This window comes from Pagrus pagrus (assembly GCF_965226575.1).
Source record: "Pagrus pagrus genome assembly, chromosome: 2".
In the NCBI taxonomy this organism is placed as follows: Eukaryota; Metazoa; Chordata; class Actinopteri; order Spariformes; family Sparidae; genus Pagrus; species Pagrus pagrus.
In genome coordinates this window covers 13,436,651-13,508,739 of record NC_140186.1, presented here as the reverse complement: position 1 = coordinate 13,508,739, position 72,089 = coordinate 13,436,651, and the positions used below count along the sequence as shown (strand labels likewise).

The 72,089-nt window shown below is 41.7% G+C and overlaps 2 protein-coding genes across 2 annotated transcripts; one reads left to right on the top strand and one right to left on the bottom strand.

Annotated features, from left to right (window-relative positions):
• Positions 1 to 12,283: 12,283 nt before the first annotated feature.
• smox (spermine oxidase) lies at positions 12,284 to 28,622 on the top strand. The gene is made up of 7 exons (XM_084383107.1): positions 12,284 to 12,391; positions 18,675 to 18,909; positions 20,108 to 20,334; positions 22,935 to 23,108; positions 23,530 to 24,262; positions 26,493 to 26,653; positions 28,066 to 28,622. The coding sequence occupies exons 2-7, from the start codon at positions 18,702 to 18,704 to the stop codon at positions 28,216 to 28,218; spliced, it is 1,656 nt and encodes a 551-aa protein (XP_084239233.1). The 5' UTR covers positions 12,284 to 12,391; positions 18,675 to 18,701; the 3' UTR covers positions 28,219 to 28,622.
• A 2,208-nt stretch (positions 28,623 to 30,830) lies between these two features.
• Positions 30,831 to 71,411, bottom strand: fbxo41 (F-box protein 41). Its single transcript, XM_084342358.1, has 13 exons — positions 70,689 to 71,411; positions 69,418 to 69,647; positions 53,525 to 53,732; positions 47,219 to 47,292; positions 42,045 to 42,433; positions 39,556 to 39,791; positions 39,319 to 39,434; positions 38,701 to 38,853; positions 38,422 to 38,517; positions 38,178 to 38,296; positions 37,642 to 37,800; positions 37,311 to 37,426; positions 30,831 to 35,585 (listed from the first exon to the last, which is right to left on the bottom strand). Exons 1-13 carry the CDS (start codon positions 71,235 to 71,237, stop codon positions 35,523 to 35,525), a joined length of 2,508 nt encoding a protein of 835 aa, XP_084198484.1. The 5' UTR covers positions 71,238 to 71,411; the 3' UTR covers positions 30,831 to 35,522.
• Positions 71,412 to 72,089: the final 678 nt, after the last annotated feature.

Here is a 72,089-nt window from a genome sequence, read left to right as displayed (position 1 = left end):
ATAAATACCTCTGCCCGCGCTTCTAGCTGGCGTACCATCTGCGTAGACGTGCACCATGGTGTCTCACATGAATATAAGCAAGCCTTACACAGCGCAGCCATACTTCTACAAGTACTACTGTTTCTCACTCCTTTTGTCTTATTCTCACACTGAAATCCCAGAGCAGATTTACGTGGGTGCTGTGTAGACTTTTATAATCCTCCAATTTGTAGGCTAAGCCTTGTTAAATTCTTTGAGAGGGTGCAGCAATGTCTCGAAAACCATAGAGCCAATATGGTATCTCAAAGATTTATTTATAAGATGTAATTCAGTAGAATATTAAAAAGTGGGTTCTCGTGTTCTTGTGTCTTTGCGTGTGCGTTTTCCTTAAATTGCAATGATTTTTAAAGGGGAAAGTAGAGGTCTGTCAGGCTAAATTTAGTCAGAACGTGGAGGTAGTAGTGCACAAATCTGAAAACATGCTTTTAGTCTTTATGTAGATGGTCACAGACATGCTAAAAGTAGGTAAAGTGTTGAGAAGTAAGCACTCTCCTTGTTCTTCCTTTCTCTCTCTGACATCTTCAGTAACTTTGTGCTGATCAAAAACACACTTACAACAATCTGTACCATTATAACATTTCAATCTCTCGATTATTTGCTCATAATTGGTTGCTATTATGCTTTTTTGAGTAACAATTAGTCACAGTAGCAGCACAATTAACTATATTGCAGACTAGTAAACACGGGTCTTATGATCCATATCTCATCAATATCAATATGTATTTGCCTTTTTTTAAACAAATAACATAATATAAAGGGAGGGTGGAGAATGTTTTGTATGACTGTGTGTGCACATTGGTGCCACTCCTCAGCCTTACTTTGGATAAGCTGCTTTGGGTCATTCTGTGAGAAAGGCAGCTTACTGGTTAACATGTGTGAGCGAGAGAGACTTGAGAGTGGAGGGAGTAAAGGACGAGGAGGAGGAGGAGGAGGAGGAAGGGAGCATCAGTTTCAGCGAGGGGGGAAGGATTTGGCAAAAACACTTTGTGACAGGGCTCCTTGTTACACTGCAACAACAGAAAACTCAGACCTCTGGCCAAGACCTGTTGCGCAACCGGTGGTGTGATAGTGTACACAGAAGGGAGTGGAAAGGAGAAAGGGGCAACAGGGATGAAGGGGGAGGAGAGAAAAAGATGGTATCGTGGATGGATAGTGAATCTCATTCAAACCTAACATACTGTAGGTATTTTACATGCTGATTGCAATTTAGCCTCAATATATTACAAATATGACAACTTTTATAGCTACACAAAAGAGGGCATTCAGTATTTTCACTCCAGAATTTGAGCCTATTCCTAGTAGTGTCGAAAGGCCTTTGAATATTTAGACCTTCACAAATAAAACAAAACAGAAAATATTTTTGAACTGTTAACTGAATAAATAAACTATGAAAAACCCAAATAATTTATGGAGACATGGTTTTCACTTTTAAGGGCAAATGATCACTTTAATCCCTCTGAAAACCAGAACTAGATGTAGCGGGCATGCCGTCGTTGTTAGCATGTCCTGCTCACTAGCTTGCTCCAAAGGCGTGATTATGTTGCTCTTGCTCTCTTAATGAGCAACTTTATGTTTATTGCCATATTAGCTTCAAAGGTGAGTTGTTGTTAGTTTTTTGGGTTAGCTGTTCCATGAAAGAAAAGTCCTATTCACATCCGACATATCCTGTTTGTACACACTTGGTTAGGGTTTGGAAAACTTCAAGTTTTGTCTTAAAATATGTGTTTTGGTTGCAACCAACAAGGCTGGAGATTTTCTGACTTCTCATCAAAACTATATGTTTTTTTCTTGCCACACAAATAGCTGGAAATTGTCCCGAGGTCTCCTTAAAAATATCCAGTGATGTCACGCTTACAAATGTTGGAACACAAGCTTGAACTGCAGTCAGTGGCTTAACAGCCTTCTCGTCTGTAACACAGGTTACAAACATGTCATCTAAATGTGATATAACATGTTTAGTAGAAATGTCAATACGGCACGTAGCCGATGACACGCAGAAATGTGAACGTATCAGCGGTTTGCAGAAACGCTAACTGCCAACATTTGGTCCTGGGGACTGGGCTGAAGCGAGGCAGGTTAACTGATCGGTTGGACTTGTACGCACGACTTCAATATTTCTACAATATTGGCGACAGCACTGTTGTTATCACTTTGACGATGAAGTCTACCTCCTGGAGACATGTTTTGACGACATGAGATTCAACTTGAAAAGGTTTTTATTTGCTCTCACATAAGTATGAATGCCTTCTGTCCTGCACTGAACTCTGCGGCGGACTCCCTGAAGCTCTGTAGTGGATGCTCTCTCACACTCATAGAGGACTTTGAAGTCTGACCAAAGTGAGTTACACTGTAACAATAAAACCTCCATTAATGAGCGCACTCTGATTGGTCCTTCGTGGTGGTGGTGGCGGTAATGAGTCACTCTGTAGCATTCATGCAGGTTGCTGGTTGCTGGGTAATGGCTCAGGATCATGAAAGGCAGTTGTAGCCAGCTGACTGACTCCCCTCTTCACTGAGTTCCTGTGTATGTTCCAACTGACCCATCAATGAAAAGCCACTTTCTTCCCCCTCTCTGGTGCGTGGCTGTGCAGGAGAGCGAAAGGGAGGTGGGAAAACCACGGACAATACACTAACCCAACGCTGGCCAGACTCACAATGTGAGGTCTCTGTGCACTGGTGGACCAACAAACAGAGAGGCCTTTCTCATGATCCAACTGCTCCACCAATCCCACGCCAGCATTCCTCCAGCACTTTTAATTATGCAGCAGACACATGCATATTCACGTGCTGATCACGTCACCTCGGCCGGGACACCCTGTAAAGTAATTAAGATAGCTAAGGGACATGTGATCAGAGTGGACCAATGCATAGATAGGACATAACTGTCTTGCTGTTACATAATCCTGTCAATAAGAGACTGAGGCTGACTGTTTAATCAGTGTTGATGCTTCTTGTAGCGACCCGCAGGCTTTCCTGCTGTGCCCTCATAATTTTAGCTTCAGTGAGCACAGTATGGATCCATCTCATGTCAAAACAATAATCCTATTAATACACATATTCTACTAATACAAGGCAAGTGTTAAATATACTAATCTAAATATTATCTAATTTAGTTTGATGCTATTTAATTCCTATTCCTATTGCCGCTTGTCTAAATGTCCTTTTACGTCCTCTGTAAAGCACTTCGAACTGCTTTGTTTTTGGATGCTACTATACAAATAAACCTTGATATACAAAGCTAAAGCATACCAATCAGTGTATTTAATGTACCCACACAATGTTCAAACAAACATGGGTGAAGGAAAGCATACAATGATTTACTTCACTGATACATGTATTTAAGCGCTTGTATTTTGCCTACACAGTGTTCCTCCACAGAGTTGTGCACAGGTTGATGAACTTTAATGAGGTCTTTGACGGCGCACTATACTTTCAGTGCAATCTCTATCAGGATAAGCACACTCAAACCATTTCCAGGGAGCTAAATAATTCAAAGCATTATGATTAGGCTGACCTAAAGTAACACCACCATCTGAAGACAGTAGTACAATTATATTAACCCAGAGAAGAGCGACATCTGTGCCGAACATAAGAAAACTGTGACCAAGAGATCTAGACTCCAACATGGACCAATAAATATTTTAATTTCCCAGATGAGAAGTGGAAGATAAATATTGTTCAAATAAATCAAACTCGGGAATTCACATATGGAGTTTGAGGGCTTATATGAGAATGCCTGCATGAGAAGTTCAACCTGCAGTCAGTCAAGGTGGTGAAAGAGTCACAAGTGAGGATGTTTAATCTATTTTAAAGTTGGGGACAATCACGCACTGATCAAAGAGCATTATCTCTTCCTGCAGGAACCTTTAGCTGGAAAACTGCACATTTTCCAGCAGGACATTGACGTTTAATAGGTCATGTATTCAAGTTATGTGGAGCAATTTCCAGATCTGGACTTTTACGATGTACAGATTCCATCAGACGTACCCTATATATATATAATAAGTGTGTTCTGTCTTATATTTTCTTCCTTTATTGATTCAAGCTGTTTTGTTTGTCAGGTTGGTTCGTGTAAATCAGATTCAGGGTGTGATATAATATTGCATGTGAGCAGACAAGAGTTGAGAGGACTTTGTGCTCCCTTGAAACTGGAGAAGCAGATTTCAAAATCCACGTGAAAGCTGTGACACTGGAAATCATTTCAAAAACCTGAAATAGTGAGCTCATAAGTGCAAATTTCCCCAAACCCCCATTTGGTTTATCTGTTTGGTGTGAACTTAAATTCCCTGCACGACAATCCGACGGCTGTTTCAGATAATTGTCCACAGTCTAGTGAGCAATAACAGCGCTATGCAACGTCTAGTTAGACTGTCACAAAGAAGCTCGCTGACAAACAGATCACATAAGTATGACATACTATAACCTTGGTTAGGGTTAGGAAAATAACATACTTTTGGTTAAAATAACTACCTTCAGTCTCGTAAAGTAAGTTACATATGTGACGTAACTGACGTCACGTCACCTAAGTGACATGACTCACGTAACATAAATGACAGTTACTTAAAGTTACCTTATTTATGTACATTAACTTTGTTACGTAACATAACCCCAGTCTCCATAGGGAAAATCCTGCGAATGACCACCACTATTTTCACTCTTTATACTGCTGCACTAGACGGGTGCTTCAAGAAGTGACGCTGTATTTGTATTTGATGCGACTGAAATGAGAACGGGCTGGAATATGATACGAACACTTCAGTTCACACTTCAGGTCAAGGAAAACCTACTATTTCTTAGGTTTCAAACCAATTTACTTTTGCTGCGTGAACCAGAACGGACCTGCGGACATGTTGGTGCAAAAGGGGTGAGAGGGAGCCAAAACATTGAAGTTGCAGCAATGAGCCCAAACTGTATATAAAGCTCCGTAAAGCTGAGGGAAACTGCAGTTTTAGATGATAATTCCCTGTTTTCATCAATTTCAATATTTATTTTTCAAATTGTTTTCAAAGTCATTTGTTACACCGTGATAATACACCAAATATTAAATACAGCTGCTTAACATTTTTGCCTATAACAGTCAAATTCAAAGGTGTAGACTCCTGAATATCCAGAAACACTTCCAGAGACATACCTTTAGTGTCCTCAGTGACTTTACTGGATACAGTGGCCAATGTTTATTCTGCCTCAGCTGCAACAATATCTTATAATAAAAGAAACTAAAACTGTGTCACTGTGCATGTCATAGTTTTTTTGTTTCATATTCCAACTAATGTTTTCATGTTTCACTACAGTGTGACGGTTGGTGTAAAGATCTTTATTTTTCTATAGCACCTTGCACCGTTTTCTGCTGATTATTGAAACGATTGTCTGACAAACATCCGTCTTTTAACAAAGCGTAGACAAAAGCTCAGAGCAGGAAGGGAGGCAACCTGCAAGATGAACTTGTGCGATTATTTGCACACACACACACACAGAGACAAATGCTGATGACATCCGAGAGTTGCACCGCACCACTGAATCATCCCCATGACTTCCTGTTGATTTATGGGTTTGGACCTGTAGACAAAACAGCTGGGGATGGCCTTTTGGAAAAGTTAAAGGGTCAACCCACCAAAACAAACAGCGCCTGCTTCCTGAGAGATTTCCTGCTCGACAACATGAAACAAATCCACCACAAGCAGCATCATCAAATTCAAACACTGTGTCTTGTTAGTGAGAAGACACCATAAACACATTTTTTAGCAGACAACATCTAAACAATCCTGGTAGTGTTGCTAATGGATATATTGTTTCTTTAAATTGACATTTTTGTTTTGTGTACGTGGTTCCAGTCAAGCAGGATGGTGGTGTAAAGTAGATGAGCATTAAATTAGGTTCAATTTTAGGTACATTTTTTCCACTGCATTTATTTATTTGATTTGACATCAACAGTACATGATCAGTTTATAAATATAGATTCAACGTATAACATATAATCAGTTTAACAATCCAAGGATGTGTACTCTAATTTTTCACTATTGCTAATTATGACCACAATTTAGATAATTTACTATTTTCACAGCCGACATTTTGACATGGAACAAATAAGTTACCACAGGTGTTACTAATGACATCAGTGAAGGCTATGCTCTATTTTGGTCCATGTCAAAATGACTACTGTCAAAAATGTGCACATTTTGAATGAAATACTTGTAGCTTTAAAGGATAAGTACCGTTTTTTACAACCTGGACCTTATTTCCAGCAATAGATATGGTCATTTACTCACCCAGATAACTTTGGTGTCATTCGGCGTCGTTCGGACGAAATTAGATCCAGTGTAGCGCCAATATATCCATATAATGCGAGTAACGGGGCACCGACACACAGCCTCTATATAACACATTATCTGCCACGAAACTAGTTCATTTCACTAATATTTTGTTACGATATGCTAGCGCTATTAGCCTCTGAGTCCGGGCTCGTCCGTTATCAACATCCGGGGTCAAACTAGCAGTAGCAGCTACAGGTAAACAAGCCGCGCTGCCGCGGGTGCGCGCGCAGCTCAGAGACGACATCTTCCAGGTCAGAGGTAGTAGCTCAACCTACAGACCCCGGATGTTGACAATAGACGAGCCCGGACTCAGAGGCTAATAGCGCTAGCATTTCATAACAAAATATTGATGAAATGAACTAGTTTCGTGGCAGATAATGTGTTATATAGAGGCTGTGTGTCGATGCCCCGTTACTCCCATTATATGGATATATCGCCGCTACACCGGATCTAATTTCGTCCGAACGACGCCGAATGACACCAAAGTTATCTGGGTGAGTAAATGACCATATCTTTTGCTGGAAATAAGGTCCAGGTTGTAAAAAACGGTACTTATCCTTTAAAGTACAATAATTTATTTATTTATTTAAAAACATTGTAACCTTGAACTAACACTACATAAAGGTGTAATCTGCTAAAGGTACTTGAAATATCCAAAGTAAAAGCAGTAGTTCAGGCTTTAAAACAACCTTTAAATTCTCAAGAACAACTGACAAACATGACATTATTATTCTTTTTTAAAAACTTTTTAAGCCATTTTTTTAATTTGATTTGATTTCATGCCATTTTTTTTCTTATGCCCAGACTTAATGATGATGGTGGTACAGAGGGCCTTGCAGACCCAGATCAGGAACTGATACCCAGCCCAAGCTCTCTAAGAAGACGAGGAAAAACTCCCCATGAACCACATAACAAATTTGAAGGGACACGGGAAGAAACCTCGGGAAAGGCAATTCGGAGAGGGATCCCTCTCCTCGGACGGCTGGGTGTGTATGCGCATTTGTTCCCGTATGTTTGTGAGGATTGTTTTACACACCTGAACTAATTGAACTTTTTTTTATTAACTGAAGAATTTCTTCTTCAGTTAAGGTTGATGAACCGGAGCACCCGGGGAAAACCAGTTGTAGGTCAGGGAAAACAAATGCATGTGTTTGAGTCAGTCTCAGTTCCTGAGCGTGGATCTAGGCACTAGAAGAACCTCCTGTACCATTTCGTCCTTTTCTTCTTCTTGCTCATGAGATCTTCCAGCTGGGACTTCATGGAGCTTTCTTTCTCCTCCCACTCCTGCTCCTTTTCCTGCAGCGTCTTCCTGAGACCCTCTGTGGCCTGAATGAGGGATGTCTTTTCCTCCTGCCACTCCACCCGATGACTCTCCAGCTTCTGCTCAACATTCCCTAGAGCAGCTGCGAGGGTTTTGTTCTCACGTGTCTGCTCATCCAGCTGAGCTTCAAAGAGAGCTCTAGATTTCTCTGTCTCCTCCAGCAGGGAGGTTTTCGCCTGCTGACAGCAGAGGCACTCGGTCTCCAGCAGATCCTCTGCCTTTTTCAGGGCAGATGCGATCTTCCTGGTTTCCTCTCTGTGTTCCTCAAGCTGGGCTTGATGGGAAGCCTGAGATCTTTCCACAGCCTCCTTTGCTTCCTGTTGCATATCCTGCAGAGTTTTCTTGAATCCTTCTGTGGCCTGAATGAGGGATGTCTTTTCCTCCTGCCACTCCACCTGATGACTCTCCAGCTTCTGCTCAACATTCCTCAGAGCAGCCGCGAGGAGGAGGAGCTCTAGATTTCTCCATCTCCTCCAGCAGGGAGGATTCCACCTGCTGCCAGCAGAGAAACTCGGTCTCCAGCAGATCCTCTGCCTTTTTCAGGGCAGAGATGATCTTCTTGGTCTCCTCTCTTTGCTTCTCAGTCTGGAGTTGATGGGAAGCGTGGGTACTTTGTCTTCTTAGCCTCTTTCTCTTTCTTGGACAGTTTTTCCTGAAGCTTCTGAACTTGAGCCCTCTCAAATACAAGATCAGCCTTGAGCTGTTCGACTTCAGTGCGAGCCTCAAGCCTTGCTTCTTCCATGTCAGGGAGCTGCCCCTCCAATGTCTCTGAGACCTCGGGTTCATCACAGAGCAAGTGTCCGTGAAGGGAAAACGAAGCAATGAAGGTGTAGCCTTCTTGGAGCCTTCCAGCTCGCTCCACTCCTCGACCTCTGTGTTTTCTCTGCTCAGGCTTCTCGGTCTTCTCCTACCCTGTGAGCGATCTCTCCTACCGCTTTTTCCTACTTTACGATCCTCTGAATCTTCTTCCTTCATGTTTGTTTTTCCTTTCCTACCTCGTTTTGCCTTACTTTTTGTACATTCCATTGTGACAGAGAGATGTGTTTCTAAACCAAAATGGGGTCTGAGCACAAATGGCAAATATAAAGTCAGGTCTATACCTATAATATTTCACCATTCTAGGATGTCTGTATGAGATCACAGATACATTCTGCTTTGAATTCGGACACTACACGGGTAATTTTCTGAACGTGGTTATGTCAGCAGATGCGCCAGATACTCATGTGACGTGAGTGGGCGCGCCAAGCACCATGTAAACAAACCTGATGGTGTAAAGATGTGATTCTTCATGGCGATTGTGTTTCTTGGTCAATAAACTATTGAAATATCAATGGTGGTGAGTTTGGTTTTGTCAGCTACTGTTTTGTGTCCTCGTCATGAGCTGTAAATGCTCGGGGTTGTGCACAAGCTCTAACATACCTAGCGCGTGCGAATTAACGTTAGTGGTCGGTAGCTATTTAGCTCGTAAGCTATCGGCTACTTTCTTACGAAAAAAAGTTGTGTTCTTCTTCTCTTCTGACAAACCACGACAGCATTGCATTGTGGGATACGGGAGCACAATGTAGTGTACATCGCTTTTTCACTCAATATTGCGGTGCATTGTGTGTATTTTGTCGTCCACTACATAGTGGATGAAATCAGCCATGGAGAATTCGAACACACTATATAGTGCACTACATCCGTGATAGGGGGCGATTTCGAACACAGCTCTTGTATGTTCTTCTTTGGTGTTCTTCTCTTTGTTGCTATAGCAACAATAACAATGTTTGTTGTAGACAAAAAATAATTTTAATTAATCTAAAATGCATGTCTGGTGCTGTCATTTCTCATTAATCACAAAAATTTCACTGACCTTAGGTTTGAGACCTAAAGTAATAAACAGAGCGGAGACGTCAGAAAGTTCAGACCAACGTGTTTAACTATGAATCTTTAAATGTTAAAGTTACGGCTGAAAAATAACAGCAGAAATAAACAAGTTTGCTGATTTCACATATCTCCACAATGCAAATTAACTGAAAGTCAACCAGAGCTGACCAGAGTGACATTGTGTCATCGGGTCTACTGGAGAACAGTTGTTTGAATATATGAATGAAATGATTCTGAATCTAAATGAACTCAAGTATGAGAAGTCATTTTCTGGCAATAAATGTACTTAAGTAAAATTGTACTTACATGATTATAGATTGTATACTACGGGTTGACCGATTATTGGATCCGATATTAAAGGAGCACTCTGTAGTTTCGTGGAAGAAACGCTAGTCAGAAAAGAATAATCTTCATTGACTGATTTTTTTCTGTCTAAACAAATTAACAAACTTTTTTTGTTTTTTGCAGTTGCTTTAAAATAAAGTAATTTTGAATAACATGTAATCTGCAAAGTAACTCGTAACTAAAGTCAGCAAATAAATATAATGGAGTTAAAAGTATAATATTTCCCTAGATTGTATTGTAGGAGCATAAAGTGGCAGAAAATGGAAATACATAAATAAAGTCCAAGTACTTTAAAACTGTTCTTAAACACAGAGTAAATGTACTTAGTTACATTCTATCACTGCCTACCAGTTGTGAAGGTTCAAGGTAATTCATTGGTCAATATACAACTCAGGGTTGTATAATGAAATTAAAGTTTGTAAACATCTTTATGCTACATAAATGACATAACATTTCGATATAGAAAATTAAAGAGCTATTTACTCATTACATTTACTACACATTAAACAACAAAGTAATTTGTAGAGTTAAAATCCACTGTTATCAAAAGAGAAGAATGAACACATTATTTGCAAACTGCACAATTTTTTTTGCAGAAACCTTTTTTCTACCTTTATATTCTCATAATCTTTTTGTGACAACTCGATTTGTCTTGTTGCAACAGGCGAGAGACTCAGTGTCGTATCATTTATCCTCAGTTCATTTACGTCTGTCAAATGAACAACAGATTGACACCCTTTTGGCTCTAATCTGTCTGTTCGTCCACAGTTTGAGACTGGGCTGTTGGGATGCATACTGCTGACCACACCTGCTGTTCTCTCTCCATCCATTGAAAAGTATGTCATGCCTTTACTAGATCTATAACTGAACAAGAAGTGCAGTATAAAATCACAATGAGCTGATAAAACATCAGCATCAACAGTAAGAGAGGATATGGACGTGCAGGAACTGCAGTTTCATCAGTCTGTGTCATAGTAACATTTTATAGTAACATATATAGTTTGTTGCGTCATCGATATAGAAGTATCGCCTATTTGGTCAAAAATATTGTGATATTTGATTTTGTCTCCCAGTCCTGCATGTATCAAGTGCTTTGAAGATTTAAAATATATAGAGGTATATATCGTATATCGTGTTATGGCCTAAAAATATCACAATATTATTTGAAGGCCATATCGCCCAGCCCTAATACAGATGGTTATGTATCGTATATTGTGATATAATATAGGCCCTGTACACACGTACATGGGGATTTCGTAACACAAAGATTTTTCTATGTGTTTTGGCCTTCCGCACACACATAAACGGTGTTTCAGGTCACTGATAATGGATGCTTTTATCAGAAAGTTAAAATTGCTCAACCGAAGTGAGTACAAGCAGTGGTGGAAGAAATACCCAGCTCAGCACTGTAAGTGTTGTTTTCAAAAGTTTGCTTCAGTAAAAGTACAGAGTATTGCACCTAAAGTACATGCAGGGTGACCCATTTCAGAATAATGTATTTTATCTTATTAGGTAAAAAATAGTGATTGTCGCAGCTGTCAAAGTTGGGGCAGATGCTGTTTACTGGGTCCTTTGAACTCATCTAAAAACTTGACTTGGATAAGTTTTGTATGGCTTCATTTTTCAATTGTTTCAACCTGCTTTGAGGTACTTACAGTATTTATTTATTTCTTCTCAAAGATTTAATCAAATGTAATATTTTCTGGTGGGTCTACTTTTCAGGTTTTTTTTTAAAGTATTTACAGTTTTAACTTGACGGGGGCGTTGAGTTGTTAGATGTTAGATGTGACAGATGTTTCATGTCACGTTTGTTGTTGTCAGTTGTATGCTGCTACTGGATGTCTAACTTTCCCTTGGGATCAATAAAGTATCTATCTATCTATCTATCTATCTATCTATCTGTCTGTCTGTCTATCTATCTATCTATCTATCTATCTATCTATCTGTCTGTCTGTCTATCTATCTATCTATCTATCTATCTATCTATCTATAAATTAACAAGTGAATGAACTATCAAATACATGCAGTGGAATAAAGTAGCTATACCATAGCATATACAGGAAATATTCAAGTACAGTGCTGCTACAGTAAATGTACTTAGTTACTTTCCACCACTGGCCTGGACACATGAAAGATACAGTGTGTTCAGATTTATGTGTGACACGATAAGGATATTATCAATATTTACATCAAATGAAATATGAAATCACAAAATATATAATTTTTAGATACAGTGTGTGTGTGTGTGTGTGTGTGTGTGTGTGTGTGTGTGTGTGTGTGTGTGTGTATAACGCGGCAGCAGTGTGACTGCGGGCTTACTCAGAGGAGGGCTGGTCTTGTGGCGTCATCACTGCTCATGTTTAATTAATGAGGAGGCAGCGGCCACGGGAAAACTGGCTGCTTCTGGTTTCCAGGCATAAATACAAAGCGGAGCCGGGTCTGAGGGAAAATCGGCACAAAGGAGAGCGGAGCACTCAGAGGATTTAAAGCTGAAGAGCAGGAGAGTCAGGTAAACCAGACAAACACCGCAACAACGCACATTTCAGAGGGGGGATATTATAGGAGACACACGGTGATGGTGAGAGCCGCGCTCGTAAATGTTGACCAGGCTGTGTCAGTGCGCTCATCGCTTGGGAACAGTGAGGGAAAAGCTGGCTCAGTGTAGTTATCAGCGCTGAGAGCGACCGGAGACGCGTTCAACTAAATGTCAGCACAGTTTGTGTTGATAAGACGGGAAAACGCCGCACGAAAAACAACCTGTGTACTGCTCATCAAATGTTAGTGACACGGATGCGTTATTGTAGGTCGCTGTGTGTGTGCGTGTGTGTGTGTAACGGGACCAGCTGTTATGTCTGGAACAAGGTGGATTTCTGATTTTCGCTTGATTTGATGATTTGTTTAAATGCGTGTAGTTGTTGTTGTTGTGTTATCACAGATAATCGCCGGGTTCAGAGTCTCTCAGTTTAAAGTTGTCCGCTTTGATTCAAACTGCTGCCACTTTGGCATCGCAGCTTATACGTGGCAGCAAACGCTCTTCATATAGAGCCAGGCAGCGTGTTATTATAGGATGACACAGAGGACATCAAACACTTCTTTTTTCTTTTTCTTTTTTTTTTTTCCTTCTCTGTCTCCAGTCATATATCTCTGCTCTGATCAGAGCTTTCTTTTCTTTCATTATTCACATTTTGGCACCGCTTTCGAGCAAGCTGACATGTATAAAACAGGTCAGGTTAGGTCAGGAAAGAAATCTTTAAACTGGGGCTAACCCTTTCTGTGTCAGAGGGTCCTCACAGCCGGAAAAGCCTGCAAGTGAACAAATTGTTTATTGGAAATAGATGTTAGTGCAACCACATTTTTTTCCTACAACCTCACTCATAATGAATCTATAAAGCATTGGTGAATGATTAATTAATTGATAATAATCAAAGGTGCAGCTGACCTGACAACACACGGTCCAACATTTTGTGTGGTGTGTTAGGTATTCAGTAACAAAAGACAACAGTTAGTAGTTTCTCACCACAGACTCACCGCAGGGTGTTTGTCTTTCACAAATCAGCGCGACCACGAAGTTAAAGTTTGCCTAAAGGGGAAAATGTCACTTGTGTAGGCCTCCTTTCTCGGGACATTTTTCCACATTAACACAACATTGCACAGGTATATACACACATATCCATCTACTGTATATAGCATTTCATTTCTATTTTATCTGAGTACTATTATGTATTCTCTTTGTATATTCCTACCCTCGAGGACCTTCTCTTATGTTATCTTATGCTGTTAGTCTGTCACTCTCCACATACCCTTTTAAACCGTTTAGTGTAGGCGTACACATGAAACTGAAATACGGATACTAGCTGAAGCACTGACTGCAAAAGAGACGGCGCATCGCATCTAATGTCGCACGTCACAACGAGCCACGTCACACGACGGTATTACGAAAACAAACAAAGTCGAATTCCGATTTATTTCTTAAAATCATTTTGTATTTTATTGGATCACTTAAGAGAGATATTATGCTCATTTTTATGTTTAAATGCTTTAGTGATCGAAAACACAAGAGTTTTTTCGAGCTGAAAACCTGAAAACACGCAGCTCCTCTCCTCTGATTGGTCAGCTCACACACGCCTGAGTCAGCGCCACTCATCGTGTTTCCTGACGGCTCTGTCGTGTTTCCAGCTTCCAGTTAACTTCCTTACTGCCGTGAAAATAGACATAAATGATACAAATGTTGACACGGTGACAGTGTGATGTCAAGAAGTGACAGAATTATAGTCACAGCTACTGACGAGACATTTCTGTGAGGGGAGAGGAGCTCCCGTTGGCGCGGACTTTGGGCTTTTTAACTTTCAAGACCTTTTACATCCACAAGAACCAAAGAAGACAAAGAAAAAAAATGTAAAGCATTATGTGTCACCTTTAAAATACTTTAAAATACTATGATAATACTATCATCGTCACTCTCTTGATAATTTGCCTGCCATCGTCGTGTGCTTTTTATTAAACATGTTGAGCCTTTTCTCTGAGTCTCTGTCACTTGTGTGTGTCTTTGGGAATACTGCAATAGTGTCAGGGAACTCTTTATCTGCGCTGAGGAAACAACCAGTGTGGTGTACAGTAGCACGGCAGTGGAGCGTGTGTGGTGGTGGTGGTGGTGTTGGTGGTGGTGGTGTCTCCACTCCATCATCCCAGCTTGGGAAAAGTAGAGCTGGGAAAGAAGTGTGGAATGTCTGGCCCTCGGCACGAAGCCCTGAGGCTCCACTGGAATTTTTTTTTTCTTACGATGTAGAAATGTTTGACCCTATGCTGATACTCACATGGGACTGATACAGGAAATGCAGATGTGAGTGTGGAAACAGCTGGAAAGAGCAACACCGAGACATGACGCAGTAATGTCAGATATTCCCGCTCAAGGCCGGTCCTGCTCCTGAAAAGGCCACCAGCAGACACACTGTACTGCCATTTCTAGGTCAGTGGTAGCCCCCTCCCTCCCTCCTCATCCTCCCCACCCTGATCCGTCTATCTACCCAAGGCCAGCCCACACATTAATCTGCGGTGGTGGTGGTGGAAAGCGCAGAGTGGTGGCATGTGGCGAGTGTATTTACCAGCCGTGCAATTACAAGCAACCACGGGAGTGATGCACAATCTGTCAGAGAGGCCAGAGGGTGAAGTCATCGGGCGCTGCCTCTGAATTAGATCCGTCGTTAGTTTTAAAATCATAATCGAAACAGGTGGACTTTTGAATGAAACAAGCTTCATTTTATAGGCCAAGCCCAACATTAAGACATACATTCTGAGTGAAAACTGAATCTTTAAAGCTACATGATAAATAAATGAATAAATAAAGAGAGAGCTGGTCCCTGGGGAACATTTTCATATATCTGCATTTTGTACCCTATAGCAACTATATAACTTCACATGACTGAGGTTATAAAACCATTATTATTCATACACTCAGATGTACAAGGGACAGAAAGGCTTGACTGTGTGATGTCAAATTTAGAAAATATAAAGTCATTCCTCTATTAATATTGTTGTTACAAAAATACACAAAAACAGGTTGAACCAACATCACCTTACATCACCCTGTACTTTTCTTTGACGCCCAAGAATGAGTCTATTCATTCATTGTTGGTGTTGCATCGACTTTTGAGGTCAGATTCTGGAAACCCAGCTGATGATTAACATCCTCCTCACTGCAGAGATTTAATGCAAAGCATTCGTGGCTGAGATTAGTTTCAGAGGAAGACAGAACTGAAACTGAAACTAGGCTTCATTTGGCACGTACAACGATGTAATTGAGTGTAAGTCTGTGGTTTAGCAGTGATGTGCTGGGAAGTCTTGGGAGTCGATTTCGCAATATGGGTCAGTGGACTAAAACTCTTGGAAATGAGATGATGGAAACTCCATTACAAACAGCATCTCAGACAGCAGACAGATTTTGTTTCCTGAAAAATTAGGATTCATAAGAACGCTTCTAATAGAAACGCCTGTTCAATTAATCTGTGCCAAGCCGACCCACATTCAGGACGAGGGTCATGAAGTCAGATGTTGCGTGTTGACCCGTCCAGATCAGCAGCTGTAATCAACATCTGTGTAGGAGGTCAGTATGAAACAGGAACCTATAGAGCTTTACAGAAATCCCTGCATATGTCCTCTTTAGATTGACACCACAGTTTCGTTCTTACTTCAACATATGTCATCCATAAGCATCTTTTCTTGCAGAGTTGGCTGATTGCTTCCTCTTTGTCAGCTCTTGTTGATCATGTGACTCATCCAGCCGAGTTGTCAAGACCGACAACTTGCTTACAACACAGTTTCTCAAAAGTTGAGTCAAGGTTCAAAGAAAGTGATGATAGCCTCTCTTGGGTCACAGTAATCTGTAATCCCAGTGCTTTGATTTGTAGAGTTCTTGCCAATCAGAGGACCTCATATAATTTAAAGGAGGCTTTTTTATTTTTTTTTTAACTTTCCTTCAGTGTGTTACTTTACAAAGTCCAAAGTTCACGCCAACAAGAGCTCCTCTCTCCCACGGAAAACACTGCACATGAAATGCCTCGTCAGTAGCCCCGCCTTTAAATCTGTGGCTTTTCGACATCCCCCTACGTCACCATGTCACATATTTAAAAAATGTATGCCTATATTCACGGTCGAAGTGAAGTTAATTGGAAGCTGACTCAGGCGTGTATGAGCTGACCAATCAGAGCAGGAGGAGGGGCACAGTGCCGCTGCCCACTATGAGAAAACTCATAGTATAAAGCATATAAACCCATTTGAGTAGTAACCCAAAATAAAATTATGAACCAGGAAATGAGCATAAAATGTCTCCTTTAAGATGAACAGATGAACATGGCGTCACACTAGTTCGAGTTAGGTATTCAGATCCGCTGAGGGAAACTCAGTGTGTATTTTCTACACCATATGTACTATCCTGTGTCCAGTGTTGCTGTGGGAACAACGCAGGGAGTATGTGTATGTATGTGTGTGTGTGCATGTGTGTGTTGTGTAACAGGGCCTTGGAGAACTTGATATTGTTTCTCCTACATGTCAGACCTAGAAAAAACAGACCCAATTCATATTTAAAGCGCTCAGATAACACTTACTGCCACTTACCGTTACTGTCCTTTGTAAATCTCTCTGTTGGGTTAACAGGGGTGTCTTCTGAATAGACTCCCACTGTGTTATTCTCGCACACAGCTGTCCATACATTCACAGCAAGCTGCTTTGTGTACTGGAATAACAAGGTTGCTTGTGTTTTGTATTATTCTTCACTCTGAATGTCAGTGTCCCTGAACAATTTTAGCATAATTTTTTAGAGAAATCTAGTTTTTGATTGTATATATTGTCTATTTTTGTGACAGAAATATCAAGGTTGTGTCAGGACTTCTGATTTGAGCTCACTAAACAGTGTCGGACAAAAGGTTACCCAACAGCAGGTAGACAGCATAATGAAATCCTGTCATGTAGAAAGATTCTTAATTAAGTTAATCTGTTACAAATACAGCTGTAAATGTAGGTCATATTCGGGTGAATGCTGATAACGTATCGGCTGTAAAAGGCTTCTGTGTAGTAAGCACTTAATGAGAAACAAGAGCTCCAAAGAGGCCAAATTATCTGTGCCAAAATTGAGGCTGCATTTATCTTTTTTTTTTTTCTTTAAAGGATCGGTTCATATAACAAAATGGTATCTAGTAATGCCAAGTTTTGAGATACGTCTCTAAGATTTCTGCCTCCACAGTGGAGGTAAGGGGCCTCACAGCACTGAAATATTAGATTTAAACATTGACAGTATTGTGTCTTTCCACAATGTGTTTTGTCTTTTCGACTCTCTGGATAATCCACAGATCTCACTGCAACGGCTTATATATTTTCAGTGAAATTACACTGTAAAAAAAAAAAAAGTTGTTTTAACTTAATAAATGTTTGTGTGCAGGCTGCTTTAAATGTTTTAAGTTGACTGAATTTGAGTTGACAAGTCAGGAATTCTGATGCTCAAAGTACTTCATCTACAGTTGAGTCTACCTAAAATATCTAGTTTACCCAACTTAGTAACATCAACTTTATCACAGTTGTCTCGGATGAGTTTTAACTCTCACACAATGCCAATTGTATGCTGATTATGTTTCTTTAATGACCTGAACTCTGCACAGTGCAGTCTTCCAACTCATCGTCATCATTTTTACAGCATACATATTTTATTGTCATGTGTGAACAGGTTAATAACCTGTTTGCACAACATATTATCTTTTGCTCACAAGGTTGATACCTTGTGAGCAAAAGATAATTTTTTGTGCTGACAAGATTAATCTAATATCATGCTTACACAAAGTGTTATCGTGTAGATTATTTATTACATGTCAGGAGGTACACCGGGTTCACTTTGGCGAGATAGGACCTCGTGCAGATAAGATCCATGTCTTGTGAGGCATGAGACTTAAAGATAAAGAAGAGTCTATCAGGACTTCAGGTGCTCCATAGTTTTTCTGTGATGTTTCAAAAAATCCTTTATATTGACTTTGGTTATCGCTTAAATGTGGACAACATTTACCAACCAAACAGTGCTTCAAAAATAACCAGCGGGGATATGATACAGGAGTGCACAGAAGGTAACACATACCAAATGTCACCCAACTCAGCAGTATTTGCAGTCATGAGTTAGCTACATCATCATTTTCAAGGTATTTCAGGGTTATGTGTCATTCATAGACAACTCAAAAACCTCTCTTTCACTCAGTATTGTCTTCTGCTAACATGGGCATCTAACTAACGGGTCCTTTTCTTTCCTTTGTCCTCAGACTTAATCGAAGAGGAGCTTGGACGGCATGCAAAGTTGTGAAATTTCCTCAGACAGCACTGATGATCCTCTTAGTAGCGGCCTACGCACACATCGGCAGCCTCGAATAGTAGTGATCGGCGCTGGCTTGGCCGGCCTTGCTGCGACTAGGACATTACTGAAAAACGGCTTCACGGATGTCACTGTCCTAGAGGCATCAGACCACGTCGGCGGGAGAGTTCAAAGTGTTCAGCACGGTGAGAAGATGTGCCCTTTGTTTACTTGTTGTTACCTTAAACTTTGTGTTAAACTTCTTTATGACGCCTTAACAGTGTAAGTGCAAAGAAATAGACAGCTACAGTATAAACCCTGAGTGAAATGCATTAATTCACATGCAGGCTGAATCGTGAACTGTTAAAACACATTCACAGAACACAGAACTACACGGAGGATTAACTTACCTCTGATTTCTTTTTTCTTCTTGACATATCGCAATTTCATGGTTTGTTATAGACTTTACCTCTCCTCTCCAACCAATATCTTAATGCCTAAAACTTAAGTTTTGAAGCAATATTTTAGCAATATATGCTCACATCAAAACAAGTGAATAGGTTGATTACCAGTCACTCCCTAAACAACATGACTGTTGCAGCATATCAGTGACCTATTGATACAAGTTGAAGTTACACATTTAGTTTTATCTTTAATATTTAAGTACAGTACGTCTTTTAGAAAACGGTCCAATCAGCCAGCCATACAATCGCTCCATCAGCTTTGTTCCCCTAAATAAGCTGAATTAATACACTTGGATTGGATGCATGTCTGGCTCCAAGGGAAATAACAGAGTTTGTTCAGTCGATATGCTTGAGCGACGCTGGTAGATTTTCCCAACAAAGTCGACTGAACTGCGGGTCGACGAAAGTTGAATGCTGGTGATTTCCATTATGTGAATTCTTTCAGCTGGCAAGCACAAAGGAGCATGAAACAGCATCTGCTCATGGTGCTTAAACCATATGACCATAAAAGAGGTCACATGTAGAAACACACTCATACTGCGCTGTTAAATGTAAAGCCATATGTCATGCACACAAATAACTGCATCTGTTATATAAATGCGTGTTTATGCGCTTAGACGTTACATAATCATAGATGCATTTCTGCCAATTCTGTCTTTGCAGTGGCCTGTTTTTATTATATAAACGGCTGTACAAAACATATAGTGTGTGATGGCATCATCCTCAGGAAGAATATTTAATTAATGGTAGTCCAGTGGGCCTCAGGGTGCAGTGTGTTAATAGAGTTGACCCCCTCTTGAACTGTCCAGTTATCTAACACTCAAGTGTGAATGTGCCTTTACAAAAGCAGAGTGATATAAAGTTTAATTCAGGAGATGTTGATTTGAAAGAGATAATTTTTTCCAAATTCATAGTAATCCGTGTGTGGTTTTTTTTGTAGGAACAGCAACTTTGGAGCTTGGAGCCACCTGGATTCATGGTGCCAATGGGAACCCAGTGTACCACCTGGCGGAGGACAATGGGCTGCTGGAGGACACCACGGACGAGGAGAGGAGCGTGGGACGCATCAGCCTGTACGCCAAGAATGGTGTGGCTCATTACCAGACCAACGCCGGGAAGAGGATCCCCAAGGACCTGGTGGAGGAGTTCAGTGACCTGTACAACGAGGTGAGGGGGGCCACATATGCGCACAGGTACACATGTGAATTCATGCTTATGTGCACAAATGAATGTGTACATGGACTAACTGTTCAGCCTGCAGAACATTAAAGGAACAGTTCATCCAAAAATGAAAATGCAGTCATTATCTACTCACCCCAATGCTGATGGATAGTTGGTTGATGTTTTGTGCTCCATAAAACATTTCTGGAGCTTCACAGCCACTAAACAACTGAAGTAGATGGAGACTTGTTTAAAAATGCAAAAAAACAACTGAAAAAAAGCATTAAATTGCTCCAGACAGTTCGCCATAACTAATCTAAGTCTGTGGAACCCCTGAGAGTCCAAATTGATTGGAAAAGACGTATGTTTCTTTAAAATATGTAAGATATGTCACATAGCCATAGTTACCAGTGGTAAAAACGAATGCTTTTGCAGCCAACAAGTGTTCATATCTATAAAACTGTAATTCAAATTGTAGTTGAGATCCCAACATTTTGAATACAGTGGACTGAACTTGGGGAAATGCATATCAAATGATGCACAAAGATATTTAAAGTATTTCAGCTTTATATAATGGTGAAAATAGAAATTTGAGGACAAACCAAGAAAGAGTGAAAGAAAAACACAGACTTAAATACAGAGAGGCTAATTAACAAATGAAACACAGGTGAGCACAGAAAGCAGGCAGGAAAAAGACAAAGACAGGAAGTGTAAAGTAAAATGAGACACATGAGGAGAGGCTTTCGACATAAAACAGGAAATAAACCAAAACTCAGGACCATGACAATGTTAAAAGGCACAAAACATCAATGGCAACATTATTAAATATATCTTCAGCCATCTTGAGATAAAATCCAACAAACCATGCTGAATTTAATAGATTAGCCATTTTCCCTCATCCTGTTCCCTGCTCTCTGCCCAGTAGCAGCTCCTGTTAGAGCACGACTATTTCACTGTAAGTAGGTCACGTCTGGAAAAGCAGTTACAGAGGGAAGGTATAGAACACGTTTTGTTCTCATTAACCCTTGTACATCTGTGTTTTCTGTGTAACCTCGGTACACATGCTGTCTCCTTTTGACAAATATTCTTGATACGCCAAACCCCTTCAGAGACACAGAGGTAGCTTCAGAGATATTCTCGCCTCTGGTACATTCGGCAGCCATGTCAGTCATCTTCCTCCGGTTTTCTGTCAGCTATTGTCTTCATCGTGCTCTCTTTGTATGTTGTGAAGCTAGCTCAGACAAGTTTGCTACTGTGGGTTTTATAAATAAAATGGACTTGACTAGACGTGCAAAGACACCAAGCTGCCATCTCCAGTGTGTGTTTTTCAGTAGCTTATGTAATAAAAGAGAAATCAAAAAGGCCATGCTTCAGGGTCACCACACCTTCATCACTCCCTGTGATGTCATTCAGCCCTGAATGACACAATGCAGAGTGATGTCTTCCTTTCACATGATGATCTTCACGGTCATCATCATATACAGTATGTGAGTCATTGTACTCTGAGCTCCACTCCTTATTGTCACCTTCTTTCTCCAGAACCACGACTGTCACTGCAGCTGATTAAGCTCCTCTCTACCTGAGTAGGAGCATTATTTTATGTGCAGTTACTTTACTTTACTATTGATCCTTTTTAATTTATCTAATTTTAAATCAATCATTTGATCAATAAAATGTCAGAGAATAATAGAAAAAAATGCTGTCAGGAGCCAGTAAATACAGTTTACTGTCACTATGAAATCCACATCTTATGACCCGAATTAAGGGAAAATTAAGACATTTAGAAATAAAAAATAAACAATTTTAATGATTAATTGATGATAAACATTGTTATATGTCAGTTTTCTGACCCATGAAATCACTAAAACTACTAAATGTTTCATTAATGTATCAAAAAACTTCAAAATCATCAAGAATTATATCAAAGTTTTGTTTCATTATCAAGGGTTGTCTTCAGCAGCATTTATCACTTACAGTAGTGTTGTGCATGTTGTAAGTTTTGAGATACAGGGACTCTGTGGAGCCTCTGTTTTGTGCTTAAAGCCGGTTGTTAGTTTATGTCAGCGAACGCCATTTGTAAACTTAACGTTAGCTACGAGGCGAGGCAGTCAAAAACGTGCATCACATCTTTTGGGCTGTCCCGCCAAATCCGACCTGACTCCTTCCCCAAGCAATCCACAGACCAGCAGCATTAAACCACATAAACAAATTGTCCACAGGCTCGTATAGGCAACGGCAATTTTTCACGTTATGTTACAATCCACTCACATATGGCCAATAAAAACAGTGATGAATACATGTTAATTGCTATATAGAGCCCCTTTGAAGTTGCAAAGAGTCCCTTTTAAGTCAAACTTAATTAACAGTAACCACAGTCAAGTTACTGAAACAGAACAAAGTATTCAAGTTGCATCTTGTTGCAACATTTCCAGTCTGGCAACATTTCTTTTTAATGTACTTTGATTTGTGCAGCCTGTGGTGTTTCTCCATCGCCCTACCCTTTGAGACGAGTGAGCGCCCTCCTCTGCTTTCTTTACATCCTTCCTCATTCCTCTTCCTCCTAAATACCCTCCATCTCTGACCTTTCACTCATCGTCCACCTGCAGGTGTACGAGCTGACTCAGGAGTTCTTCCAGAATGGGAAGCCAGTTTGCGCCGAGAGCCAGAACAGCGTCGGCGTGTTTACGCGAGACGTGGTGCGCAAGAAGATCACGATGGATCCCGATGATTCTGAGAGCACCAAGAAGCTCAAACTGTCCATGCTTCAACAATACCTCAAGGTGTGTGTGTGTTCATAATATCCATGTCTACCTGTAATTGACCAACATTGTATCACCTCCTCGGATTCTCTTTTAATTTTCCCTATAAACAAACATTAAACAGACGTTCAGTACATCTACGTGAGTGCTTTATTAGTGCTCCGCCATACGCTCCCGCCCACCTACTAACACAGGAAACATGTTGTGCAAATGTAGCCGTGAAGACACAGTAGCCACCAGGTAACCTCGACCATGCTGGCTCACATTTAATGAGGCAGAAACAGGAACATATTTTTGCTTTTCGATAACTGACCGAGCAGGTGTTATCTCAATGAAGCATATGTGTTCCCAGCATGTTGAAACATGTTCAGTCAGACTGATGCTGTGGAGATATATGGTAAGAACACAACTGACTCTGTGTTGAAATGTTCTCATGTTTCAGGTGGAGAGTTGTGAAAGCAGCTCTCCCAGTATGGATGAGGTGTCTCTGAGTGAGTTTGGTGAGTGGACAGAGATCCCTGGTGCACATTACGTCATTCCTGAAGGTTTCATGAAGATCGTGCAGCTCCTGGCCCAGGACATCCCCTCCCGCACCATCTGCCTTAGCAAACCGGTCCGCTGCATCCACTGGAACTACTCAGCCCAGCATCGGGAGGTGATCGCCAAGAGCAGCGACTCCAACCACAACGAGAACAACCACAGCTGCCAACCTCACGACGACCCTCTCATCCTCGGTCATCCCATTTACGTGGAGTGCCAGGACGAGGAGTGGATCGCAGCCGACCACGTGATCATCACAGCGTCTCTGGGCGTCCTGAAGGGGAACCACGAGGCCATGTTCTCCCCGTCTCTGCCTGAGGACAAAGTGCTCGCCATCGAGAAGCTGGGCATCAGCACCACCGATAAGATATTCCTAGAGTTCGAGGAGCCCTTCTGGAGCCCAGAGTGCAACAGCATCCAGTTCGTGTGGGAGGATGAGGCTCAGCTAGAACAGCTGGCTTACCCTGAGGAGCTGTGGTACAAGAAGATCTGCAGCTTCGACGTCCTCTACCCGCCCGAGCGCTACGGCTACATGCTGAGTGGCTGGATCTGTGGGCAGGAGGCGCTGTACATGGAGCGCTGCGATGATGAAACAGTGGCTGAGACCTGCACTGAGCTGCTGAGGCGCTTTACAGGTCAGGACATGCACATAAGAGCTGAGCATTGTGGGCAAATGTTACACAGAATACATTGTGTTCACACCACAGAGGCTTGTGTGGGTTCTCTAGAAAGATGAAGATGATCTCATGCTCTAAATCGCCAGAATAAATGTCAGCAAAAGTCTTGGAAAGAGTACTGAAAATCTCAAGTCTGAGTACAGTTACATTACTGAAATATTACTCAAATACAAGTTAAATTACCGTTACTACTATTAAAATAATAACGAGGTAAAAGAACAAAGTGTTCTTCTCAAACGCTACAAAAAGTATTAGTTACTTTTTACCCGTTGATTGTTCAATGCTCGATCAATAGCAGGCATTCAATCAAAAATCTTCGGTCTAAATTACTCCCAACTCCTCTTCTGTCCTGCTGAGTGGTCGTTGTCAAGCCTCCAAGCCTGCGCCTGCTGAACTGTTTTGTGTTTTGTCCATATGTCAGGGTACTTAATTACAGTAATTTGAGTAGATGTAATTCGTTATTTCCACCCCTGGGCTGCAATGCACATTCATTGTGGTTAGGTTAAGGAAGAAACACATTTTTGGCTTAAAATATCTGCTTTTGCCACAAATGGTATGGGCCTTAAAAACACCAGTATTTTGTCGCCACAAACACGGCTGGAAATTGTCCTGAGGCCTCCTTTAAAAATATCCAGTCGTGTCGAAATGCACACTTGAATTGTGGTCACTGGCTGAGAAGTCGCGAATTGTAGAAATTGTGTTCTGGTGACTGAGCTGCATTTATCTACACTTTTAGATACTCTGACTGGTTTATTTAAAATCATTATCTGTCAGGTTTAACACAAAGTGAACCAAACGCAGACGCTTGAAAACCAGGCTGCCTGAAAACAAAAAGCGAGCTTTGACGAAAACTGTCCAAAAATCCAAAATACGAGCGACAATGGCAGACAAAAGGCACACAACAAAACAGGAGTAATCCAAGAGCAAAGAACAAAATGTAACACGAGGAATCAGGAAGCAAATGCAGGAAAACCTGATGGTAAGACAGGACCAGGAAGACAGAGGCTCAAAACAGAGGAGCCATCAAAGAGACAGGGGGACACAGGCCTGAATACACAGGCACTGGTTAACTAATGAAACACACGGTTGGCAACAAAAAGTGTGTGAAACCGGACAAAGTGAGGAAGTACACACGAGGATATAACTACAAAATAAAACAGGAAACCAACAAAGCAAAAAACCCAAACAGTGACATTATCCAGCCAAAGAACTTCTCACAATGACGAGTTATTTTTGTAAAAGATCCCACTGCTTTAATAACTCTTCTGGTAAAGCTCATGCAAACACTCAGTAATCTAGAACTAACATGATAGCCTTGGAAGGCTGAGACTGTCAGCTCAGTGACTCACAAAATCCATGACTCGGATTGGGTCAGTTGTGACGTCAGTAACTTTCTTCATCAGAAAAATATCTGCTAAATGACTCAGGTGCTGGTTTTGTGTTAAGTGAGCAGCAGCTAACTGGTTTGGTGTTAATACCACAAAAGAACAAAACACTTGAGTAGAAGGATCGACCTGTTAGATCAGGTGAAGAGGCCTTTACTTGAACTGACATCTCATCAATCCCCCTTTGTCTTGTGATACAAACACACACAGCACAGGTTCTGTGTTTTCAATCCAGTGTTGCTGCTGTTAGTTATCTGACACACACCACTTCCTGCTCAAGAGAAGGATTTTTTGGTGTAGCCAAAAGAAAACAGAGCCGTTTCAAGGTGATTGCACCATTGATTGTAACAGGGCACAGGACATGAATATAGGTTGACTCACTATTTGTCATCTGGCAGCCGGCAGATCAGGGATGTGCTGATAGAAAAGGCTCAGATTATTACTCAGTAAAGTGATTGCCTCAGAAATAGGTCACAGAGTGGGTGCAGAAACAGTGACTGTCACTTCATGATGAGGTCAGCGGGCTTCCTATAGATACAGTCTGCAAATCACACACAGAAACTACACCCCCACACATTCACACACGTTGCTCATTTAGGTCAACATGCTTTAATCCCCTCAGCTGTTGCTTAATTACATATAGACTCGCTGCTCGCAAAAGGTCACGAGTTGATTAGTGCTGGCAGACTGGACGTCCCAGTGAAAGGCCTCGACTTACAGCCTGGTTTGCTTCTGTAATGTCCCGTTTGTCTCTCCGCTATCCGTCTTGACTCACCCTCGTCCGTCCGTCTGTCTGTCCACAGGGAACCCTGACATTCCAAAGCCCTGGCGTGTCCTGCGCTCATCGTGGGGCAGTAACCCTTTCATCCGAGGCTCCTACTCCTTCACCAGGGTCGGATCCAGCGGCGAGGACTGCGAGAGGCTGGCCATGCCGCTGCCCTATGCCAACAGCACCAAGGCTTCGGTAAGACAACACACACGGGGGGTTTGACAAAATTCTCATTTATGTACGTTCAGCTGACCGGCAGTGTACTGACTAAAAGGTCAAAATCTCAAAATCTCAAAGTGGACACTGTAATGATCATGTAAACAGAGACATGAATAACCATCCATGTAAACGCCGTGTCCCAAATATACTCAAAAGCAGGATCCTCGTGCGCATGTAAACACAGTTAATGACTCGAATACTTCCATGCCTAAACTTCTCCACGCACATCTGCATTTTTAACCCGTATCATCGTCATTTATGTGTCCTTGTTACAAAAAAAAAGAAAAAAGTTGAAATCTGAATTTACAGTGACAGATCAGTTATGGGAAATTATGGGACGATAAGGACCCTGTTGAACAAAGTGTTATGCTACTTTAATATTTTAAAAATAATTCTTGGTAGCACTTGATAATGACAGTCATTGATAAATGGTAGATTTAAAGCTAAACTGGCAACAGACAAGTTTTCTCTCTATAAACCTCGCTATCACTAAACAATTTGGTCTGCCACAAAGCAAGAAACCTCCCGGGAAAAGGAAGGTTAACTAATCCATTTCTCTTACAGACTAGCTGACTGAATAAACTCACGTTTTGTCCTGTGTTGTTGTTATTTGCGACTCTGAGGAAAACTTAAACAATCCAGATGTCTTTGCAACAGTGGCACCAACGATAATGCAACTTGGAAACACTGAAGTTAATCCTAATTATTAACCATTTAAGCAACTGTTTATGATAGAGGAACTGGTGTTTATTAAACGTTGTAAATAGTTAATAAATACTGTGTAGTTTATCTATAAACACAGTTATTGTAAGGAAATAAACATTTATGTATTGTATAAATATGCCAGTGTCACCGCAGTATTCAATCTGAATGCTGTAGCAAAGCTTAAGACACGACTCCCCTCTGCAGCGGTGTTTTCACTGACTGCACACTTGGTTGTTTACAATCCCTTGCTCGCACTCTTGAGAGCATCTGGCTAATGCGGCGGTGTCATCACTAGCATGTCACATCGCAGCACATGCAGAGCAAATACAGCTGGTGTCAGGGGAGGTTATGAAGGTCGATTCCTCGCCAGAAGTCTAGCCCATGAAACCTGATTCGTCCGGGGCGGAGGGGGGTGGGGGGGCGGAGGGGTTCGTGTGCTCACTTGACAGTGCTGAAGGAACGGCATGACCCCTCCGCCGAAGTCCTGTCAGAGCCCTCGGGAAAGTTACCGAAGCCTGCCGCATGTAAGGCGCTGACAAACGACTGAAATAGAAAAGACTGTACGAGAGGCCAAAGGTGCGTCAGGATGACATTGAGGGATCTTGTTTTGAATCTGGCTTCCTTTTCTCCTTTTGTCTTTGCTTATATCATCTTCTTCTTCTGCCCCCCCCCTCCTTCCTCAGCCTCTACAGGTCCTGTTTGCTGGAGAGGCCACCCACAGAAAATACTATTCCACTACCCATGGTGCTTTGCTGTCAGGACAGAGGGAGGCCACTCGTCTAATAGAGATGTACCAGGACTTGCACAGAGCTCAAACCACAAAGCCTAATATGTAAAATAAAACGAACCTCTGACTAGTGAAAAATAAAATACAAAACTGTTGAGATTTAAGCTTTTTATCTTGATGATTAAGTTATACTTAAAAACATAGCTCGGGCATTATTACATTGATAACAAATGAGTATTGTTTCTATTGTATTGTAGATTCGAATCATGCTAAATTTTATTTGAGATGTACTGTTCAAAAGTTGCCAATGGTGCTGTCATTTCTCGTCTTTATCATTCTGTCATTATGTTTTTTTTAATTAATCAGTAATTTAATGTTTATGATAACAACATCTGTAATTTAACTTGTTTTTGTAAGTGCCTTCTGTACGTAACGTTATGTTATCTTAAAAATTATGGAAACACTTAATAAAAATTGAGAAGGTTTTAACAAAATAAAAATTCTATCATCATCTAACAAGACAAGTTTGGTCTTTTTTCACGGACGACATCTCCTCTGCATCCACTTCTTTCCTCGTGAATATTTTCCGGGAAAGTACAACCACAGGCAAGAGAGGTTTCCATACTATCACCATGTTGGTGTCTATTTAAATCAATGAGAGCAAGGCAGAAAGTCAGTGCACATGGAAAGAAAAGAAAAGGCTCCATAATACTGTGCCAAAGTGACAGATGGTGTGAGAACAGACCTCAACCCAGTCCTCACTTCTGTAGGACAACAGTGTTAATCCTCTTCTTCAGTGACAAACATGATCAGAGGCTGAAAAGAAGTGGGAAAGTTTTAATTAGCAACAGAAAACAAGGGAATTAGTTTTGAAATCCTGTATTTCCTGCCCACTTATTAACAACTTATTTCACAGTTATGTGGTTACTCATTGTTCACAATGGTTTTAAAGAGGAATCATCACATATTACATATTATTTCACATTTTACCATGTGCCAGTGGCAAAATAATGAACAAACACCACAAAATCACCACCACAGCTTTCTTTGAATGTGACAGCATCGGTTCACGCCCTCTCCTCAGACTCCTGCTGTGAGGCAGTGCTGTAGTCAAGATCACCTAAACTGAGACAAAGCCACGGCCAAGACCAGAGCGTATTGAAACTGAGACAAGACCAAGACTTTGAGTAGTTGAGACCGAGTCTAGACCAAGACCAGTGCGATCCCCACGTCACACTTACCATAAATGTGAAACATGCAAACCATAGGCACTCCTAAAATCGATCGAAAAGATCCACAATCATATTAAAAAAACACCCACAGAGGACAAATAAAAATTCTCCTTCATTCACCTCTTTTTTATCCATGCGTATGTATAAGTGCACCATGAGAAGCATCTTGATAAAATGGTGAAAAAGCATTGCGGAGCCTGCAGCTGTGGTCTTCCCTGGTCTTAACATACATTCCAGAGTCCTCTTTGTCTGAGACAGAGAAGAGACTGAGTTAAAAGTACTACAACACTACTGTGAGGGACCAATGATAAATAAGATATGAGAGTATGCCATGCCTCTCATGTCAAGTCCATCACAGGGTAAGTACAACGACTCTCAGAGTGTAGATAACATTGATATGGACGAAGATTCTGGGTCTGAACAGTGTAGCTGATGCAGAAGTGCCTTAAACCTGCATTCTTCCTAATGGCCAGCAGGGGGCGACCTCATTGGTTTCAAAAGAAGTCCGATTGTATGTTAGCTTATGAGGAAATGACCTGACTTCTCACTTATTGTATTACCTTTGGAAACAGTTTCCTCATGAGTTGATGGTTGCAACCTCTCAGTTCTTCTTCAATACAGCACGATGTTCATTTTGTAAATGATGGTGCCATTCAGAGTAAAATGGACCATATTCACATGGCGGCCATTTTCCTCTGACATCATGCTCAGGGTGGGAAGCTTGAATTCTGGTCAGATGTTTTGCTGCAGTGTCCAGGTTGCAACTGAAAGCAAGACTTTTCATAACCCATTAGCTAATGTTAGCATTCAACCACCTCCTAGCTAACATTAAATTACAGTTTCATTGCATCTAGTTCATTTCACTTCCAGCTTTGAGTACATTTGATGTCCAAGATGTGCGTTGATATTTCAGAATTAATAGGATGAATTAATTTTAAATAATGACATGACCATTTAAAATGTATGTTTTATCATTTTAGCTGGCGTAGATTTTTGTGTGAAGTGTAATGTCATGTGTCACATTATAGTTACTATCATTAAAAGTATTATTGACAACATACAGCCACTAAAGGTCCATTGCAGTGACGTTACAACACCGCTGTTGTTCGAATCATCTGCCGCCTCAAGAAGTTGCCAGTTTGTATTTTTTCCAAACCCCAAACAAGTGTCTTTTGTGCCTAAACCTAACCAGAACATAAGCATATCTTTGTGACAACAAAAATGATAAAATTCAACCTAAAGAAACATAAAGTTGCAACATAATAAGCAAAGTTCTTGGCCTTTTTTTTTTTTTTGCAACTTAGCATAGTGTTGTGATTGCAGAGACTTCCTCAGAAAAATCACATGTAAGGAATTTAACGGCAACATGTCCATCTAGACACATCAGACCAGACAGACCTCACTGTGAAAAAGCTTTGGGCATGAATTTAACATGGCCTACAGTTCTTTTAAAACTCATAATAAAAAAGCAGCTGAAACTACGAGCGAATACAATTTAAAGCAATTTTATTGATGACAACAAATGAGTGAAAATGAGTAGTAAAACATTTCCATCTATTGCAGTCACTATAGAAGGCTGATCATCTTTTTGGGAAAGTTTTTTCAGCAACAGAATCCACTGTGTCGTCGTAGAAACATGGATGAAGATCATGGATCGATTGGCATACCTGTTGATGGCAGTCAAGAAATGAAAAGGTACAAAGACAAACGGCACACTTAATTGCCCAGATAAGTGTTGAGGTAATGTGTAAATTACTATTCAGATGAATGGGCAGAGTACAATCATTCATACATAAAATATGTACAGAGAGGTACATGAACACTCAGACACTGCTTTTTAATTGCACTGTATGATATACATGGGTGTTACTGCAACAGAGCAGGAATAAGACTTAATTTAAAATATTAAATAACGAAATGAATTGAGGAAACACCTGGTTTATAAGTGATGTTTCAGTTTCTGAATTAAAATAAATAAATTAGAAGTTATTCTGCTTTATATTTGGAGAGGCAGAGAATGGAGATGTAAGCCAAAAGTTATTCTGGCGTACTTGGCACCTCTAGTCTGCAGTTTCAGAGCTTACAGGCTCTGCAACATCTTCAGCAGGTCCATTTTCACAATAAAGCAAATGTACTGTTGGTATGAGGATGAAATCTACAGTAATAATGCGAAGCAAAAAAAAACAAAGACAGTAACAAATGCAAAGGTGAGCATAAGGTCATTTGGCAATGAACCGAAAAAGCACTTCAATGTCGTTGAATCAGTTTCAATCTTTAACTTCCCAACCAATGAGATATGAGAGACGCTGTAAGAGAGAAGAGGCTAACTGTACGTCTGTTGAGCCACAGAAGTTCATATGATATCGCTGTCTTTTTTTTCTTTCCCCAAGATCTTCTTCCGACGAAACCGAACATGTGCGTCGGTTTCATACCACGACAGAAAACGCCGGCAGGCTTCCCGCTGACAGATAACTGACGACCGGAGAGCCGATTAAAAGTGTTCAGGAAAAAAAGTGCATCATATTTTGTCAAATACTGAGAAATAGCTGAACATTAAAAACAACACTCTTATAATAAACATCTGAAATATCTTTTTTTTTTTATCTCACTAGTGCAACAACAGACTGGATCAAATAAAGAGAAACGTTATTAACCTGCAGGCAATCAAAGCTCTTTAAACATCTAATAATTTTCTCGTCACAGTAGCAGAACAGTTAAGAAGGCAACTTAATGATTGATGCTTGAACACAAACATGCCAACATTATACACATCGCTCTTTTTCTATAGAAATAAATAGCTGAATTATCGTCTTTATCCTCTTCTTAAATAATTTCCATCTCTATATGACTCTGATGCACATTTAATATAAAGTATCTAATACACAACTGCAATTTCAACACTACTGTTATACATAATATAGTTCTCTATATTTATCTTTCATTCAACTTTGGAGAGAAAACGCCTACAGAATGACCTGTAAACTTCAACTTTTTCCACTCAGAAGTATGACCTTAATATTATATAACATCAAATGTTGGTCCTTTTTTTTCTTTTTTTTGTGGCTGTTTTTTTCTTTTTTTTATACAAACATTATGTACAGAGTAGCTGATAGCGAAGGCAGGATTGTCTAAAACTCAAAATCAACAAGTGCTTTGTGTTTTCTCTATTGTGTCAGCAAAGTTTTTACACCTTTTAACATTATTTCCCTCGATGAAAACCGACCAGTGTAGGATAATAAGAATAATCAGTACTGGAAGATCATGAAGAAATGGACATCCACAACTGATCTCACACATTGACCCGGAACATCATCACTACAATATGCAGCTACACAAGTCCTCGTGAACGTTTTCCGACTGTGAAGCAGAGAGCAAAAACAGCAGCTCTCCTTATTGGTGAGTTTTTGAGTTTTAAATGCCAGCCCAGCATCCATGGAAACTGTCAGCGCGCTCTGCTGCACACTCGGATGTTAAGATGTGTTGAAGAGACAGGGCTTGTTGCCTTGTGACAAATGGAGAGTGCCAGGTAAAAATGAACACCTTGTTAAGAGACCTGTGGTAAAGCATGTCGCTGGAAGAGACATGATGTTCTGCCTGATGCGTTTCATAACGGTGTGCATGATTTCTTTGAATCAAAGTGATTGTAAGAGTCTAACAGGGGTACTGTTCAACAGTAATCTAGTATTGCACTTCATGATGTTTGGGGACTTGCACGAGACTGATTACAAAACGCAGCAGAGGCAGAAAAATCCTGAATTTTGGTCCCTCGATGGGGGAGAACTGCGCCAATTCTGGATCCTACCCTTCCCGCAAATGTGGACCCTCTATGCCGGGGGTGCCCAAACTTTTTCTCTCAGAGGGCCAAAACTGGAACTTAATGGTGGGACACGGGCCAAAAGCAAACACAACGAAGCCAATTTCAGCCAGTTAAAGAAAAGAAATTCATGAAAACTTGAAGCGTTGGTGAGTTGCCATGGTAAGTCATAATTATGAGATAAATGTTAACTTTTTTATCTCATAATTGATTTTTTAATCTCCTAATTTCAATTTTGCTACATGACTTCAACTTTTTATCTGAAATTTTGACTTTTGACTTGACTCTCGTATACATGGCTTTTATCTGAATGTTATGACTCATGAGATTATTTTTCATTTTCTTAGTTTTCCTCTTTTTATTTCATCTTTAACTGGCTCAAATGGGCTTCCATACAAATACCTATTGTAGTATTAAGATTCAAAATTGTTCTAGGATCCAAATTTGCTGTAATTGATTGCAAAATTGCTGTCATATTCAAAGAGCATTTTAACTCACAAAACAGCATAAACATACTATCATTTTTAAATGTTTGTTGTTTTTTTCACCCAAAACATCTGGCAGGGCAAATTAAACCTTGTAGAGGACCGACTTCGGCCCACGGGCCCCACTTTGGGCAGCCATGCTCTATTCCTTGTAAACACATCTCTACACATTTTTCGAACTACATACCAAGAGCCTGAAATGCAGGTTTCTGTGTAATAAATTTGTAGTTTCCTGATAACATTATGAATGGGTTTTTCTCTGACTTGACAGAGCTCATCGAGAGTCACAGAGGATCATAGCTGATACGACTGTTTTCACAGAATGAGTTGTAATCTTTATGAATTATAAACTGATCTTGATTTTTAAAAACATTGGAATACTCCTTTAAGTTTCCTGCAGCACACACAGTAAGTATTGCTACTTGTACTTCTCGAGAACCTCTGCAACATACCCTTCCCTACATTAGCAACACCAAATCAAAGTCCTAATCCGAAGGTGATACTGAAGACCTGATCCCTCGGCTTTGAGTTTCGTAACATTGTAAAGGTGACACATGTTCCATGATGCAACGAGTACAAAGTGTCATATCACACCAGCTGGCCGCTGGTTGTGTAGGTGCTTGGAAAAACCAGCAGAGGGAGCCAGAGGATGTCAGCAGAGAAATATAAATCAGGATTATTCAGGGCCTCAGCTGCTATTAATAGGAATGGCACTGTTCAGTATGAAGTATGAAACTCACATGATATATAAACACTAACACCTGTATACACCTGGTGACCATGTCACATATTAAACACAACACCCTTATCAATCAAATCAAATTCCAATAATGTTACTTTTTGACTTCAAGACATTAAATATCCGCCTCACATGGTCCCTTTCCCGTTCATTAATGGCACATTGGAGAAAATGCTCACTGGAATGAGGACGCACACTGTTACAAATGGCACCAGTTTTTTGAGAGAAATGCATTATGGGTCATCCACAACCACCGAAGAAACACTGAGTCCAGGTTTGTGACAAGATTCTGATCGCACGAGGAAGCAGAGGATGGTAGAAGAGGCTAAATGCATCGTTGCCATGCAGTGGCTAGAAGACTGTCAAGGTCTGTGTGTGTACAGGGAGCGCCGTCCTTGCTCTCTCCGTGCCTGGAGCCGGCGCAGCATGTTTCTGTCCGGGGTGGAAGTGTTGAAAGTTGTCCGTGGTCCTGCTCCAAAACACAGTACTGCAGGACAGGCGGGATGAAACCCATTTATTCAATGTGCACGCACGCATACATAAAGCTCCCGTCTCGAGACTCTTAACCTCGCACTTCAGCGGAAAGTATGTATGCTTTATAATGTGCTCCCGCCCACGAGCTGTTGGTGTCGAAGGTAGTCTCAAGTATATGTCAAACATTATGTGGATGCAGACAGTTAAATACAGCGCTGTCACCTGGCTCCAGGCGTTTTCAAGAAAGGGAGCTGACTCTGTGCGACGACGTGATCCGTTTTTATGTTAAAGCGAAAGACGACTGAAAAAGAGGATCTGACAGTTTTGTTGGGTTATTAGAGTCTGCAGAGTTAAAGACAGGCCCTTTTTGTGGTATATAGTGCCATTGTAAGTCCAAATGAGCCTCCAGACTGGTTTCAGTCATAACCAACATGAAGGAAACATTGAGTTCGCCTTACTGGAATGAGTTTTTTTTCTGTTTGAAGGTCGTATTAGTGGAGTATGCACATTGAGCCTCGGCCCTGGTTCATCATGCCGATCTTCTGTTGTTTCTGTCTGTGCTGCAGACGTATTGAACCCCTTGGAGTGGGTTCAAAACAGCTGGGTCTTTTTGATCGACTGGAGCCAAGATGGCGCCTCTCCAGGCTTGAAGGAGCCGCTCGAAAGATGTTAGCAGAGACTGTCTGCTTTCACATGGAGGATTTTGGAGAAGCCCGGTCTCTTCTTTAGAGCCTGAAACAAAAAGGCAGGAAGGGATATCACAATCTCATTTTCTCAAAGCAGCTCAGTGGCCAGAATAAAATGTTCTACAATCTACACACCATTAGTACATTAAGATTTACACATGTTATACATATCATGTAAACATTTTTACAATACCTGTCTTATCAAGTTCACATTACAAGCATATGAGGTGACTTCATGTCAGAAGGTAGAGGGGATGATTGATGGGTGACAGCTCGCTGAGACGGCTGTTCAGGACAGCGTTTTAACGTTTGTAAGCGTCAAACCACTGCACATTTGTAACGCAACGTCGGGACATTTTCAAGCCATGTTAGCGGATATTTTTGACGAGTCTTCAGGACGGCTGCCCAGCGAGAGACCAGTGTTCAAGGCGGAAACCACTGGATATTTTTAAGGAATGTTGGGATATTTTCCAGCTGTGTAAGTGCTAACAAAGCTGGATATTTTTCATGATACCTTAGTACATTTTCCATTTTTGAGACAGCTGCCAAGTCAGTGGCCACTGTTTGAGACAGAAACATCTGTAAGCCTGAAACAACTGGATATTTATAAGGAGACGTCAAACCATGTTTGTGCCGACAGAACCAGGTAAACTAATACATGATGTGTGTTTTTCGTGCCTAAACGTAACCGCATCATAGCTTTGTCGCAGCATGACATTGAAATTTGAACCGAAAGAAACGTAAGAGTTGCAGCATAAAGAAATATAAAGTCTCAACATATCTGTGGTACGCAGAAACACACATTTATTCTGAGAGGCAACCTCTATGATTTGTGGGCGGTCAAAATACTCCATTTCCCCGTTGTCTTCATGCCTTTATGTTTTCTTCCATTTACATGAAATGCGTACACTGAATGATGCATGACAGAAAACTATAAAACCTGTAAAGCAGTGAGGTGCAGCGGGTTAGGATGACTGTCCTGCTTCATAAGCTTCGCCTCTACAGAACTTGCTTCAAAACATGGATGATTAAGCATGAGAGGAAAATGTTGGCTGCCTTTTCACAGCAAACTTAAATAGGGAGGGATAAAAATAAATCATAGCTGTTTGTGGCTTTTGGAGAGGTTACCTAACTGCTGTGAGCAACCCCACCATCTTGAGTGTTTCATCCAAGATGAACACACTGTAAACTGACTCATAAAAACAAAACATAAATAAAACCTGGGATTTCACAGCAGTTATATCTCGGCTTGTGTGTGTGGTCGGCTGAAACAACGACCCGAGCCTCTCGCAGCGAGCCTCTGCTCGAGTGAGTGAGCACCAGCGCATCCACAAACCAGCCATCACTGGGGCTTCAAGCATTGAGTCATGGTTTAAACGGAGTGTAGTTGTGATAAAAATAGATGCATCTTATCCCCTGAACAACTGTTGGCAAATGTGTTAAAAAAAGAAACAAAATTCACAAGAGAGCGCTCAACAGAAAGCAGACCTAGTAGTAGTTACGGAGTAAAATAATAAGTGTGTAGTGGCGCTGAGGGGAAACTGATGCGGTGACTAAAAACAATAACTGTCTTCCTGTAGGGAGCATAAATATGCACATGAAATGTTATTTGTTTATGTGAATACAACAAGTGTGATCTGCTCATCTGAAAATTGAAGGTTCGGCCAGATCAGAAGAAAAGTCTTCCGCAGTTTTTCACGTGTACGAGTCTGTTTAATCAGCAGATGTATGTCAAACTGAGGTGCAATGTGAGACAGAGAGGTGCTGTTACCTGCAGCTTGTTCACCATCTCATCAAATAATTTTCTAGCTTCAGGGCTGTTGGGGTCCTCAAAGTAGTCTTCTATACCGATCTGAACGACGATGGACTTCAGGTTGCGGCAAACACCTACATGAGCAAAAGGAGGATTTAGGCAGCAGTAATTATCTGGGAGTCCACAGTGTGTTCGTATTAGAAATCTGTATTTAAAGTTATGAACAGTATATGGAAATTGATTTATAAATAACCCTAAACAGAAGTTATAGCTTAACCCAAAGTGTTTGAGTAGCCTGCTCAACAGGATTGCAGACAGTGGGCCTACTGTAGCCAGTGTTCAAACTCACTGTTGAAATGGAGCAGGGCTTTGGGAGTGACTGGCGTCGATGTGAGCACCAGCATTTCCAGGCCTTTCAAGCCCTCTCTGCAAACCTCTGCCGCCACCTCCTGGTTGATCTCGCTCACATGATCCAACTCAAGCACCTGCAAGCGCATGCAGTTCCTCGCTGGGTTGAATGGAGGTAAGCAAATGTAGAGATGGGGAAGATAAGTATGGGTTTACTCTTATTTCTACTCAAAATATTGATTTACACTGAATAAAAGACACAGTTACATTTGTCTTGAGATGTTTTTCACTTGTTTAATTGGCAGAAATCTTTACTCATTACAAGCAAGAAACTCATTGTTTTCATTATTTTTTTGACTTTTCTTTTAAGTCACATTTTGGCCAGTGAAGGCACAAAGAAGATGCTGGTTTAATGCAGCATCTGTGCAGTCCTAGTTTATGTTCTGATACGACTGCAGTCATGAATAAGGATGCAATGTGACGGTCTTATCATGAATACCAGTAAAAAATAAATCACTTTACAAAAGCAACATTTACCTAGAGAGGCCAGACCCTGAATGCCACATCCAGCCCCACCCACACCAAGAGCGCGGAGGTGTGGCCAACATCTTCCAATCGTCTGCAGGCACCGGTTACTGAAACGAGCAGGTTGTTGACTAAAAGAGACAAAAACAGTCCCAGGTCATTCGTTTAATAACGCACAGCATTGATATCACAACAGATAGAATATCTGGCATGAACCAGAGGTATTAGAGACTCATCATATTTCTCTGTATATTACCATGGGTGAAGTGGCGCCACCTGTAGGGAGATGATGTCTCTACAACCTGCTCCAAGGGCCCAGATCACCTCCTGGCCAACTGGATCCGTGGCACTCCTGCAGCACAGCAAATGTGCACACAGTTTGTGTTTATTTTACATACATGCGACACTGTATGTCTGCAGCACACAGCAATGTGCAGTCTTACGGATGCATGAAAGCAAAGTAACTGGGGGAAGAATATAAGTGCAGGTAACAGTGGACTGGGAGATGCGGGAGCTGCTGGGTGCACTGGTGTACCTGTAGGTCACAGCCTGCAGAGCTCGGCAGTAGCAGCTGGCCAGCCAGAGGGAGCGATCAGTCAGCAGGTTGGGGCAGTGTGAAATCTTCAGTATCAGCAGGTTACTTCCTGTGGCCTTTAACAACGCCTCCAGACCTTCCTCCAGACAGCCACTTAGAGGAGAACGCAGCGGAAGGTCAACAAAAAAGAAAGACAGACAGAGCAGAGGGAGTAATTCTCCTGTCCTTCAGCACAGCACTTCTACCATTTGTAGCGCAAAACAAAATGTTCCTGCGATGTTGGCAGCAATATATGCAGGAAGCAGCATATTTATGTATTGTCTGCAAGATTTAAGAGCAGATTCGAGCTGGAATATCCACTGTCTCTCTCAAACAAAACATTTAGACACCAACCACTCCTATCGAGCGTTGCTGACCCTGCATATGAGGGAACACATTAATTAGTTGTTTATTAGAACGCCTAATAGTACCATATTGGCTCTTTATGTGTAATTATAAAGCACTTATTAATGCCTTGTTCTGCAACTACTAGGCCTCCTAATTACTGCTTAATGATAGTAAGTAAGTAAGTGCAGCTGTGACCTCCTACTGTGTCTGTTTGTGCTACATGTGTCTCACCGTGTGCTTTTCAGGTAGTCCTCCTTGGTCTCCTTCTTTCCCCGCTGTCTTGGTTTGAGGTTTTGCAGGATGAGAGAGTGCGTCTGAGTGCACCACTGAGACAATATGCTCAGGAACTAAGAGACAAACACGGGGATCAGTGAAAAATCTTCAAAACCATACAGCTTTGCACCGCATGCTTCAGTTCTGGTAATGCTACTGGCTGCATATGTATACAACTAAATGTTCACTACGCACCTTGGAAGAAATACGAGCATTCTCCAGCAGCACCCTGGTCCACACAGCCGGGTGACGGGCCACAAACTTCCAGTCGCGGCAGACCTCGGCTGCTCTCAGCAGGGTTTTGGTGTCCAGGTAGGTGAAGATACAGAAGAGAGCCGCACGCATCTTCAGGATCTCTGGACTGATCACCTCGTTGGATTTGGATGGGCTCTTTTCATGGCGGCATGGCTTGTATACTCCTTCAGACCGACCTGTGGGAGGACAAACACAGTCTATATGAGTCTTTTAATCCTTCAACCCAATGTGGGTTATTACAAGTTAAAAAAAGGGACTCGTTTTCAAGGATTTGTAACAATTTTGGAGCACCAGACTATGGACGCCATGTATTGTAGATATCATCGGCCTAAATACGTCTGATTTTTTTCATCAATATCGCTGCATTATTCCCTGAGTAATCAATGAAAATGTCAGAGAACATCTCCTATCTCGCAACATTAAAAAAAGTGAGATAAAGTTTCCTGGATCCGTCCCTTTATCCACCAAAAATTGGGTCTATTCTGGGCCGAGACCCGTCCTCCATCCAAGTTTTGTGGAAATCCGTTCAGTAGTTTTTGTGTAATCCTGCTGACAAACCAACCAATAAACAAACCAACGGAAACGGGGAAAACACAAAAGATGTCCTGTTATGTCTTACAGCCGATACTAGATTTTTGGAGCTGATGTTGATGCATAATTATATCAGAGGGAAAAAAAGACATTATATCAATTCTGCAATAAACTTTACAGGACATTTGACCATTATAAATGACCCCAAGCATCTTGTTCTGCATCATTTTTTATTACGTACTTTTTTCTTCATTGTATTAAAGGGGCCTGTTGGGCTTTGGCAGAGGTATGCGCTCTCCTGAGTGCCATTCTAGTTCCTATTATTATTATCATACATTTAAAACAAAGGTGAATTCAAAGCTTGTAGAGACGGACTTTGTTTGACTTCTATTTTCTGAAGACGAGCCAATTTTCTAAAGAACACGCACAAGTAGACGCCACTTAATGTTAAAAAGACATTCTGTCACATGATGGCGCCAACCTTCAACAAGACACTAAATGAGATTATATAATTTTTTTCCCTTCTTTCCATCTTTTCATTCTCTCTATTGGCTGATACCTTGTGTCCAATCCAGACTCGACTTATTCCTCCCAGCAAGATTGCTCTGAGATGACTCATTTCATCTTTGGCCTTGGAAGGCGTCTGCTCGAAACCATCAGGGCTATGAACCATTACTTACACTCTTGCTCTCTCTTCCTCTTTCTCTCTTTACTTCTTTCTCTCTCTCTCTCTCGAACACACACACACACACCACCACCTACGCTCAAGACTGCCAAATGAACTAAAAAAGCCAAGCTGTGTGTTGCATGCTGCGAAAAAACTGCGCGCTTGTAGATACATACCATCTGATAAAAGCTGGCAGCGGCTCTCCCAGCAAGGAGAACTACGTCAGAGCAGAGGAATGCCAGTAACATGTAGAGCGTTACGTGAGAGAAATCTTTGAGTTAATGAGGCAGTCATAGCAGTTCATACCGATTTGTCACAGGGCTCTGGCCCGGTTCTGCTACTTCACTGACTTCCTCAGTCCACCTGGTGTTAAAAAGAAACCCGACAGCAGGTGGAGAAAGATGGAGGGCAGCAGCAGCGAGTTTAAGGATCTTGGCAGGGTGGGAAGTTAACAGAGAGATGTACAATCTGTGGTGGATATGAAGAAATGTGCGGGCATGATTGGCGGTCTGACTTGGCTCGGCACGCAGAAGCGAAGCTCAGTGAGACGAGCGACTGAGATGATACAACTGACAAACAGCGATCTCACAAATACAGCAACATGTATGAATCAGTTTACTCATCATCTTTAACAGACATTCTGGTGGTGAACAACGTAGCGTAAACACTTCACGAAGAAGGACTTCAGCTGATGAACTCGCCAGCGAAATCGCTGCAACCAAATTGGATTACGAGGTTGTACGCACACACCCTAAACTGTTTATCTTGTTTCTGACGGTTAAACGCTTTTTGTTTGTTTCTTAAATGTCTCTAAAAGTGTCTCTAAATCATATATCCCCCTCTATCCATAGAGCATTTGCATAAGGACAACATCTGTGGCAGTGTTTGTGATTAAATTACTTCAGGGTTGAAGTCATTTTTCATGAAGTGTTTATATTTCTGTGTCTGCACGCTGCAGCAGAAATGGGGCCTCTTTCCTCCGTGTTTACCATATATGTTCTGATCCACGTTCAGTTTGTGGTCTGAGCTCTGGTCAGCGGCACAGCTCCACTGCAACTCAACCTGACCTAGATCCACATCAGTCACTGCTCTCACGGGAGTCATTTTAGAGCTTTTATTCTGTGAATCCTGGCTCCCATGTGCCTGAGCTGCTGGCTGGATGTAAGATTGGAGAACGAGTGTGACATTTCTAAGAATAACAGGTAGGAACAACTTCCCAGAGAGCCGTTACCTGCGTTAGGGCGATATCCTGCCCTGCCGTGGTGAGGATAGGGAGCAGAAGACTGCTGGACCTCAGCCACAGCTCTCCTCTCTTGTTCCCACATCTCCACCTCGGACTCGGTGGTCCGGGAGCCCACGTCTGACACATCTCCCTCCTCGCCTTCGGTGCTGTTCCTGTAAGGTCGCCGCTGCCAGTTCTGGATGGCCTGTTTACGGAGACCCCAGTTCCTCGATCCACCACCGCCACATCCAGGGGAGCGCTCATAACCCCCCTCGCCCAGCCGGCACTGCATGTGATAGTACTGAGCCTCGGGACACTCCTCCATGGGATGCATCTCCACGCTGTCACTGTCGTAACCTCCAGAGCCCTGCGAGACCGACTTGATCCGCCCTGACGCTCTGCAGAGAAAGAGAAGGAATTGTGCTATAAAGGACGAGTTTAAACGGACAGATTGACATTTCAGGAATTTCACTTCTTTGCTTTCTCGTAGACTGTTAGATGCAAAGATCCACACCACTCTCATGTCTGCTTGGTAAATATGAGGCTACAGCTGGTTAGCTTAGCTTAGCACAAAGAAAGGAAACACGGGGAAACAGCTGACCTGCCTCCATGCGAAGGGAACAAAATCTGCCTTTTAAAAGAACGTTTTCAAACTCATTAAATTACATGTTAAAGACTGAAGTGTAAAAATGACAGATTGTGGTTTTACCAGGGGTCATGAGGAGGACTACTGGACAGGCAGCCAGCGATCAGCAACTAGTGAAGACGCCAAGTCACTGTACCAGGCCAAGAAATAGCCTTTTTTTAAATGGATTAAACAGATAAGATATAATGTTCTAATTTGTAAGCTAAATATATTTGTGTCTCCATAACAAATTCAATCAATGTGCTTATAAGACAAGATATTCTTAAAAAAACAAGACAATATAAAGAGCCACATGGATTTTGTTCTGGAAGATTGTCTGAAAAGCACACTGGACACTGTATAAACACACAAATAAACACAAAACAGACAAAGAAAATGTGTCTTGACTAAACTGTAAAAAAAATATAGGAGACAAACAAACCTTATGACAAGAAGTCAGGAGTTTCTCACAGAGTAGAATAACATCTTTTATGGTGATTTCAAGATAAAAAACATAGTTTCCACTGGCTATTTTTTACTGTAAGTTCAATATATTGTATAGTAGAAGCATCAGAGTTGCACCGGAGTGACTAAATGATAAAACGTATAACCTTATTTTCCTAATTAAGGTTTCCCCAATAAAAATTACGCAGTGCAAGATTTGACAAATAGTCCGTAGTCAAGTCTTAAAACTCGATTTGAAAGAACTGAGAGGTTGAGTGTTTTTTCCAGATATGTGTTGCACAAAAACTGAATGCTGCCATTAGCTTAGCCAGCTAGTTTCTTCCTGGTCTTCATGCTAAGCTAGGCTAACCGCTGCCATCTCTATCTTCATTACAACAAACAGATGAGAGAGTGGTATCGAACTGCTCATGTAAACAAGAACATGAATAAGTGTATTTTACAAGAACATTTAACTATTCCTTTAATCTGATGATGATGCACCGTCAGCTTTGCTTTCAACCAACAAAATATCACAATCACGCTGCCGATTAGTGTTTGGAGAGCTCTTGAGGCGTATTGGTAGTATTTTTAAATTAGAAAAATATTTTGCACAGACTCATGAAGATGAGTTTCTGTGTGATTATCGCCACTCAAATGCTTAACTCTACTATTTCTGTCAACAGACTGACAATCAGATATTTGTTGTTTTCTGATTTTGATTATCTCGTGGCGTCACGTTTCAGAGAGTTAAATGCTATCTAATCATGCGTTAACATTAATTGCATTACCGACAGCAGATAGTGATCTTAAGTACGACAATCTAATTGTACGCTCACGTACGCACACTACACATGAAAGACAAAGGATTGCACCTGCTCTGAATCCTTTGCCGACCTGTTCACTTGATTCCTCCTGATTATTTGTTTCTGTGGAGACTTCAGTCTCTTCAGCACAAAGTAAACCCCTTAAAGGTCCACTGAGGCAAACAGCAGTATTGGTATTTAATTTGACAGTAATGGATGCACTTCTGAAACCAAAACGAACCACAAAAAGGTACTGTAATACTGACAAACAACAGCCGCATTTCAGGGGATTTATAGTAGAATGAGGGCAGCTTTTGTAAAAAAAAAAAAAAAAACGAACTGCTACAGTCCTTAAAATAACCTCCCAGCCAATACAAGTAATGAGCAGTTACAAATATCAGCCTCTACAAAAGTAGGACATTTTTCTCTCTTTTCTCCATTTCTTCCTTCTCCCTCGTCTTTCTCGCAGCATAATATGAAGAGTGGAGGCATCAGCGTTCATCAATTTACGACTAAAAATTAAAGAGAATGACGGCTGATACCGAAGGTACCACTTATCAGCGCTTACAAGGGGAAGCGGTGCGCCGAAGATGAGATGAATGTTGTGCCTACATGAGTTCAGATTATGTAAAACCAAAACAGTGCTGTGTGTTTATGGCTTCCAAACTGGGTCAATGACACAACTGTGAGTTGTTACGGTCTCATGAGTTGGTTGTAGAGCAGCGACCTGGTAAAAAACAGCGCAATGTTTAGTCAACATTACATCAGTAATAAGACATAATGTGCTAGACGTAATCATGTGAGCTGATTCTAATCATGAGACGCTCGTAATTAGCAATTGCTGATTAATGATTTCAGTGTGTATCCAGAATGTAAAGTAGCCTCAGAGAGTGAATATAAAACAACTCAGTTGTCAGTGGAGGAAACACGCTCACTCCGATCTAACAGTATAGTTTAATGTGCAAACCGGCATGAAAAGGAGGCTTTACACTCACTGCTCACTATACTCTTTGCTGTAGCTACTAGCAGCTGGGGGCAAGTTAGCTCAGTTAGCAGTGGAGCTAAGAGGCCCTATTAGCTGACTGGAGCTTGCCTGGACTAAGATTCATTGTGGGCAACGTACAGTAAACAAAGCTGGGCACCAGACTGGGTACGAACAGTCTCAGAGACCGACTGAGGCCAGTTTGTGACTCCAGGGACGACAAAGACAGCAGGGACATGACAGGCATGCGGCGAGAGGGTCGGCCATATTTTCACATCTCACTTAGGGAGGATTTATTTTGTCAAACCAGTATTTCCTTTCTTGACATTTGAGTCAAGTGAGTTTATTTTGGTTTTTTTTAATTAGCCTTTAAAAGCTAAGAGCACTTGTGAAACATAGAGAACACATTTGACTCCCAGCTCCAACTATGGGGGGCTAATGCCTCCTGAGGTACAAAGTGTGGACAGGAAGGGCTGGGGCTAGCAGGTTAGCATGCTAACTTCAATAGACGTCAGCACTGTTGTTTCTTCACATCCTGTCGAAAACGTTCGCTCACTTTTTGTATGTTTAAACTAAAATTCTGGCCACACTGCATCTTTAAGAAGAATATACACAGTATACATATTTTTGTATATCAGATTCTTGTATATCATGTATATATGTTTATTAACTGTTAATTACTATTTTACATAAAATACAAATTATTTAATCAAATTTGTGATAATTAAAAACTATCGGAGGTGTGAAACTGATACACGTAGACTAATGATTGCTGCATCCGTATCTGGTGACGTCAGTATCAATACATCACTTGTCCACACTTGAGATTACAACCTTTACTTCATCTAGCGGCAAAAACATCATGATCCCCGATGAAGAGACATTAATAACCAGGAGACAGACGGCTCAGCGGGTTGTTGCTGGGTCACTGTCTGTGTGCGTCTGTGCACGTGTGTGTGCTGTGCGATCAATGATTCAAAGGGGAAGGCCTGCTAAGTTCTGCGTGACGTCACGTTAGGAAACACATTCGCATACCAACTGGGAGTGACAGTTGTGTTAGTCAGAGTGTTATAGCACGGCCATGTGTCTGAAACATCCAGCTGGGACCCAGAAATACTTCAGTCGGACCTCCTGCAGAGAGACGTCCAACCTGCGCATCACTGCTTCTACTGACAACAAATGATCTGAAGGGTTTTTGAGTTAGTTTTCTATATCGCGTCCTTTCTAGAAGTCAGAGGAATATAAACCGGAGTTGGTTTATTCATTTTATTTTGGCAAATAAACTCTTCATCTATTCCGTCACACACAAATCGCACTGTTCAGTACCACACTACATATTAATTACATACTGTGTGAAACTACATGTTAGAAGAGGACACGCTGTATTCTCAGTGTTAAACAAACTACCTGCAGTAAATCTGGCTTTGTGTAAGTGCTGTATTTTCATCAATATATTGTTTAATAACAACTGATAGCTAACTTCCAGTCCGTTTGCACTTGCAGCAAAAATTATCCTGCTCTCTGTGTGTTCACGAGCAGTCTGATGAAAAAATATCACTTAGAGCAGCTTTGAAAATGTCACAAAATAGTAAAAACAGGCTTTTAGAGCTCCTCAGAGCCCTTTGTTGTGTCCCATTTTGCCATTTTTTCAACCATACAGTCAATAACCAAAACACATTCAATTTATAATGAAAAAACATTAGAGAAAAGCAGAAGATCCTCACATTTGAGAGGCTGGAACCAGCAAATGTTTGGCAATCTTGCAGGATAAATAATCGTAACAATCATTGTAATATATGAAAAAAGTCTATTAACTTAATCTTATATTATGTCAATCTGCTTTTTAACTGCAGTATAATCTAAGTTTAATTTCAACTCATGTGGGAAAATATGAAAGAGTTTGTAACTGCGGCACTCTGACTGTTTGTATTGTTTTCTTCTGAGGCGCTGTTACCAAAGACCCACAGGCCAGGGGCAGCGAACAACAGCAGCTAAAAGCTTCGGGGCTCCACAGGTTCGGTTATATTTCCACATTACTGTCAGATTACGTTTCACTACATCAGCTCTCACACGGTACGAGAGATGAGGTGCACCGAATTCACTTGACAGCTAAGAGCCACAAAATCTCAAGCTGGATGAGAATCCTTGTTTCTTTCCAAATAAATAAAAAGACACACAGATTGAAAACATGTTTTTTCTTCTTCTTCTGAAGAGTCAAATGATTTCACATGAATCAAAAGTAATGTGGAAATTTAAATCTCTCTTCACCTCTGGATGGTTAAGGGTAAGTCATCTATAAATGCGGGACAGGAGCAGCGTGCTGACTTACCCTGTGCTGGGGGAGGAACGGCGGTCTGACACTTGGTACATGCCTCTCGTGCTCCCGGAGAGGCTGGAGTTTCTCTGCAGAGACACAAACATGCAAAGTGGAGGGAGACAAAGAAAAGTGTTGTTAGTCAAAAAAGTGCTTCTAAGTGCATTGGTTGGTGTGATGCTGTATTCGCTCCAGAACAGTGGTTGACAGCGTTGGCACTGTTTAACAAATCCCCGCTGAAAAGACGATAAGATCAGACAGTAAAACAAAAAGTAGCCTAATTCTGCTGTTAGCACGGGAAGCTCCTCCATGTCTGTGAAGCCGATCCAAGGCTGTGATTGCTCAGATGTTCAACAAACAATCAAAACTGAAACAACAGCCAATAACACGAGTGGTTTTCTGTATGGTTTGATCTCACCTCATCTTACAGATTTGAGGATGTGAATTATGAATGGTGACAGCATCGGGCATAAATCAGGAACATCAATGGAGAAATCTTTCTCAAAAAACAGTAAGAATAAATGATGATCAGTCACAGCTGACAGGAAGAGGAAGCTTGTTAAAATAATTGGGATTATTTTGTCCTGAGGGGCGCAAAAAGAAAAGTTCAAAAAGTGAACTGTCCACTGGGGAGCATTAAAGATTCATTTTCATGTTTATTTTATTCTGATATTTCTTGTCCTTCAAAATGAAAACCTTGACTGTTGGTGAGTCAATCCAGTTTTTATTATACTCTGACATCAACAAGTGCTGTTCAACGGTAACATTTTCACCTGGTGTTGGATTGATGCCATTAGAAATCATCATTTGTGAGCACAAGTAAAACATTTCAAAGAAGTTACAAATAAATATCTCGTGTCCAAAGTTGACAGTTTGTCCTTAAGGTGGCAGTACATGAAGGACTGATCCAAACAGGAAGAGTTCACCCTCTGTTGAGCAACAAATCCTCAATAAATGTTAAAACAAACGTGCATTAGATTTTCATATCTATTGCCATACAAGTAAAAACATTTGCCACATCACGATGCTACAGGAGGTCAGTACGGTGGCCCTAAGAGGTCAACGCACAGCAAATTAAGAATGCACAAGCAAACAAACAAAACACAAGCAAATTAAAAAAAAATCTTCAATTTGACAACTCACAGAAAAAAGCCAAGTAGGTAAACACAACCAGATTTTTAAGGCGACAACAGAAACTGTTTCCAGAGGACACTAAAATGTGATGCACACACTCAGTCATGCTGGTTGTTCAACCTAAAAACTTACATTTGAGCTCATTTTCCAACGCTGCTTACTGACTTTAGTAACTTAATGGTCACAAACCCTGACAATAATAGGTTTGTTCAGACGTGTTCATCACCTTGTAGTGTCCCCTAGAAACAGCTTTTTATTGTTGTCTGTGTTAGTTTCAGCATTTCTGTTTTAAGTTGTGTTTTCTCTACTTACAGTACAGCACATTGTCTAAATCAGGGCCGTGAGCCAAAGTTAGCCAGCATTGAGGCTCGATTTGGCCCAGAAATGATCAAAAAATCATACAAAGGTTCATAACAAAATGTTTACATGCTTCTTGTGAGGTGAAATGCTTTTCAAATATGTAGGATCCCTTATTACTATTCACTATGTTTCATGATCAGAGCAGAGTGACACTTTGTCCAGAAATTTGGTAAAATCAAAGAAACTTGGTTTCTTGCCATTTTGTATCCGAACAACAATTACAATTACTGCCTGTTTTTGGCCCAAACGCTTTGTCCATGCTGTCAAATTGCTGAAGATGTCTTCTTGATTTGCTTGTGTTTTGTCTATTTGCATGCATTGCTGAAGCTGCGGTGCGTTGAGCTCTCGGGGCCACCGTCAGAGGGTGACCAAATGCTTCAGTACTCATCCACTGGGGATTCTGAAAATCCATGAAAAACTTCCAGGCAGTCTGGCCCGGGCAGTAAGAAAGATATCTTGCTCTTGACCAAGTCGTGGATGGACTCACTCTGACAACACACAAACCCTCATCATCTTTCCAGCTTCCCAAAATATTTGGTTGTAGCTCTGAAAGCAGGTGAGAACATTTCAAGTGTATTTAGGTGTGGGTGTGCAGCCTCGCTCGCTACTCGCTCTCTGTTTGCCTGAGAGCAAAATCCTCCGAGTCGCTCTTTCATGCACCACTCAGAGCTGCCTGTGCATTGAACTATGCTGTGTGTAGTGTTTGCACGCGTGTGTATCTATGTGTGTGTGTGAAGAAGTGCCAGGTGGAACGCTGTGTACCAGACTGGCGACGTGCCACAGAGGGAAAATGTGCACAAACACAGACACTGTCACTCTCGCTCTCTCTCTCTTTTCTCCTCTTCTACTCACACAGCTTGTTCCTGGCCTCGTGCCAGTGAAAAAGGACCATGGAGGAAACAGGAAAAACACCATCCGTGGCTCTCGGCCCTGGCCAGCCGTCAGCGAAGGCAAAGCAGGGACAAATCTCCCAGAAATGGATGGAACGAAACGCATTCATCAGAAACCAGAACTTCAATCTGGTGACCCAAGTTTGGTCTTAAACCGGAGTTAAAAGTTGATGAAACGACTGAAGTAAAGCTATCTTCCTGTAAAGAAATGATTCAGCTCGCACTGGAGAGAGAACAGGAAACAAGTCATCCATCGCTTCTCTCGCTGTCAGTCCTAAAATACCTCTGTGGCTCTGAAAACTGTCTCCTAGGAGATGAGGGCGACCCGGCTGATGCCGTGACAGACGGACGCAGAAGTGAGGTCGTGAGGGCGTGTGGCTGGTTTGGTGACATATCTGGGCTTCCCTTGACAGTTTAACAAGGTGCCAACCAGTCTGTGATTCCACATTTGTTCGTGTCGTGTTGATTACTCACGGTCCAACGATGTTTAAATCCAAAGAGAGAACGTCTAAATTTAGGTAGCAGCGCTTCAGGTCAACCACAGGTCAAACAAAAACAGGTCGATCTTAAGGGGAAACACTAGAGGTGAATATCAGCAGAAAACTTCCCCATTTTAAACTTTAGTTAAATTTGCTGTATTACAGTTTCTCTTAAGTTGTTTGTTTTAATATGCAAATAAAGCACTGGCTGATAAAATGTAAAATTTGCATACATTTGTATGTATTTCCACAGCAGAAATCTGAAAATTGGATAAAGCCAGGCTCCAAATCACTTTGATTTAAATATCAGAGTTAAAGGTTTCGCATGTGGTGCTGGAAATATAATCTGAAAGATGTAAACCTTGGCAGTCTAACTAACAGGATGCTAAAGGAAGATAATTACCTGGTTAGTATTTTACTCACAGGTGGCAGGAAAGCATCGACAGCTGTAACATATAGTAGAGGAAATATTCGCAATGGAAAAAATGACTGATTCTGTTGGCGCAAATAAAATGCTGTGTTCCTGTTTTACTTGCGTTTGTCAAAAGGCAATAAAAACTTAAGTGATATTCCCACAGGCTACTTAAAGCATTACAAAAGAGCTATCACTCACAGTATTCACCGCACTTTATGACAGTATGAAGTGACTGAGGATGTCAACAATATCTCTGCGCTCACTGACAGTGATCTGAGGAGAAGATTTTTACTGAGAATCTCTCACACACTGAGAGAAAAGGAAACAGGCAGATCCGAGCCACATTACATCTGATTCAAAATCATGTTGGACCTGCAGCGGGAGCAAGAACTGGTTTCCATGGCAGCACGCAGATCTGTGCAACGAAACAGGTCGCCTCTCTTTCCAAGAGGTGTTGGATGATAATTTGAATAAGTGACATTTTTCAGAACAGAAAGTGTCTGCTTTTACATTTTCAGCCTTGTGTAATAAGGCAAAGCAAGAGGGGGGGAGAGCTGTAGAGAGCCTGCAGACAAAGAGCTGATCTCCAGTTTCCGGAGCACAAGGCAGCTTTTTATGCGAGTACACTCTCTGGTGAGGATGTCGTCTGCTGCAGAGCTTCACTGTGTCCACTGTTCGAGCGAGGGATCGAGCCTCTGGTTTCACTTTGCTATGATAAGATGCTGCGGTGGGTCAGCATCACTTGATTAGAAAACAAAATGCTCTAGATACATGGCCTGAAGTATGTAGACACCCTTATCCACATATTTTTATGTACTGTTGTTCTGGGCCCGCTTGAGCACGGCCTCTTACATGTAACCCTGCAGCATGCAATGATATTCAAAACACTGGTGTGCTTCCAATTTTGTAGCAACAGTTTGGAGGAGGCCCTTCCCTGTTCAAACATGACAACTTCACTGTTTTGCACAGAGCACTGACTTCTACCCCACAGACACATTTGGGCCAAAACGGAAACTGGAAGCCAGCTCTTATCAAGCAACATCGATGCCTAAATCTTACGAAATCGCTTGTGGCTAAAGGTCCCAGGTGAGTTGAGGCTTTTATAGAAGCATTAGAAGGTTACATGCAGGTAAGCTTGCCACGGTAGCCAGTGTCCCCGGTGTTACACGGTGGTCAGGCAAACTGATTATATTACTTGCCCACTGCCCCCACCATCATATTGCAGCGACCGACACTTTAAACTGCCACTCTTTGCAGCAGCGGGGCCAGCTGCAGAGTCGCAGCACAGATTAGCAGAGTACTTTGTAACGTTTCTAACAGGAAACCTGATAATGTTAATGAGGAAAAGGTAAGTTACCTCACTAAGAAGTAGGAAGTGTGCAGCCTGTCGCCTGCAGCTCTTCATCTTACTGCTCCTTCTTTTTTTCATTAAACCCACAGATTGAATAAAACTACACCCTGCATATTTAAAACTGATCCACTGTCAACAAATGCCGAAAATGACTGTTGCTTTGCTCTGTAGATGTTTTTTTGATGAGCGATAGCGGCAATTGATGCCGATATCACTGAACACATTGCATTTCCTGAGTCTACCCTACTTAAAAAAAAAGTCAACCCATGTTTCGCCTGTTAAATGCTTTAAATGTGAAGCTGCAGCAGTAGGAACTGTTCGGTTTGCATTAGCATTACATTGACACGGCGATCTACAGTACAGAGAGTGAGTGTTTTTCCGGTTACCGGGGGTTACCAGTGTTATCACAAGCTTATAAGTCACTGGGATGGTTTCACCACTGCTACAACCCTACATGCAGGACAAGGTGCTATAAAAATACTGTGAAAGTATCAAAACGCAGCCTGTATTCAAAAACTGTGCTTTTGAACGTGCTGTCAGGACCTTCATAAGGTTGTGATGTCACAACTGTACAGTCACAGTCTTCCCCTGCACAGCCAGCTGATGTGAAGACATGGTGGGGGGTGCCGGCTCGAAAAAGGAGCTAAAACAGAGCGTTCAGACAAGAGGGTGCAGCAATGGACGGTCTGAGAAAAACAAGGTGTTTCTCAGAACATTAAAGCATGTAAACGTTTTCTAGTTGAACTTGAAAATGACCTTTCAAACATACGAGTACAGCACAGTGTCAGGGATGTAAACGAAACCTACATACTAGAGAAAAATAAATCCCATGTGCAGTCATTTAAGCACACATTTCATATCCATGCTTTGTAACTTCATTTCCTAATTTCAGGTTATAAAAAACAACTGTGCAAGCTTTAATTAAAGTCATGGTAATACAGCCATGGAGGAGGTAATGTCTGACTGATTCCTGGAAGAGGAGGCACAACAAATGAGCTTAATGACTTTAAAAGACCTCGAGCACACGTTCACAACACATTTACATAAACACTCTCGTGATCTTCTGTTTAACTCACAAAGCTCGAGCTTGTAGGTTTAATTTTAAATCTCAAATTAAACATAAAACTCGTAATTAGCACAAGTGTACCGTTTCATTATCCCTCATCCAGTCGTCCTCTCGTCTTGTGTGCGTTTAGTTTTTCAAGCGATTCGAGTTTATTGAATTTCACCTGGGAACGTCCTCAACAGTTGCTGCTCTTAAGCTGCGTGAAGAAGAGCCGACTTGTCGTCTCCGGGATCTTAAAGTCTATTATGGGTTTGCCCCGTGGTGCTTTACAGGGACGTTGCTCGATACAATCAATGCTTATGCACTATTCATAAGCGAAAAGCTGCTGTGTCAAGGACTGTTTGAAGGCTGGAAGCAGCACTTTGGACCTTGAAGTGGAGTCTTGCATGGTAAAAACAGAAATTCAAAAATGCCGATGAAAGAATCACAGTGTTATAATGATATACCAGTCAGTCAACTAATTTTACATTTTGATAAAAGTATGTGGGAAGACGTCGTTATGTGTGGCTGATGCTTTGTTGTCAAGGAGAATCTGAAAACACAAGAAACACACTATTGCATAATGAATGCTGCAGCGTGCTCTGCAACATGCATGCAGCAGATTATGCAAGTCACGATACCCTCACCTGGCGTCCGTTGCCCTTTGAGGCCTGGAGGCTGCAGCGTCCCAGGCTGCCATTCGGCGTGGTGCCGCAGCTGCTGATGATCTGCAGCTGTTTCTCGGCGCGGTCCGCTCGGTCCAGCAGCTCCTCGATGAACTGCTGCAGCCGCACTTTGGCATTGGCTTCACGCGCCGCCGTCTCCTGAAGGAACTGGTCGATCTGGGCCACTTCCCTGAGGGGCAGAGAGGGGAAAGGCAATATTGATGAGACATTCTTCAAACTCATGAGTGTAATCTCTTATCGCTTTTTTGTTAATCCGTCTAATCAGGGGGAAAACTGTGGACCTGATGAACCTCGCTTGTGGCGAGGACTGACATCTGCAGTTGTTTAATAAATAAATGATCCTTTTGACTTCAGGGAACATTTTTTTAATACCTCTCTGTGCTTTCTGCATGGAGATGACACACCAAGGGTTAGTGACAGAGATAAATACACTATAAAAACACAAGAGAGAGGGAGAGAGAGAGAGAGGGATAGAGGGTGAGAGAGCAGCTGGATATTTTTACAACCGCAGGCACAGCAGGGCCAAGTTCCCGTCATTTATAAGGGACAGTGTGTTACTCAGATGCAGAGGCAAACAAACCAGGAATTCAGACTGTGTTAGGAGTTGTCTGCAGGCTGCTCGGCGCGCAGCATATTTCCCGCGTTCCCTGCAGTGATTTTGCTCAGTGTCATCTGATTGTCTGGTGATAGAAATTCCCAAACATTCGAACATGATTAGTCATATCATATTAACTCAACAGTTTAAGCCTGGATTATGAATTATATAAGCGGTCCAGTGACAACGAGCGGCCTCTGGAATGATGGGAGTCAAATTAGCCACAAGGAACAAGTTAAACCCAAAAATAATGTCAGTGTCAAATGTTAGTGATTACCTTACTGACAGCTGCCACGATGAGATGCAGGTGAACTTTATCTCTCTAATGCCGCCTCTGTCCTCACACAGCTCTGTCCAGCCTTTAAACCTGGTGTTTTTTTGCCACTTGAGGGCAGCAAAAACAACACTGACATCACCTTTTATGGGGCTTGTCGACTTGAGACTCTTCCTCCCTGCAGTGTTAGGGAATAAACTGCACTCACAAAGCTCGGCTAATTCAGTGAGAAACACGTTTCATTTTCTTTGGACCAAAATCAATATTCCAGCACACACCAGGATACGATCGACACTATTTTATTAACAATTACATTAAAAACAACGAGGGGCAAACTACGCTTTCCGCATGTTGCTTCATCAGATTCGATCTGTGCTTAAAGGCCAACAAGTGTTTCTTTAATCAGGAGCTGATCAGCAGAGAATCCAACAAGGTCACATTCCCCAATAGATATGCCTCAAAAAATCAGCAATAGCAGGTAATAGCCACGACAATTCCTCTGTTCACAACTATAAACTTACGTTAGCATAAGATTATGACATCCAAAAATGCTAACATCAGAAGACAAAGCCTGGCTGATCCAGTCACAGTACTACAGAAGCACAAAGTACATACATTTCCTCATAAAGCGCATTTCAAACTGGTAGATAAAATCATATAAGAAGAGAGTAATACATTTCACTACACTATGAAAGTCAGACTTAATGCAATGCCAGTAAATATCATAAATATCCAAAATATCAGGGTTCATTTTCTATAAATTCCTCACAACAAAAGTCATTTTTTTAGCTTTCATTATGAAGCAGCAAAATAAGGAAAAGTTGGGTTTTCATCAGCAGTAACAGAACTCCTGTCTCCTTTACAGCGAACACGATGAAACAGTAAAACAAAACAGACCTGAAAGTTCAAACAGGGACGAAGGAGAGAAGCTAGAGAAGCTTTCAGAGTACTGAGATCTTTCTCTGTGGTCTCCTGCACAGATGTGAGTGGAGTCTAGTCGTACAGGCGTGTTTGGGGCGGTCTTGACGGGTTGGCTGCAGTTACGAGAAGCCACCACAGACCGCTTGGAGGCGGAAAACGCAAATGAGCGTTGCATGCTTTGAGTTGGAAAAGCCCCATAAATTGCTCGTTAGACATGCAGCAGTCACAGAGCAGCACTATCGTTGTTTTGAAGTTGTATTTCTGGCCACCTGATTAACTTTCGTCCAGTATTCACCCTTTCTTTTTAGCTCTTTTTGGTGTCTACCAACTCCTGAGGGAAATATCTGGCTCTTTAGCTCTTAAAAGCTCCACTTTGTTCTCCAGGTCGCATTCAACAGGGTGAAAGGTAACTGAGAGAGGCCTTTTACTGTGCACCGTGTGTTTGCTGTCTCAGCTCCGAGCTCTTCCATCCATCTCATCCTCATCAAACTATACTCACTGCATTCACCTGCTAGTCACTGACTTTGTGTGTCTGCCTTTTTGTGCTGTGTGTGTGCAGTGTGCAGTGGGCGGAAATGATGCTGATGAGAGCTGTGAAACTGAACCAAAACAGTAGAGTCCGGGGTCGTTTATCAAGATGCTAAAACGCTTCATACAGCTGAAGTGTTGGGTGATAATTCTTCTTCTTACTATGACAGACCCGCTTCGCATTACAAACAGTAATGTGATCCATTGTTAAGGATCCAATGTGTAGGATTTATGGACAGAAATGGGATATAATATTCATGATTATGTTTTTTTTTCCCTTAAAGGAGCACTATGTAGTTTTTGGAGAGGAAATTCAAACCCAGAATTTAAATATTAACAACATTAATGAGGTTATAATACAAACTCAGAAATATTTAGTTTTTCCATAACTGAATAAACAAGCTGTAATAAGGTCCCCAGAACGCTGTTTGAAGTTAGAGAGGTGGCAGGGTCCGCCAAACATAAACACAGTAAAACAGTATTAAACTGTGTTTTCCTTTAAGTTCAGTTTGTTTATTCAGCTTATTCAGTCATGAAAACAAACAGAGTTTGTTTATTAAGATTGTCTGGGGCGTGAAACAAATCAGTCAATGATCTTCTTCTGATTACAATTTATTTTCCAAAGCTACGTAGTGCACCTTTAAAATGATTCTTTGATATATACAGGACTAGATTTCAGAAATAAGCAGATTAACATGGAGAATTCGCTCAAAGATCGAAGTCAACATCAAACCTGACGCAGGTTTGCATGGATTACAAATCTGACCCTGCCGCTGTCCAATCACACGACCGTTTCTTGGCACTTTTTGGTGAGTTGAGGACTGTGAGAACATGCACATCAGAGGACACGCTGAATATGAAGGAAGGCTGAAGCGCTCATGTCAAAAAAACTAGCATTAGCCAACAGCAGATTATACCATTTATTCATCCTTCTGTATGTGATGCATCTCATTACGGTGCACAATTAACAAGGCAAAGTATCATCTGTTTTAATTTAATGATTGAAGCTGCAAGTGATGCATGACTGCGCAGCGTGAAGCGGAAGTTTTGCTCTCATTATTTGCGTCAATTCGCTGTTTTTAGTTCAGCCTCCAGTATAATGACATATAGCTGCCTCACAACTGCTATTAATAGAGATAGCTGAGCTGTACTGTACATTAGGCCATTTGTGCTTTGGCATGCAAATTGTGCTGCATCTGTAACTTGTCAAAGTTAATTATTCAACAGTATCAGATTTTCGTTGTTACAGGAGACAGACCCCATGAGGCGGAACATGTTGGAAGCAACACAGGAAAGCCTCTCCGTCTCTTCCTCTGTGCAAGGAAGAAAAATGCACCGATGCACCACGCCGCCTGGCAGCCGAAGGAACAGAATCAGGAATATGACTGAGAGCCTGTTATCGATGTGTTTGAGGGTGGGCAGAGGGGGAGAGAAGGGGAAAACAATATCTTCGCCAGATCCCGAGAGACGTGCGAGGAGAAAAGGGTGGAAGCAGAAATAAAGAGAAGAAAAACAGAGGAGTGAAGATGATGAAGAGGAGAGGATGGCTGTGAGCAGAAAACACTGCAGAGGCTAAAGCAACAGACAGCAAACAGAAAATCTGCAGTCATGTGGAAGCAGAAAGCACAGGAGGTTTGACAAGAGGAGGAGAGAGAAATGGGATGTGGCTGCTTCCTGTTGTCAATCCTAATTTCAGCGCACACTCTCAGATGTACGCACACACACCTCGCTCTGACAGCGTGACTCACTCCGACACCACAGAAATAAAGCCTCAAGGTGACAAACATGCCCGCGTGTTTACCCGGACGCTGGGGGAGCTCGAAAAAAGGCAGACGGCCATCTTTTTTCTGGGGGATGAACATGCAGGTTGTTAGTCCTTTCTTGCTGAGAGTTACGTGAGAAGATTGATGCGACTCTCACATCTCTACGGGAAGCGGTATGTTTTTTCCTTTCAGGTGAAGTCAGGTGACGTTGTTCCTCATGCCAAACCCTTTAATGCCACTATGATCACTATGATTGGATAAAGAACATTTCACACTCATTAATTCTCCAAACTTGACTTTCATCATCCTCGGACACACAAGGGTATAATCCACAAAATCAAACCGGAAAACAGCTCATATTTTTGTGAGCTTGGGTGATTGTGGTCGGAGCAGACTGGTGTTAGCAACCGGAGCAGAAGGGACAGTTTAGCAGAGAGGTTGTCTAGTGGCTGTAAATGTACATCACAGGTTACAGTTTGACCATGAATAAACTCTGCAGCTCCTCAATGCACAAGAAGAACTTCTGTTTGAGTGACAGCTTTCACTATCCATGCTAATATTCATGCTGCTTGTCCGTGCTAATATCGATGCTATTGCTAATCTATGCCAGTAATGTTTATCGATGACTATTAGCCACAGCTCTATTCTCTGTTTGAGAAAGAGCGTTGACCATTAGACAGAAACACTGACCGATGGGCTTTAAAGCCGCTCTGACTGATATTCTTGTGGTAACAATGCATCAAATAACAAGTGCAACTGAAATCTGCAGCTCGCCTCGAGTTTACAGAGCTCATCATTTAGCTGTCCAGCCCACAAGTTTTACTGGTTTGGCTTATCTCACCGCTTTCACAGTCTCTTTGCCTGCAGAATGCAACTCCGAATCCCCCCGTACACCGCCTAAACAGCAGACAGATAAACTTAGCTGGCGAACAGAGCCAGATATTTCCCTCAGGTGCTGGTGGAGACCAAAGGTCGAGGTAAAAGTAGAAAGTGAACGTCGGACTTGAAATCGTCAGGAGGCAAATGAATGAACGATAATGTTGCTCAGCTGGATGTGTAGGCCTAAAGAAAAGTCCACATAATCAGTTATTACAGGTTTAAATATAATCGTAATTCCAACCCTCCACAATGTTCAGGAGCCTGCTGGCTTCACTCCACCACCGCCAGCTTCTAGACTCCCAGAGGATCTTGTCCTATCTCCAATCTTCATATTGTTACACATTTCCAATTGATCCGAGTGTATTGAATTACATACAAGAGCTAAGCTGTTGTACTAACACACAACAGCTGAGATACAATCGATACCACTGATTAAAAAGAATAAGGTCAGCACCCAACAACAGACACAGGTCCTGATCTTCTTTTCTTTCAGCCGCGAGACTGGAACGAGTGGCTTGTCTGCCTGATGTATTTTAAATCTGAAGCCTTCCTGTCCAGTCTTGATAAATGTAGGCCTTGAGAGCTCGCAACAAACGTCAAAGCAACATTTATTTTTTTGTTCAAATGAATGAAAACAGGCCCGATAATTGCCCAATGTTACTGCATGTGCTCAGAGAAATAATGAACAAGACAAGTACGTTTCATTTCCCTGCCACTTAACAGCCATAACAAATAGTCTAGCAAAGACATCCAGCTGTGTCAGACATGATTAATAAGGGATGATCTTCTGAAGGATTCTGTTTAAATGTTAATTACAATCACTGGTCAGCCTCCTTTCACAGTTGTCATCATCTCTGGCCATTTATCCAAAATTATGCCTCATTAATATTAAAGAGCAGAGATGATTGACTGAAAGGCCCGTTAGAAGAAGACGAGGCTGCTGCATGAATGCGAGCTTTCTCCGCCGCAACAAAGGACAGCTGCCCGTGTGTCGTTCTGTTTTGACGCCTCGATAAAATAGTGTTTTCTTTCTTTTCCGACACATTCAGTCGGCTACATTGTGCCATCATGTCATAATGTCACGCATTTGTATGCTTTAGACACACAGAGAGAAAGGCAGCGCGAGGAGGTGTGTGGAGGGGGGTATGGCTACATGAGGAGATGTGACACAGAGAGGGATGAAAGGGTGAGAGAAAAGGGATGATGAAAGAGATGCAGGCTGAAATGTTCTGTTTTCAAAGGCTCTCAGGGAAAAAAAAAAAAAAAGACTGGTTTCCCAAGAAACCACTAATCCAGGTTTAGGCTCCGATCAATCAGGGGAAAGTAAATATTTTATTGTGGCTCAACACTGAAAATCTAAACTCCAATGACAAATCACAGATGGTTGAGTCATCCGGAGATACAACAGGCGATGATGTAGAACATCTCAACAAACATGACAGAAATGGATTCATTATAGTCAGAATTAATCTGTCCTCAAATGCTTGTTTGCAAATGATGACAGTGACTACATGCAGGAGGACAATATTCCTACTAAGCTGTTTCAATGAAACTGGATATTTCACTATCCACTAATATTCCTGTTTACACGCAGCCGTGCGTACTCCGATTAACAAACACAGCCTCTCTTTCATTGTTTCCACTCCCTTCATCTGCGTTGCGCAGCTCAGTCGCCAGGATATTATGTTAGCAGTTAACGTTTCTGCAAACCACGATAACGTCAAAGGTTGATATGTGTTCCAAACATGGTACGGCAGGAGGTGGAGGGGAAGGTGATGACGAGGCTGCCAGAGTTGGAGTCACACCAGCGGATATTTTTAAGGACAACTGGAGACATTTCTGGCCGTTTTAGTGGCGACAAAACTGACAAAACTGACAAAACTGGGTGTTTTTTAAAGGGAGCTGCAGACATTTCCAGCGGTGTTTGTAGTGACAAAACCGGGTATTTTTTTAAGGAGCCACGGAGATATATATATGTTTTTTGTGGCCTGAAGACCGGTTGAGTCTGACCATCTTCATCCATGAGCATGGCGATCAAAACCGGTATTTTAAGCCACACCATGACGTATTTCCAACCCTAACCACGTGCTTTTGTGCCTAAAGCTAAAAGGAGCGTAAGCGCAGTGTTGTGACCAAAGAGAAATTGGAACTTCAACCTAGACAACATAAAGTTGTGATATAAAGAAACATCCAGTTTGAACATTTATGCTGAGTCACATATAGATTTCAGTTACGATGGTGGTAGTTTAACATCGACGACAACAACTCCCATGACCTCGCGCTATTTACATCTTTTGTTTTGTTTGGATTTAAAGACCTCCACTGGCAGATATTACATACTGTGCATTTAATCAGAGTAAATTCAGAATAACCAAATCGAAAAGGCTGTTTACTTCATTATATCAAATTCAGGATATTGTCATATTCTTAGTTGTGGAATGCTATCAAAAACTAGCATGCATCTTAATGTTATGAAAACAGGTGAATACAGCTGAAAAATAACAGATATGTAACTGGAGTGTGGAGGAGGGAGTCAATTAGTCGCTAAATCTATTCAGTGTCAGAAAATAGAGAAGAATGTCATCATCACAAACTCCCCGAGCTCACAGTGACGTCTTCAGATAGCTCACTTTGTCCAAACAACAGTGAGATAATCGGCTCACAGCGATCTACAACTGATTAAAGCAGCACATCTTTTAAATCAAAATGTTTCTTACCATCAACTTTCTTACTAGATGACTCGACTAAACGTTTCAGCTCTCTTGTAGACTTTTGTAAGGCGTTCGGGCGTTTCATCCTATACATACCAGCAGCACTCGTTCAGCTCTATGACAGCTTGACAGCTCGCAAAGAAAGAAGAAATTTCATAACAGCATTGTCTCAATATCACGTTCCCCCTGAAGAACCACACACATACTTAAACTAAAGCCCAGTGCGTCTTTCAAGCATCTTACACTCCTATTAGTCCATCTGCTAACACGCAACGGTTACTTCAACCTTTCTTGTCAGCCTTAACAAAATGAGGAAGAAGAGCGACGTGCCCACTCACTGACAGAGTGGTTGCAGCATCCTTCCTGTTTCCTTTGTGTTCAAAGCGCTTCATCCAGTCTCAAGGACACACACGTCAGCTTCATGAGCAGCCCCCCGCTCATAAATCCTGCTCTCACTGAGGGCTAACAGCCATGCACAATGTGGGTTTTCTAATTTCATGCAGAACCCTTTCTTGTTATAAGCCACTTCAAATCGCTGATGGAAATCTGAATGCAGTCTACGTATGTACGTTTGGTAAACATACAGCATAATTCCCTCCAAGCTCGTCTTATTAAAGCTCTACGTTGTATATCAGAGCCTTAATAGACAGGGGAAGTCTCTCCTGTTCCACACAGGACCTCATTTAGAGGCTAGAGACCGTTTGATCATCACTGTTTGAGTTGTGCCATGAATTACACATATCTGCCAAATTAAAAGATCATCTTTCAACTTGACAAAGTCGCAGTTTGTCTTAAAACTGTTGAAATATAAGACTGTGAAAGTATGTGATGAGAAAGACAACCCGCCCAACATTAACGTACTGTTAGTGACGTCTCATTTAAAGGTCCTATTTGTAAGAAAAGTTTGTTTTTGAGTCTCATTCCCAACTCGTCAAATAATGACGCTCTCGGTTTCCCAGCTTGTCAAAAACTGAGTCTTTGGGATGGTAGGACGGGTCGGCTACCGTCCCAAAGCGTCAGTTTTTGATGAGTGAGACTCTAAAATATTTTTTTTATGACAAATAGGTCCTTTAACACTCACCAAAATCAATAACAGAAACCTTGTAAATCCAGTCCTGAACAGTAGCTAGCTAGCTTACATGCAATTGTTGTGAATTTTTACCTTTTTCATACTTTTTCCTCTACCATGTTGTGTCTTGGTGACATATATTGAGCGAGACGATGTAGTTCACTGTGCGGTTTACGAAACTAAATTGTACTTTAATATCTAGCAACAGTGTTTTAATTTAGATATAAAAAAGGTATGACAGCACACACCCCAGAGAGAGAGAGAGAGAGAGAGAGAGAGAGAGAGAGAGAGAGAGAGACATCACTACTCATTACATGGTTACTGTCACTGTCTTTCCTGAGAGATTGCAGCGTGGAGTTTCTCTGGAAAACATGTTTCTTTTAACCTATTTATATCATGAATGTGAATAACACTCATTAAATTGAAAATGCATTATCTGTGGTTGTCGGTAATGTATTAGCGACGCCCACGTATGTATTATTTTACTGCTGTCATGGGAGCTCAGCCACCTCCTTATGTGAGCTCAGCTCCCATTGGCTCCCACGTAACTCCAACCCAGGTGTCAAGTAAATAACTGTGAAGAATTCAAGGACATTTTCTGTTTATGGATATTTCACATGATTTCTGAACAATGCCTTCTTCGAAGTATCAGTCCTGCAATGTTTGACTGTCATTCAAACAATTGCCTGGCGTACATGAGATCCCTTCCTTCAGGGTCTGGACTAATAATACTCTTACTGTCTTATGCTTTGACTCACTGCAAGTTAACTTGATTACGTCCTTTTTTATTGCTGGTGTCAAAGTAAATTTCAAATCCAATCCCTCCACATTCTTAGATGCATTGCAGGTCACGTTATTACTTTCTTTTCATTTGAAAGCCCTCAGAAGTCTTGGCATGCTGATAGTACGAGCTCCCCTCTCTCAGACACTGGCGTTAATGAGGCAGAGCTCCTTCTCTGCACTGACAGCTTCACTTTGCATTCTCGACTGCTGCTCGGTGAAAAACGAGCTTGTTTTTTGAGGGAGGGAGACACGGTGACGGCAAATAGCAAAACTCCCCCATGTTCTGGGGTGCCTTTAGAGCCTTCAGCTTCTCATGCTGCACAGGGCGCTCTTACTTTATCATATCTGGTTGTAGGAATAAATCAAGCCTCAGGGCTGAGGCCCACTGCAGCAACTGTGTGTGTGCGCTGAATAAGATATGCAAACCTGACAGGAGTTTTCTCTCTGTACCCTTTTATACACAGAGATCGTGAACACCTTCACTCTGTGCTGCAGTCCCTCCCCTGTTTGTACAGTAACCCATCTGATGTGGTTACAATACAAATCACAATATTATACAATCCGACAAAACAATACCAAAATGTACGGCTGCTAAATTACCATAATAATCACCTCTCTCAACAAAAAAGGAACACTGTAAGCGTCACAAAGACAGTGTTTGTTTTAGATCCACAACTAACAATTACTGAAATCATCTGTTACTTGCAGATTATTCTCAGTTAGTTGGTTTGGTTTGATCTCTAAAATGTCAGAAAATGATGAAAGCGAACTCAACAAAATGTCCTAAAAACTAAGAAAAACAGCAAATCAACATAACTGACATGTTTGTCCCTTTTGCTTAAATAAAATCTCTTAATTTTTCTTTTGCAGAAATATTGCAGAAAATGTGAATCATGTGAATTGCTGAGTAATGCCCAAAAATGTGTTTTGAGAGGTCACAGTGACCTTTGACCTTGTCCTTGAGTCGATGTGAACGTTTCCCTCAATGCATCTCTGAGATATCCAGTTCATGACAATAGGATGTACAGACATATGGACGGATGTACAACAACCCTACACTGTAAAATCTGACAAAGTGACTTCACTTCACTTAAATGAATGAGACTTTAATAGTCTGTTATATATGTATATATATATAGTCAGCTTTAGTGTAAATCATTCCGGCTACGGCTATCGTTGGCATGGAGGAATAAAAAAAAAAAATTTGAATAATTAATTAATAAGTTAATTGTCACAAAATCAAAAACGTCACATCATGATTTTAATAGTTTTTTTCAGTGGAAACGAAAATCACGACACAAAAGTGATCATTCCTGCTCATCGTGATATCTGTCAAAATAATCGCAATATGTTTGTTTGCCATACTGAGCAGTCCTAGTTTTAGCTCTAACTTGTTTCAGGAACGGAGAGCTGAATTGCAAATACTGCCCAGGTGTAAACGATACTGTCTCATACTAGCTTTTCCCACGAGGAGAGAAACAATTAAGTATTAAAAGACCAGCAGCTGATAATCTGGCTGCCGCTGGAGCACACGCTGATACGTCCTCCTGCAGGAGCACTCAATGAGGCCAGCCATCGTGTCCATGTACGAAAGAGATCACAAACTGAGCTGCAATATTAGAAGTTAATTAGAAATAGCTCTTCAGAGTGATCTACTAAAACAATAATAAGACAATGTAATTGTAATAATTTCAAAGCTTCTTAATAAACCTTTTCTGTATGTCATCGAGCGATCATTAATGCCTGGAAAGATTACGACGGTATTCAACATATTTCGGAGACAGACACAAAATGAGGCTGTTTTTCTAGCGTGAGTGAATCTGCAGCGCCCTGAAATGACGAAGATAACCGACCCACCAATTTTTCATTTTCCCCTCTGGCTCCAGTTTTCTGCTGATTACAGCTGCTCTCATTTATTCCAGCTGCTATTAAAACCACTTAACATCCACGCTTGAGGAACTCTGATTCATTCAGTTTTGACTGCGACAGTGGAGTGTGATGTTTATCATTATGTATTTCCAGCGACTGTCACGGAGCATGCGACGTGTATTGTTGCCTGTGAATTAATTTTGCCACGAACTAAACTGCACACTGAGATTAGGACAACGACCGGTTTTACCTGAGGCGTTCGATGCTATTCACAATTATTTAGAGCGTTTTTGTGAGCGCAGAATAAGTCATTAGGTTGCTGCGATATTTTCATGCATAGCACTGCTGCAGCAGACGCCCCTTCGTAGGAGCTTCCTCCAGTTCTCACAGTGAGGCGACTCTCGTCTTTATCATTTGACACCACTGATGTGCGACGTGACGCCTGTCTCTCCGAAGTGGCTCCTGAGTATCAAAGGGTTTTTTTTTAAAGTCAGCTGAGGTTATTAGGCAGCCATGTTGGAGCCAATAAGCTGCTCTGTGTCTGTTAACAACTGCTTAGTCATCAACCCTGCTGAACATTCACCGACTGTGATGTTCTTTTTCCACCTCAGACTGACTCTGTATTTCAGAGTCTGAATAAGCTTACTGTTTGACTGCCAGTGTGTGTGTGTGTGTGTGTGTGTGTGTGTGTGTGTGTGTGTGTGTGTGTGTGTGTGTGTGTGAGGGAGAGACCAGGCTGCTGGCATATCTCGGAGTCACACAGCCCAGGCAGGGATTTTCAGAGTATCAGTGTGAGAGTGACCTTCCCGGCATGATGCTGCCAGGTTTGGGGAACATGACCACCACAGCTACTGTAACCTTTACAACAAAGAGGAGGGACTGAATAGGAGAAAAGGACACTTGTCTTCTGCTCCTTCAACCCAATGAAACACTGTTTTATGCCGCACTATCTCAAGATCAGCCGAGTGAACCTCTAATGCAAGTTTAACTGCCTAACAGGCTATAGAAATGGAAATATAAAGTCATTTTGTAATGTCCATGTTTGTATGTTAACCAACACAAAGAGACACCTGCAATGACCCAGATGAACTACTGTGCATTTACACATTTACTGGATCACAGCAAGCTGTTTGACCGACACAGAAGAAGAGTGTTTCTATTTTTGAAGGAGATCTGTGCAATGCTTTGTTTAGTGATGCTGATTTTGTAAATATGGGTGATGCACAAACATTGCTGTAAGCTGTTCACATATAAAAAATTTAGATTAGTCTGTTACTTGGGAGAAAGCCTGGAAAATGAGACTCTTCATCACAGTGTTTCCTAAGAATATTACCACGACAGCTAGATCAAATGGAAAACTGGATATTATAGTATATATAACAATCACAGGGCCCAGTGCATAGATGTAGCTCTGTAATCATGATCAAAGACGGGTAGATGCAGGACAAAATACCAAAATCTTACCCGCCACCACTGCTACAAAACAATTACAGAGGAAACACTGAATCAGGATAAACTGTAGGCGTGTTGCAGTTCTTTTCATTTGGAGTTTGTTATGTCAAATATGCTATTTAAAAGAAGGATAAAGATGTGCTTCATTATGTGGCAATCTTTTTCTTTATGTATCACCTGGCTGTTTGCGGTTTCTTGTAATCCCACGTGGGATGTGGCAGATGTTTGGCATGACACAGACATAAGAAATATAAATAAATAAACTGCAATAAACACAATATCTCAGGAGCACTGAAACACAATTAGTCTACTGATCAATTCATTCATAGACGACGATTTTGATTCCCGATTACTTTTTTAAATCCTTTATACGAACATTTATTCTTGGTAAAAATTAATCTGCACGGGATCAGATTGATTTCTCTGCACTGTTTTTTAACGTCTGTTTTTTTTCCATGTTGGACTGCTGTGCCTGACGTTTTGATTTAAGTGCACCCATTAATACATTTTAACGTATTTCTTAACACGTTATTTAAATGATTGTGAATAGTAAAAAAGGTGAAAAACATGTTTTTCTTCATTTAAAGATGAAAGATGCAACAAGAACCTGTGATAATCTCAAATGTTTAAAAAATAAATCTTTAAATCTCAGGGGCACTGGTGCAATCAGTGGTAATGTTGACACATTTTTGGGTGTACGCGTGATTAAAATAGTTGCAACTGTTTTATTTTCTCCATTTTAAGAGATTAGAAATGTAAAATCTTGCGGACAAATAAGCACTTCACTGTGAGGAATGATAAAAACCTTTGAAACCGACAACAGGAACTTTCTGTGAACACCAGACCGGAAGCAAGGACTCGACTGGGAACATCGACCACGCGTCAGCTGAAAACCGCAGAAAGATCAGTAGGGATTTTCACATCTGCCGCAAAAGACATCCTCCAACCCAAAGTACAGTACGACCGATGTGTTAACAACTAAAAAGCAATTAAATGGGGGCGCCGCAGTTGTTCAGTTCACTGTTCTCCCCATGTACAGAGGCTGTGTCCTCGCCACAGCAGCCCGGGGTTTGTATCCGACCTGTGGCCCTTTGCTGCATGTCACCCCCCTCTCTCTCTCTCACCCCTTTCCTGTCAACCCACCCATTACATAGATATTCAAATTAACTTTGTGACATTTGTTGGTGCCTGGCACATTCACACAAACACACAGGCACATACAGAGCAGTGATATGTGCGGTTGTGTGTTGAGATTAGAGGCCTCGGGAGGCGCCTTTCTGTCTCTGACCTACTGTTGACACTCGGGCCTGATAAAGAAACCGAAGAGAAGAGATAAAAACCTTGAGGAAGATAGAAAGACGTCGCTGGCTGTCCTGTCAGATACAGACGCGGCACAGACACCGGCTGACTTTAATATGAGCCTTGAACGACACTTATCGATGCTTGTTGATCTCTTTAACAAAGCAAACGAGCAAAGAGCTCGTGTTTGTGGTTGCAAAAGCTTGAAAAGACTCAATCTGCGCAAACACTGCCTCCACCTGACACCTTTCTCAGACTTTCTGAGAACAAAATTAGATGCTTCAACCAACAAAATAACCTGTTTCACATTCATTTCCAGAGCCTTTTTTCCACAATAAATTGTTATTGACTTGCCTCTTTAAAACTTGCAATTAATCATGAATAAAAAACTACAAAACTCTCTGACATTGGTGGATTTTTTTTTTCATAGAAATTTAACCATTTTGACTTATCTGCAGAGAAAATAATATATCTCATGGGTTGTTTCCAGCCTGTCAAGCTAAATATAGCGTCAGCGTTTGGAGCTCACGATAAATTACCCTGGGATTAATTTCAATAAAAGCCTGAAAAACAAAGCCTGGTCAGTCTTCGTGCCATGCTGTGGGAGAGCTCCAAATCTCAGAGCCAGCAATAACTCGCATCACCACACTGATTTATATCCAAGCGCTCCTTCTATTTACAGCAGCCCAGGTTTTAACTAGTTCATGAAGCAACATGGCAGCTTTATAGAGGGACCGGCCTGACGGAGAGGCGGCCCGCCCCAGCTGCTGCTGTCCGACTCTCCATTCAGCGCGAGCAGCTAACCAGCCCTGGAGGGCACTGGTGTATGGAGACAGCAGCGGGACAGATGTTGGCCACATCTGGTAGGCGGACGAGAATTACACCGTCGACAGAAAGGCAGAGGTGAAGGAGAGGAGAGGAGTGTGTGTATGAATGACAATGTGTTTTATGAAAGTAGCAGAGAGGAATAAGAGCGATCTGTATCTGTACTCGCAGCTTCTGCGATTTAGATATTGCACTTACTGCTTGTATCAACAATATCTCTCATTTTCTATTGTTAATTGTGCAATTGTTTTTGCACCAATAGAAATAGAAGAAAATAAGCACATACTCACATATTAAAAGCTGCAACCAGTGACTTTTTGGCTATTTTGCTTGATAAATATAAAAGAATTGAATTAAATATCTACCAAAGAAGCAACTAATTAATCAACCAAGCATTTCAGCTCCATAAAACCACCCTGTATCTTGATTTCCTCACCAACAGGCCAGCTATTCAATGTGTGTTTGTGTGGCCTACTATTATTTGTTTGTTTAATTAGCTCCTCATTAGTGTTTACCAGGGTGGCCTCTATTCTTCCTGGGGCCCACATACAAATACAACATCAACATACAGTACACCAAAAACCAAGAATCCCTTCACACCTACAGTATGCAGCACCTCCAGATCACCCTCACCCACACAGATAGCATCCTGTCCACTGCCAGGGTAGGGCCTGGCAATGAGGACGAAATCAAGCATCATCCAAAGAAGAACACACCAGCAACCATCATTATAGTAATTCTAACCAAAAAAACTGAGAAAACTCAATAAAATAAGCCAGAAATAAAACAAAACTGTTTCCATCAGGAAGGAAAGCCCCCAAACTAACACCAAAACAACAATAAGACCAAGAGACAGTGAAGTCTGAGGAACAGTTATAACACTCACTGTTGTTTGTGGTTGAGCTCCTCCTCCTTGTTCACCAGGTCCTGTTTGAGGTTGGCTAACATTTCCACGGAGACGTCCACCTGCCTGGAGAGCTCGGAGGCCTTGTCCTCCAGGTCTTGTTTCTCCTGGCTCAGCCGCTCGCTCTCCTGCTTGGCCCGCTCCAGCTCAGAGCTCTTCCTCTCCAGCTCCGCCTGAAGACGACCTACGCGGGCCGCTATTTTCTGCTCCACCTACGAGACAAGAGGTGCTTTGAGCTGCATAATGTCCCACCGTAGTCCCCACTGTGAACTGAACTGTCTAGTTGTGCAGATGAGGTCATTAACTAAGTAATTAACCTGTTGATTAGCAAAGATTCGTCAGCAAACGTCTCCATGTTTTGCATACATTTTACAGCATCATTAGTTTGAGGAAAGAAATGTGAAATTAGACAGAAAAGTGCTCAAAGCGCTGATGAAATGACCTAGATGAAAACTTTTTGGTACACAAACGTGACAAAGAACTAAATCTTAGTCTTAACCTCCTCATTCCCTGATTAATATTTTTCCCTATAAACTCATTTTGGACACCAAAAAACTTCCCGATTACATTTATGCAGCTACTCTCTCTGCAGGCAACATGTTATTCACATTTTAGCTCCACTGGAGAAAATGCAGGAGAGATTTTGAAGTGTAACTGATCACACATGATGCATGGCTGTGACAAGCTCCTTAGTTTTCCCTCTGCTGTTGAGCTCAGGGTTCAAAGCTGACTGAGAGCATCAGGAAGAGCGCTGCTGGTACTTTAACGTTAAAGACAAAGGGGGGTTTTCCTTCAGGGCCTCTGGACTGTGCAATAACCCCCACCTGCTGAAATCAAGCTGACAACCAGGAGGAAGATACACAGCGATTCGATCTTGAAATGCTTTCGTAGCCACCCACATATTTTGCTTCTTTTATCCAACCAACAGTCCAAAACCCAGAGAGTTTTCTTTTACTATCATAATTGACGAAGAAAGGCAGCAAATCCTTCCATTCAAGAAGCTGGAACCAGCAAATGTTTGGCATTTTTTTATGCTTGAAGTAAAATTTGTGTCTTGATTTGATCTTATTCTCAATGTTGCCTGGCTGGATCCCTGTTTTTTAGAAGGTTAAGCTTTTATTTGTAAAATAAGTTACCTAACATAGGTCCCCTTAATACGATATACACAACACAGGAAAAATCTGACCAGTTACTACTGTTAACAGTAAACTGCGGGAAGTTGTTGCCTGCATATGTTTAAATTGTTTATTTACCTCCTCTGACAGCTTCTCCAGCCTTTCATCCAGCTCCAGCCGCTCAAACGCCCGCGCCTTCAGCCTGGCCAGGCCTTCCTCGTAAGCCGCCTCCACTGCACTGGCCGCTACGTTAGCTGCCACTGCTACAGCTGTGCTGGGGTTTCCATGGGGACCCGGGTCTGCGGATGTCATGGCTTTCTTCATGAAAATCTCCCCCAGGGGAAACTCCACATTGGGAATATACCTGGCTGCTGTGTTGGAGTTAGCCGGCGTCAAACTCAGGTCGTCCGCACAAGGAAGCTCACGGCAAGGGAAGCGTCGCTCCTTTAAAGCCGAAGGCCGGAGGGGCTCGAAGGGGTCGTTATTGTTGGCAGGTGTGAGGAGAGCTCCCTCAGCCACTAGTGGCAGCAGAGCAGCGGCATCACATACACTGTTGGACTTGGAGAGGACGTAGAGGGTCTCGTACGTGTGGTTGTACTCCAGGTGGGCACGTAAGGATGACAGGCTTCGGAAGCGCTTGTGCTCCCCGCAGCGAGGACAGCGGTATGGCAGGTCCAGAGAGGCCATGCCGTGCAGTAACTGCCGGAGGAGTGGGGGCGCTCACGCGGCACAACAGTGGTGCCAGTATGAGGGCACGGAGGTCAAACACCTGACAGATCCTCTCATGGTGAAAACTGGGCGACTACGGCAAGTCAGTAGGATGAAGAGAGATCCCATGTGCAACGGAGGAGCCCAGCTCAGTCACACGACCACACATAGTGGCAACATTCGGCTGTTTTTTTCACTTCATCTTTCATGGTTCCCCTGCGTAACGTCCTAGAAACAGAGCAAAAAACCCAACTGAGTATAAAGGTTCAGGATCAGGTTCATACATACTTCATACTACAAAACACTTTTTTTCCTTTCAATTCACGCTCTGTCTGGATGCTGCATTGTAGTGCCTGTCTCTTTAGGGCCCCCCTCCCAAAAAAGGCCAGTCTGCCCTGATTGGTCAGCTGTCACGGGCCTGAGCAGGCACTGCCCACTGAGTGTCCGCATCACCTCCTTCAGTGCTTTTGCAACCTTGCAACCAAATATACTTAGCATTTTCCTGTAACAAGGCCGAAAAAGTTCTATTACTTTAACTTTTATGGACTTCTCCGATTTAAACTTTTTGTTATTCTTCTTTCAACTGAGCAGAAAGGGTGGAAAATCGGCATGCAGTGAACCATGACTGGGTTGTAAACAAAGAAAGAAAATCAGACAAATTCATTAATTAGTATGCAACTTTCATCCGACAGTAACAAGAAACCTTCCTTAAAGTTAATTGCATGATATTAGCATTCTGTTACATTCTTGTGACGGTCCATCTCTAAATAGTTCCTTCTCCAGCTGTCTGGACACAGCAGACATCACAGTCTGCTGTCTGAACCCTTAAAG

Coding starts and splice junctions, on each gene's coding strand:
- smox (XM_084383107.1), top strand. CDS start 18,702: ATGCAAAGTTGTGAAATTTCCTCAGACAGCACTGATGATCCTCTTAGT. Junction 23,109..23,529: donor TGCTTCAACAATACCTCAAG/GTGTGTGTGTGT, acceptor CTCATGTTTCAG/GTGGAGAGTTGTGAAAGCAG. Junction 26,654..28,065: donor CCAACAGCACCAAGGCTTCG/GTAAGACAACAC, acceptor CTCCTTCCTCAG/CCTCTACAGGTCCTGTTTGC.
- fbxo41 (XM_084342358.1), bottom strand. CDS start 71,237: ATGGCCTCTCTGGACCTGCCATACCGCTGTCCTCGCTGCGGGGAGCAC. Junction 39,792..42,044: donor AGGATATCGCCCTAACGCAG/GTAACGGCTCTC, acceptor GTCCTCCCACAG/GTCGGTCTGAAGGAGTATAC. Junction 38,297..38,421: donor GTGGCGCCACTTCACCCATG/GTAATATACAGA, acceptor TGTCTCTTTTAG/TCAACAACCTGCTCGTTTCA.